Source organism: Grus americana, chromosome 9 (genome assembly GCF_028858705.1).
Source record: "Grus americana isolate bGruAme1 chromosome 9, bGruAme1.mat, whole genome shotgun sequence".
NCBI classification, from domain to species: Eukaryota; Metazoa; Chordata; class Aves; order Gruiformes; family Gruidae; genus Grus; species Grus americana.
In genome coordinates this window covers 7,986,548-8,058,636 of record NC_072860.1, presented here as the reverse complement: position 1 = coordinate 8,058,636, position 72,089 = coordinate 7,986,548, and positions in this window count along the sequence as shown.

Sequence of the window (72,089 nt, the reverse complement as noted above, 5' to 3'; positions counted from 1 at the left end):
GGGGATTAGGGGATGTCAGCGTGGGCAGCTGTGAGGTAAGGGTGATCTACTTCATTCCCCAGAATGAAGGATAAGCCAATAACCCTTTGTTAAAGCACAGTTAACAGATTTCATAGAGCAAGCTGCTCACTGCAGTTGTTATTCTTCTTATAAAAGCATCACAAAGCAGGACAGCATATAATTGAAGATAACTAGTGCTATGTAGAAAAGTATGGAAAAAGTGAGCAAATCCAACAGGCCAAATCCTATACGAGAACTAATACAATTCTTTCATGCCTTCTCAAAAAACTAGGGAATTCTGCCCAGTTCTGCTCTTACCAGTGTTGTATGCTGTAACACCCATCATTCAAGCAGGTTACCGTATTAATGTGGTTTCTCACAGAAAATGTGATAAAAATCTCTCTATGGAATATCATTGCTTTTTGCAGAATTCACTACTCTAACACCATATGGCCATGAGGCTTTGCAGTGAACTCCAGATCAATTGCAGCTCTTGACATTTCTCTAACTTGAATGCTAGAGAATATACTTTTTGGTTTGATACATATCTGTTACCAGCTAAATGGATCAATAAGGCTTTTTTTTTCTTTTTTCAGTGAGAGAGGGTCTACACTTGAAATCTTTAAAGTTGGGCAGACAGTTTCATTCAAACTGCAATGCTCAGCAACCTCTGATATTCTAGCAGTACCCAGCTGCTCTGCTATTGTTAGGGAACGGTACAAATCTCTATTATAGGCTCCCCCCACGCTCCCTCCTTTTTTTTAAATGAATTTAAAATGCAGCTGTAAAAATTGCTTTGGGATGAACCTTGGCATGCTGAGCTGACTGCTAGCCTCTCTTTCTCTTGCCTGCCCCCTCCGCCTCTTTAAAATTTGAATTTAGATTTATTCTGCCTGGAGATAGAAGAAGGAAAGCGAATAATAAAAATAACCCATTCCAAAACTAATGGGCATACACCAAGCCATCAGATATCAGGTATGTGGCTTGACTATATATTAAAAAAACATATTAGATAACATATATTTGCAAGTGTCAGACCCCAAAATCTTCACAGCATTAAAAGAAAAGATGTAACAGGTAAGTTGATGTTAAAGGTCATACATGTGAAAAAGATCCTCCATCTCCAAGTCAGGATTCTCCTTCAGGCCATCTCTACAGTAGTCCATGGAGCCACTCTGGGTACTGAGGAGGTAGTCAGGACTTAAAGTACTGTAGCAGTGTACTTTAATATAGTGGTTTTATCAGCAGCAGATCAATACAATTATGTATACCGTACATGTTATGTTTCAATAGATCAGAACATACCATTGTATGATGGCTTCAGTGCCCCTGCTTCCTCAGTGAGTTCATTCTCCACAGCAATGCAAAACAGAGCTATTAAGAGGTAGACAGTTAATTGTCATGGATATATTTTAGAAAAAGGGTAATAATATGTGCTGTCACTGTGATGTATTCTCAATGGCTGGGGCGCTGATACGATCAGCAAACTACATAAGGTTCAGAGTTAGCCTTCACTAATGCTGGAAGTAGTCAGCTATCAAATTGATCTCCAACTATTAGAGCCCATGGATAGGATCCCTTCTGTCAAGTATACAGCTAGCTATTCCAGCAGTCTTTTGTCATGCCTGAAGCTTTAGGATGCGCTGGAAAGGACTCCCAGCTTTAATCCAGTATTTCCATGCTTTTGTAGATTTAATTAAGATTGTGCTTGGTCTGAAGAGAAATGCAAAGTTTTATACTTGCTGTTCACACCCATGTTTGCTAGCACCTCTTAGGATTATGAGTATCAAATAACAAACGCTAAATGGTGATATCTTAAGTCTTAAAACATAGAAAAAAAATGGCTTGTTTTGTTCCTGAAAGAAAATTCTAAAAGCTGTATTTGCCAATGGTAAAGACCTCCAAAGACGTTCTGAAATCTCAAGACAAGTAGCTGTTTTCACCTGACACGCACGCATTACATACCTCAGGAAAAGCAGCTGTTTGTGAAACTTCCTTTCAACCAGGTGGCATGGTGTCCTCTCTGTGACAGCAGCAGTATGGTTTATATCAGGGTGACACTGGTAACAATACTATGGTCAATTGTAAACTAGTCTGTCAAACAACAAATTCAACCACAATCAGCATATCATTTGTCACAGATAGATCTCAAGCTCTTTGTCTCACCTATTGTATGACTGTTCACTGATAAAAATGATTTTGCGTTTTACAAACTATTACTATGTTCTGCCTTGAACAATATCTTGCAGCGGTGAGTTCCACGAGTTAATTTAACAAGATGTACTTTATTTTCCATTTACACATCGCTAGTTCAAACACATTAAAGAAAATCAGAAGCATTCTCAGTAATATTCAGTTCACATTTCTTCATAAATAGATGTATCTTGTTCATATCACTTCAACCACTCCTGTTTAACAGACTTAATCATTCCCTTCCTTCTCTGTATGGGCAAGACTTCATAACTCTTCACATCTGTAATCATTATTTACTCCTAAACTTCAAAGTTACATTTTTAAAACACATTTTCTTCCTTAGAGATTTTTCTTATAACTTATGTGATTGAAATATTAGTATTTTGCTAATAGAAGTTAAATGCTAAAGTATCAAAGCTAATCAAATGACAGTTCTACTATGAAGTTAACTCTTTAAATGTTTGGGGTTTTTTTAACTGTTTCTGTGCTCTTATATTTACTCTGAGCTTTGCACCTAAAATGATGCCTTACATCAAGGGTCCCCAGCACTGTGATATTGTAATGCTTTTGCTATGAAATTCTTATCCCAGAATTTTTATGGCCTGAAGAGATAGAAACATATTCCCAGTCCTTTCCATTTCAGGGAGCTAATCTAGGAGAAATTTCAGTAGCTTTCATCTTCTATGTAAAACATATAAACTGTGGAATCCAGGAAATAGAGTGTTTTATGTTCTGTGCAGAAGGAAGAAGACTACAGTGCTGCAGCATGGCAGCAGCCAGAGCTGCACGCGATGAATACCAAAGACAGCTACAAGGGCATCTCAGCTTTTCTCTCTGCACTAGAATGTAGTGCACTCTACTGCTAAGCCCCAAGATGAAAGTTATAGTTAAAAATAGGGGAAACCATTACTTCAAACTTGGCAAAAATATAGAATATATATGTATATATTTAGTTGATAAAGTAATAATGTGAAAACGTATAAATGAGTACAGTTGATTTATTTAAAACTTAGCAGCCTCTGAGCCAAAGCTTCGCAGAATAGGTATTGCTCAGAGCAGTAATATAGCCTGACAAGAAACGCAACAAGCTGAAGCTGATAATTAAGTTCACTTTAACTTTCCATTAGGAAACTTGGGTCAGGTACTTACAATCTAAAGACTTGCCACTATTTGGGTTAAATGAACTGCTCCTTCCAGCTGTAATCATGATGTACAACACAATTTTGGCCATGGCCATTTCCTCTCTGCCAGAATTCCATCCATAGTTGCAGTTGGAACCCATGTGCATGCGAGGATTGAGTTCTTGACATTTTGTCAGTGCCACTTCTCCCTGCATGACTGCTGATCTGATTAGAAAAAGAATTTTGCCTTGGTGGAAGGCACGTGTTCCATTTCCTGCCCCTGGCAGCAACCCGCTCTGCAGGGTTCCACCAGCAGCTTGTGTTCAGCAAGTCCCTCCTCCGCCTTGCCCTCACCCAGAGCCAAGAAAGAAGAAGAAAAAGTTGTTAAAAAACAAAGAGAGAGAGAGAGAGAGAGGAAAACTCAAGTAAACAGCCTGAGAAATTAATAGAGGCTGAGAATAAATCTCCATCCCTAATCCCTTTTCACCTTTTTTTAGAGCAGATCAGATTAGACTAGCCTGATTTTAACACTTTTTTGGTGCAGAATGGCATATAACAACAAAATTTAAAGGGCAGGAGAGAGAAGAGGGGAGGGAGACAATGAACTCCCATGCTAGAATTTTAGCAATATTGTGAATAGAAAGCAATGCTTTCTCAGATTTTGATTATTGTGCATTGTAAGTGATACCATCTCAATTTCACTTGCTGAGTGGTTGTAGAGCAGCTAGCAAAAAACTGGAATGAGCCTCTAAGCAACTGCCCCAGTGACAGTCCTCAGAAAGCTAGGAAAGCAAGGCCACTTCCAAGCTAGCCCTCAGTAATTGTTCCCACACCATCTTTGCTGCTTAACATGAGCTGTTGCAGCCAGCAGCTTATTCCATGAGTTTCTGAGAGTACAAATTAACCCTGAAAAAGAAAGACACCAAGAACAGTAAAAGATGTAAGAGGGAAAGAAAAGAGGGGAACAGGACTGAGAGACAAGGAGGCCATTGAGTTAGCTGGATTTACCATTAAGTCTTATATTCTTCAAAATAAATGCCATGGTCATTGCTACAATGTAAGGAAAAAAGGAGGTGGCGGCATACAAACATCTTATAAATTCTTAATGTGTTTTTTTTCAGAGGCATTCTAAAGTAAAATAAAAAGAGCAGCAACTTTGTTACAATTGTACATTCACATGTTTAAAATCTGCTTTGTATTAGTGCAGAAGATTTAATCAGCCAAAGTTAAAAGCTTTTTATATATGCAGGCATTGAACAGAAGTATAAGAACTTGTAAGTTTTTGATGGCAGGAGGATATAGCAGATGACAGGTGTCCTAAAATGTTCCCCCAGTCCAAAGATGTAACTTGTTTAAAGCCAACCTGCAGGTTTCTGAAACACAGAACTCTTGGGCTGGATTCTGATATATGAGACACCTCTTTCATGGGACATAGGCTTTGTAACTAGAGATACACTGTTCTGGAGAGTATTCCCAGGCAGGTGTCTGAGACTGAGCAAAAGACAGTATTTGGAGCTATAAAGGTCTAATTCAGATTTTGAAAAAAGAGGCAGGTTTTATTATCTACAGGCTTACTTAGCCTTTAATGCACATTATTGGCAGCACTCTCTGCCTGCACTAAATATATCAGATGTATCTGAGATCAAGGCTAGATTGCTTTGTTTATGCAGAGAATGAACAAAAAACCAACAGCAACCCCAACAAAAAGAATCAAAATACATAATCTGCTTAGAAGTAGTAACTACTTTCATGGAAGCGAAAGGGGAAGTTCTGTGTGTCATCAGATCACAAACCAAATTATAAAATCTCAATTAAACACCCACTGGCATATAAAGTTAAGAGAGAATACTGTTTTGAATTCATCCCCAAAAAACCAATTCCATCATTAGACTCCATCTCCGATTACAGTTTTCCTCACATGTAGCAAATTGGATGGGGTCCACAAGAGCCGACAGCAAGCCTGAGAATACAAACCTTTCTAATTTAAAATGAAAATATTTTTACTTATAGTCAAGTCTGGACTGAATGCACAAGGTGGAACTTTACATACCTCATTGCCAATGTAATGAGCCTTATAAATCTGTCTTTAGCATGGCAAGACAGAGAAAAAACAAGGAGGAAAAAGTATTGTTCATCAAGCTAAGGTCAGAACAATACAGCATTAATAAAAAAAAAGGAAAGGCATTTGCCTGAACTGCGCTCTAAACAAAAGAAGGTGACAATGCTGTTATGTTACAACTACATCACAACTCAATGACTTAGGTGCACTGACTTGCTGGTTTCAGTCCGATTCCTAAAGGAGAGTTGTTTCATTTGGTGGACACCTGCTGCAAGTGGCAACATCAGGAGCTTTGAGTGGATGGAAAGACTACACTTCCTCCATCTCAGAGATGGTCCTTTTTACAATATTTGGAGGACACAGATGAAGTACTTTCAGAAAAATTTTGCATTTATTTATTCTATAAATGAAATCAATGTTTGTAGCTTCTGATATTTTAAGGAATATTAAATCACTTTGAGAAAAAGAACACTTATATAGAATTATGTATGAAAATGAAAAAAGAGCCACTGATGAGTTACTGAAACAAGATTACATGTCCGTAATTTGGAAGCAATGATTGTGCTGAATTAAAATAATTCTAACTGGTTTAAAGACTTTCAGAATGAATGGCAAATTGATAATAAGCAATTTTGCTTTGATAGCATTACAATGCCAGGGATTCTTTCAATTCAATTCCTATTTCCTCCACAAAAGAGGTTTGCAGATAGTAATTGCAGAAAACACATCTTTACTGTCAGAGCAGAGCAGCTTTTGTCTCTGAAATTGGATCAGCTCACCTTCTTCAATTGCTATTTTCCATTGAACAATAAAGCAGTGCAAGTGTTACATAGCTGCACAGTGGGATTGTACTGGGAAGAATCAATGGGACTGCTGTATGATCTGTGCACGCAAAGCGCACAGTACTTGATCGGGAACCCTGTTGTTTATAAGGAGAATGCTGACTGAACCAGGTATTTTAGACAAGCCTGGAAAATAAGCCAAAAGTAAACCAAATTTTATCTCTTGAGGTCAAAAGCTCAAGCAACAGTGTTACCCTTCAGCATGACTCCTAAAGAAGCAAGACTGTATAATATCAGTATCAGTCTGTCAGGCATCTTATTCCTTTCAAAACTACATTTGTTAGAGACTGAAGTTTTCCAGAGGTGAACCCTTTAAAAACTAACACAGCCCTTCATATGCTAACACAAACCATGCGATATCACTAGCAATGTCTTTGGTGTGATGGTAGCAATATATCATTTGTGACTCAAGAAGCTGTTGCATGTCAGAGAGGAGGCAACACAACAAAGCCATGTCACGTAAGAAAGCAACATTAGCAGCTAAACAAGAGAAAATGCAAATAGCAAAAGGCATCAAGAGAAAAAGAATAAGAAATAGTAAGCATTGCCAAGGAAAAAACACGGCCAAAACATATTCCTGGTGATTACCTGGGCACATGAATGTTTCCAAGATTACATCAGAAGCCCTCCAACATTTACCAAAAATTGACAATAGATCTTTTTCCCACATCTCTCCCTGCATTTGCAAGAAACCACAATGCTTAAAATCAGGTACTTCACAATCTTCCAAATCCCTGGGGCCTGCATGATCCAAGACAATGGCAAGTACAGAGTTCAGTGTACTACATAGGAAATCAAGAGCTGTCATTTCACTACCTTGTAAAGATAAGGTTCAGTCAACTTCTCAGCCCACAAAGTGACTGCACCAGCTGCTAGCTTGAAACTGCTGGCTTATCAAAAAGAGAAAACTTATTGCATATAATATATTGAGATTTTGACTGAAAGACAGGATGCCAATGAAGCTTTTGGGACATACTGTGATATGGCTGCTAATGTGAACCTCTCATATCCAACCTTGGCACTGCATGCTTCACAGTAATATGGGAGCTGACCTATCCCACCTAGAAAGTTAATGGTTTCTTCTCATCACCAGCTATGCACGCTGACCATGACTGAAGCTCTCCCCAGATACTCCTTATACACAGTTCTCTGTTTACAGCATTTACAAAAAGACCTAGTTTCACCCATAATCCTCTGGGTTCTTGCTTCCTACGGATTTCCATAAAGGCTGTGGCAAAGAAGTTCCCTTCAAATTGGCCTTCACGAATAACCCCAACAAGCCTTTAGTGGTTACTATGTCATCCTGTTTGCAGACAGTCTCAGTCCAGCTGAACTGCTCACAAGCATGTTCCTTTGCACTGCAGTTTCAGCAAGTTTACTGCAGCATAAACCACACATCCCCAGTGGCCACTCTTCAAGAAAGGAAAGGCAATTGCTTGGAACAACTTCATAAAAACAATGTTGGACATCAAAGACTGGGAGAACTTCCTGAATCCTATGTAGGGCCATCAGTGGGTGGTCTAATAGTCTGGTAAGGGGAAATCACTGTTCTCCAAGATCATATGTTGCTAAATCATCACACAATACAAATATTCTCCTAGAATGACAAGTGATTGAGGAGACAAAGTAACTGCTCAGATAACTGCATCAGGATTCTGATATCAGTGCTCTGTTCAATTCCTGAGTTTGCTGATCTTAAGTGGCATATCTACCAACAACACTACACAGGCTTTGCTTCTCTACAAGCTGAACAAGGAACATCATCTACAAAAGTCAGATGATTAAACCCACGTTTTATTCCTTTCGAATTGAAAGGTGGTTTGTCAAGGGGAATGTAATAGAATGAGAGGAATGGATATGTGGTAATGGACACTGAGCACTCCCACTCAACAGCAATGCAGGAAGAGTTTCTGGCTGGTGAGTTTAGGGGATAAGAAGTTGTTTTTCCATAGGTTCCATTTGCCTTGAAGGGAGCAAAATAAACCTCATGCATTGTAGACTCTAGTGCAACTTAAATAACAGTACTACATGGGGCAGAATGCTTTGGTTTACTAATGTAAGTATTTTTCTGACTGCAAAAAACCCCTGGAAGATTCTGGCCAGCTCTGCTTGTGACTTTCATTCCTTCCATATGAAGTTTAGGCTAAGCAAAATATTGAATATGTTTCACTGCTGAAATGAATAGCACTCAGTAAATGCACTTCGCCGTGCTTTCCCATTATTGGGTTTGGCAACAGCAGAGAGACATACTGAAGATCCCTATGCTACTTAAGTGCACAGTGAAGATTTCTCGAAGTGAGAAGAGAATGAGGTTTCCAAGGTACAGCACGTAATAGCATTGCCATGCTTTGGGCCACCAACTCTTGCATTCTGTGATGGCGTAACTAGACAAGATCAGCCAGGGCCTGTTGGCACTACTGTGATAGATACAATAGGTAATAATGACTTTGCAGGCTACAGGTAAGCGTAGGTGGTACAGGAAAGAGTGGATAAATAATGCACCAATAGGAATTCTCTTCCTTAGAAGTCTGTCTGGTTAGTATATCTGAAAATATAGATAGATTTTTTAGTTTCACACATCCCCATTGGTTCTTTTGCTTGGAAATCCAGGAGGAGTGCTATTGTAGTATTACTGCTGTTTCTTCCCAAGGTCTGTAAACTAGTTGTGCTTAGAAAGTTAAAGCTAAATGGTATTGATTTAAGCACATTACTAATAGTACCTTCGCTGTAGCAATTGGATTTCACCCAAAATTCTGTTGCACCTAAATTATTCTGTCATACTAGCTGCTCCTGCTAAAATGCAAATTTGTCTTCTAAAAGCAGGATATATTGTGCCAAGTATCCCCACAGCATTTATGACCAAAAATATTTTATTAAAAATGTCTGGATATTTTCAAATAGTATTCCAATAGGCTGTCAAGTTAATAGTAAAAAAAAAAAAAAAAAAAGAAAAAAATCATAATTCAATGCTGTAAGGTAATAAGAAGTTGTACTATGGCTATGGACAGTTGAAACCCACCAGCAGATAAGAATATAAATTTGGAAGAAATACAACACTCTTCAATTGCCTGTTTTCTACGATTGAAATGTAAAATATGTATTATTTAAACAAAGAAACTGAGTGCCTACATGAGGCAGGGGGAGGAACTTCCCTGAGTAGTTATTTCACTTATCCATCTGTTTAATCATAAGACTGCTGTTCTGCTCGAACAGCAGTACAGACACACACACCTCCCAAGTACCCTACACTGGAGTAAATGCAGAGCATTCCACTCCTCTGAGTACACAGTTACTCTGTTGTGTATTAGCAGAATTCAGAGCATTCATTAGAAGGGTCAAACAAAGCAGTCTTGGGGCTTTTAGCACAGGATGAGGCTGCAATTGTGATAACAGTCCAAGAGGATTCAACATTACATTTGAATTGATGATAACGAGAGTACAGATGGAAAAGTAATTCTCCCACAAGCTGCATGTGGTTGAGACAAAAAGCTGATGCATCAAGATCATGTGAGATAAGCAGTGACTAACTACCATACTTATCTTAATTCAGCAAGCCTCCCTGCTTAGAGGTTTGGTTCTTTTAATCAGAGATCAGTGTTTGTAGCTGTCTAGTCAGTTTACAGTTTATACCCTCTTGGCAGCTTTAAACAGTTTCCAGAATTCCAGAAACATATTCTGTCCAGCTAGAACTGGCTGAGCTGTGCTGAGCTTGTCACCCTGCCTCCAACTTTGGGCATTCAGGCCTTCTATTTTCAGCAGCTCATTGTGGCTGCAATGGAACAATGGTAGGGTGTGTAACTCTTGACAAGAAAGCAAGAGCATGGGGAACGACTGGGCTCATACCTATCATTGCATAAGACACTTTTAGAATAGTTTAGGTTGTAAAAGACCTGTAAGATCATCTAGTCCAACCATTAACCTAACACTGCCAAGTCCACCACTAAACCATGTCCCTAAGCACCACATCTACAGGTCTTTTAAGTGCCTCCAGGGATGGTGACTCAACCACTTCCCTGGGCAGCCTGTTCCAATGATTGACAACCCTTGTGGTGATCGAACTTTCCTAATATCCAATATAAACCTTCCCTGGCACAACTTGAGGCCATTTCCTCTTGTCCTATCGCTTGTTACTTGGGAGAAGAGACCAACACCCACCTGGCTACAACCTCCTTTCAGGTAGTTGTAGAGAGCGATAAGGTCTCCCCTCAGCCTCCTTTTCTCTGGACTAAACCTCAGTTCCCTCAGCCGCTCCTCATAAGACTTGCTCTCTAGACCCTTCACCAGTTTTGTTGCTCTTCTTTGGGCACGCTCCAGCACCTCAATGTTTTTCTTGTAGTGAGGGATCCAAAACTGAACACAGTACTCGAGGTGCGGCCTCATCAGTGCCGAGTGCAGGGGGATGAATCACTTCCCTGGTCCTGCTGGCCACACTATTTCTGGTACAAGCCAGGAGGAGGAGGTATGGCAATGGGGCATCACATAGCTGCCCTACAGAAGGAATAATGTGAGCCTCCTGGCTTGACAGAGGCTCTTAGGGTCTTGCATCCAATCTTCCCTTTTTGGTAGCTCAGCACCTCCTGGCCCACATTGTAGTCACATGGAGATCCCAGTCTGTAGCTGATCCTTTAGCCAAGGGTCCTTAAAGACAGCGGCACTTCAGATAAGCAGAGCTGGGGATCCTGAGTTTGGTAGGAAAATATAAAAAAAATTTGCAGAAGACAGAAGAAAGTTAGGTGGAGCAGGATTTGGAGGAGGCATTAGAAAAGCAAAGGATACAATATCAAGGTGGGATCAGCGGCCATAAGGATTTTACGATTATACTTGACATGCAAGAGAAGCAGATCTTACAAGTAAGTAAAGCAAAAAGACTGCATGACAAAATGCACTAAGCCACTACTGCTAGTAATGTAGCTGTAAGGAACTCTGTAAAGTTATTCAAACAGGGAACTACACTCAACATCTGCTGCCTTGGTTGCAGGCGAGCAGATCCCAGGCTAGGCAGCTGAGAGGCAGCACTGTGAGCTGCAGTCAGAAGAGAAGACAGGCACGGGACAAAGCATGGAAATCAAAGAACCTGAAATGAAGACAGAGAGTAATCATCGTTTTGGGGGAGTGATATTGTAGTGTGTAGTAAGAACAGGTGCAGAGAAGAGCATTAAATAAATGTTTGTTCATCAGGAATAGTTTACCACTGCATACATCACAGAGAAAGATGCAGAAAGAATAAAACATTAGCATGAGCCACTTCAGCAACTTAAGGGAAACTCCTGTAGATAACTTTCAAAATCCTTTAAAAAAGTATTATAAAGAGGCAAAATTAAATACCATAGATCAGAGCCTCAACCAAATTAGTGGATCAACAGCATTTTTGTGGTAAGTCTTTCAAATCTACCTTTGTCTCTAAAGGATCTTTAAAAGGACTTTTAATGTTAGCTCTGCTAGCTTTGGCTAACTATACAGAGCAAAGAATTGATTGTATTCCTACAGAAATGCCCTTAATAAGTCCTTAGAATGAGCTGTGGCATTTTTCCACTAATTGTAGAAATAACTAATGGGCACCTTGAGCATGTGTTATTTATCTGCATGCCAATTTTAAGATATTTCAGTTGTGAAAAACTACAAGGTATATTTACTCTAGAGCACGTACTCTGCGCCAGTAAAAATAAAATGCCCATTGTGAACAAGAAAAATAAGAAGGAATTTTTATCACAGGACTGTAGTATCATTAAAGCTACAAAATCCCATGTTAGCTCCCCAAAGAACAGGGGATTAACCTGAGTTCAATTTTCCTTGCACAACTTCTCAGAGGTGGTAGGAACCATAAGAAATTTTGTTCCAAGGGTCATAACTCTCCAAGGGAGAGATATTAACGGAAGCAGAGTTAGACTGTAGCTATATATTTCATTCATTTCAATGACTGAGAAAGAAAGAATAACTGCAATTATGCTTTTCTGCTGAGTCACTCCATGGCAAATATATTCTACTCCACCTCATTTCAATTTTTTTCAATGCAAGATCCAGAATAACAAAACAAAGCAAAGCACAGCGACTTGAAAAAAATTAGAAATTCCAGATGTAGCTGCACCTCCTCCATGACTAAGACCTCCTGACAAACTCTGTTGTATCTCGTACCTTGTCCTAGGGGTTTGGAGGGTTGGAGTAGCTGAAGTGCCTGTTTCAAGGGCTGGAGAAACCAGATGACCCTAGATATAGCTAGCTGTGGAAGATTAATCACTGAAAAATTGAGTAGTGGGTAGGGAAAATTTTATCTAAACTTACTTATTCTCAGCACAAAGTCCAGTTTTGCCAAATCAGCATTTTCTAATTGGGGAAAAAAAAAATAAAAATGCTATTGGCAAATTTATGGGTGGCTTTCTCCATTACATTACCCTCACTCACCTCTAAATTCTGCTGGAGCTGAATCAGGTCCAGAATCAGCATAAGGATAGCTGGGATTGGCATGAAGACTATTTAAAAAGAAAAGAGAAGAAATGAAACAGGAAAAGAAAAAGAGAAAGCTTATTGCCATATTTATAACCCCTCCACAGGTTCCATGCCAACAGCAATTCAACTGGGCCCCCAGGAAACCCAGTTATTTTTCAGTCTGGGAAAATGCCTTTCCATAGCCCAGAAGATCCTGATACAGTCTTCTTGCAGAATTTCTGTTTCAAAAAAAAATTAAAAAAACCCCACAACAAAAAACCCACACACAGAACAAAAAAACCCCACAAAACCAAAACCACTGGGAGGACATGGGGGACTATATTGCTGTGTGGTAGATGTTCAGGTACCTTACTTCATCTGCCTTCCTTGACTGCAGTTTCATAATGAGTGTTAACAGGCCAGCTTTAAACGTTAAGGAGTATATTTGCAGTATAATGTGTAGAGATTTGACTGGACAATTTCCCATTAACACTAATGTGTGCTGCATGGTTAAATCCCTAAACACCACGTTTAAAATTTAGTTTCAAAAGTGCCCATTACGTTTGGGTGTTGGATTTTTTTAAAACAGTTGTTACTCTATTAAACATTCATTGCTCTCACACTAGTCAGACAGAACTTTCTCTTTTCGTTTCAGTTTAGACGGTTAATCACAAGATACATTTTTGCAACAACTTCACATACTAAATGAAATTTTTAAAATGACTCTTTAGAGCTGACACTGATTAACGTCTTCATAACGCCTCATCTAAAGATCTACTCATAAATGCTAAAAGCTTCAGATAAATCTATGATCTAACTACAAATTTTGTTCACGAAGGGCAATGCTTATTTTTTACAAGTACTACAGGTACTACAGTTAACAATTTTTGTCACAATGTTTCTATCATTAAAGATAAAGACAAAGTGAGTGTATGCATATTTGTATTTGCTGGGTTTTTTTTTTTCTTTTTCTAGTTCGGCATTTAAAGAATTAACAAGTGAAAAACTCAAGGACTTTCACACTCAGGACATGAATGCACATAAAACCAGGTAGAATACAGGAGCAAAAATTGAAGCATCATTCAAGATTATAAGCAAGTTCTGAGTGACAACAATGTAAGCATGAAAAAATACAGTATGTAAACAAGTTTGTTCCCACCTTTCCTACCATAGAAGCTGAACATCTGTCTGGTTTGTAAATCATGAGATCTTAAATCACAGAATCACAAAGTGGTTTGGGTTGGAAGGGACCTTAAAGCCCATCTAGTTCCAACCCCCTGCCATGGGCAGGGACACCCTCCACTAGCCCAGGTTGCTCAAAGCCCCATCCAATGAAAAGGAGCATAGTCTATGCATGAATGGGATAATCTAATTTTATTGGGAAAAGGCATGCAGCATTGGCCCAGTCTTTCTGCTAATAACATCTGTTAAGGAAAACAAAGAAGAGTTATCTGGGCATATGCTGGGGGAGGGGAGATGAGCAATAGAAATTCTTGTATGTATTTCATAGAGTAAACTGATATGAAATGCCATCTACAGACAATGGGTGAATTTAGATTTATACTGTGTGGCTGAGATTTGTAAGTGGACGTGAACACAGTCCACTACATTTACAACAGTTTGCTCATTCTTTTTACTGGCTTTCTGAAGTGGAAGCTTGCCATTACAGACGAGCATTTAATTCTTCAAAAAGCCCAATTTCTTCTTATGAGACAATAAAATACTTCCTCTTGCAACAGCAGGTGAGCACTGAAGGTATTCCTTAAAAATCTAACCCCAATGTGCTAAAGACACTTAATAATCTTTAAACTACATACAATACCACTTCGTCCCTGGTACCAGGATGTTGTAAAATGTCTAATTAGTCCTTATAATAGTGCTGACACCTCCACAGCACATAAAAGAGGGCTTTTAATTTACAAAAGACAACTCTGGTTGTCCTGATTTTTACCTTTAATTAGACTGTAAGACATAGCTCCATGAGACTGCAGATGAATATTCCATTAATTCGGCTGTTAACCAATATATAAGGTATCAGCTTAGGATACAAGGTAGATTTGTGAGGCTTTTTTAAAAGCAATATTCTAATATTTTGAATTGATTTTTAATACACAGTGTCTCATGGATTATTTAATTCTCTAATGAGGTAGAAAGAAATATAAAAGCAAATATTTTATACGTCAGGTAAATGATCCAGTTTAAGGGAAAAAAAGAGGACTTTTTGGTTGATTTTCTGCGATTGTACCAATAACTGCCTAGATTTTGGAAGTGACTTTGTGATATTTAGATTTTATATTAGTGCAATAATTGTGCGCAGTAGGGTACTGTACCTAGCTATGAAATTCATTTAAAAATGAAATAAGAGGCATGATGAAAAATACAGAAAAGTCAGTTGCCCCAAAGGAAATATAAATAATTTTGAAAGTAAAAGTGTTTCTGTGGCAACATGAACTTTAATAAGTCAAAATTTGCAATACCAATAATCTATACCCCAATGACAGGTAAATGCATGTGTCTGAATAAGAGGACCAGTGGAAATTATAGTCATAGAGCTGTCTAATGAAATCAGAGGAAGTGAGCAATACAAGTCCGAGCACTTAATAAAAATCACCATCCAGCTCACAGTGTGTAACACGAACCCTAAAATAAGTGGAAATCTGCATTGTGATACGTAAGGGACTTAATGTGTCATTTGACACGAGCACTTGCCTCAACTGTCATCCACTCCAAACCGGACAAAGTGGGGCAGCCCAACAGGTTCTTCTTTCTTTGTGCCAGAGCATCTGGAAGTGGCAAGGAGTTGGCTGCTGCCCTCTAATTCTCTTCTGAGAAGGCTGCTGCCCTCTCTTAATTTCTCTTCAAGAAACCTCTTTATGCATCCCACTGTAATGAACACAAGACACACAAGACCGTCAAGTTTCTGTTGAAGCTATACACCACAGGAGAATTATAAAGAATATGTAGGGTCTATCAGAAGCTACCTGAAGACATAAGTTCAGGCACCAAAGTAAATGACCTGCCAGTTTTGTAAAAAGTGGAGACATTTGGGAAACAGAATGTCTGCCCTGCAAGTGGGAAGAAAAAACACCCAACGATTTCAGTTAAAAAATTTCAGTGGATCTACAGAATAATTCCATGTTAAAACATTGAGTTCTGTTATATAAAGAAAATAGCCAGACTACTTCATCACAAATTCTTTTTCTCACCTTCTTTGGAAATGCCACCTCAGCATTCAAAACAAAGAAATTGTGGTCCTTTGGCCAACTTCTACAATCAGGGTATTGCAGCCATACAGACTTAAGGGTTCTGCACAGCTCTTTGCTACCCACTCTTTCCTATCTCTAAAGCAACTCCTGCCAAGTGTGTAAGATACTGCACTACAATATTAAGAGATAGAATAAACACCAGGATGCTGAATAGCAGGGAATCACGCCCACCCCTATCTCAGTCACAGCCATCTCCCCTTGTGTATTCATATCTTGACCTACAGAGATTTCAAAGTAAGGCTTAGGGTCATAGAAGTAATCAGAGCCTTTACCATGGATACAGGCAGAACTGTTCAACATGAGTTCTCTCCAACTATGGACTGATAAGGCCCAGTCCACACTAGAGGGGTTATTAAAAACTGAAAGTACCTGGCCTTATATTTCAGTGTACATATTACTGCCTGGGTAACACCCCCTCTACAATTGTTGTTCTAGAAATCAAGAAAAACATTTGGTTTTTTAATAATTAAAATACACACTTATCTAGTCTATAAGACCTAATTAAAAATTTAGAAGGCTCATAATGATCACCTATTCATTTCAAGGAAGAATGCTGGAAAAGAGACAGAAGAGGATGAAATATAAATAAATTAAAATAAAAAAAACCAAACCCTATTCAAAGTATGATGATTGTATTCACAGCTAACAGCAGAATCCCAATATGCATCATATTCTACAAGGATGAATATAAAAACTTCTCCATCTCATGTTACCAGACACATGATGTGTTTTAATACTAATCTATGCTTTGGCTACATCAGGAGAGACATCTATTGTGGTGGTAAGCCTAGTTTCAAAGGACATTGGCAAACTAGTGAGCTCAAAGAAGAAAAATGAAAATAATCAAAGAGAATGCTTCAAACATGATGAGAGACTGAGAAGAATGGGAGTGCTTTCTTTGGACATGAGAAGACTTGGGAAGGCCTAAAGAAGAACAGAAAAGTAAAGAATGGTATAGAAAAGATTTTTGGGGAATGGTTGCATCGCCTATATCACTATAGAACAGCGTTAGATGAAAATAAAAAAGAAACATGGTTAAAAAGGGGTTTTTTCATTCTGCATCGTGTTACAGAAGTCACCAACATCAAAACCTGAAGATTAAAAGTATATTTTCCAAAAGCATTCACAAGGGATCACCAAATATGTGAAGCAATAATTAATGGCAGTTCACATTTAAGAAGAAAATAAATTTTCCAAATATTGAAGACCAGAACGAGACCTATGTAAAGGCAAATTGTTCTATTATAAAAGAAGTGACTCTTACATATGATTGGACATTTCCATTTAAGACATATGAAGAAAAGCTTTAAAACAGGACATTAACAATTCCTCAGCTGGGAGCAGTGGGTCAAGTTTTGGAAATTGCTTCATGAGATGGATCACCTACAGATGTTGCCAGAGAGACAAACAAAAATTACTAGAGGTCTTAAAAGCATGACCTATGAGAAAAGAATTGAGGTTGTTTAAGCAGCAGAAGAGAAGCCCAGAGGACATGACCATGTTCTTCAAAACATAAGTTATTGTAAAGAGGATACTGCTTATCTGTGCTAGACAGGATGTGCAAAAATGGGCTTGAATTGTTGCAAGAAATGAGAAAAACCTTGACTGCATAAAAAGTTAAATGCTGGAATAAATTTCCAAGGAAGTTGCAGTGCTGCTTTCATCAGAAGTCTTAAAAAAGCTTGGGAAGTATTTGCAAGAGATGAGACAGCTGGAGTTATCTCAGCACAATCTCAAAACTTCTCTTATTTTCTCTGATTTTAATATATTCTGAATTCAAACAATAAAGATGGTGCTTTGTTTTTGAAATGTCAGTGTTACAAATCACATGACTAAAACCTAGTGGCCATCCTACTAACCCATCTAATCCAATCTAGTTGTTTACCCATCCTGAGGTAAACAACTAGTACCCTATTTCTGCTACTTCAGTTCACTATGTTGATTATGTCTGAGTAATGGAAATACTTATTCAAAACAGTTTTCAGAGCAGGCAGACTCTTCTTTTCAGAAAGACAGAACAGAGGAATAAGGCTATCTAGTTTTTTCCCCTAAAGCTGCCTTTTCCACAGAGATATGGTCTTAAATCGGCACAACTACCTAGCTTTTACTTTTACGTAAAGGTAGATTGTTAACAGACGTACCAGAGAAAAATATCTAATGAAAGATAACTTTCTCCTTCTGCCCGGCTGTCAGCATCAGCAATGCCAGGAACAGTAAGAACAGAAAGCAGAGCTTTGGCCAAGGCAGTCTACATGGGGCAAAATGAACGGGGGTAGGGGGGTGGGAGTGGGCAGCAGAATATTCCAGCCCAGACCCAACTCTAATCTGAACTAAATGCCTGCCATTAGAAGAATGAGTTCTGTGAAAGTCTCGTTCAAATTCACCTGGAAAAAAGTGCCAGCACCAATTTAAAATGAGAATCACACTTCATCTTGCTTGTTTCAGTAGAGGCACGCAGAATCCACAAACCAACTTGCCTTCACGCTCCTCTTTCTTGTCTCATACTGAAATGTACAATTTAAAGTACAGCCCCAGAAAGTCTCAAACCATAACCATTTTGTTTACCGAAAGTAGTATGTAAAGTGAATTTCACGAGGCCTCTATAATTATGTCTGAATCATTGAAACAGATGCAAGGCCCAGAATACAGGTTTTGTTCAATAAAGATATATAAACTGTAAGCTCTGTTTTTCACATCCTTTTAGATGTGGATGAACCAGTTTGTGCCATCAGAAAGGATACAGGCATTGTTTGCTCTAATTCCCTGACAGACTGGCCTTTTTCACTCTTTTCTTCTTCCTCAAGAACTGAAGTCTCATTTCTTAGAAGAGAGATCAAGAGGGCAGAAACACTAGCTCTCAGGTGCCCTAGCTCATCATCATATAGTACTCTGCAGAGACTTAGGGTTAGTTATCATAGCCAAAAAGAAACAAGGAGACATTTCTCTCAGAGCAAAGTGACAATCCACAAACTGCTGCTTATCTTAAGTTTCTATGTGGTCTCAGATCTCATTCAGCTTGCCAACCAGAGCACAAAGCTTTTTAGCAGTTTAATTCAATGCAGTGGTAGTATATGAAAGAAATATACATGTATATTTGGTTTTGGTGCTGGCGATTTTTTTGTTTTGCTTTTCATTTACATCTAGGCAATGTTGTTAACTCCTTCAGCTAGGGATTTTATTCTTACTATCTAAATAAAAAGACAACAAAAGTATTCTGGTCTCCTATTATAGACAGGGACTACATCCAGAATTTTCAAAGAGGTTTAAAGGAAAGAAGAGCTAATAATAGACTTCCCTGCCTACAGACAAGGAGCTGGGACATCTCACTCCTAAGGCAGCTGAGCCCTGGAGCAGGCTGGAAGCCCCACATCTCAGGAGTGACCCAGAGAAGTTACATGCTAAGCAATGAGCCATCAGGTACAGCACACTCAGTACCAGAATATTTTTAACCTTTTTCCCATATCAAATTCTTAAAAGCAGTAAGGAGAATACACTCTGTCCACACCGCAGACCCCTCTTTTGGTGTCAAAATGCACTCACTTTTTCTGCTTTTTTTAAAACCAGTGACTTGGACCACAAAGACAGGAGCCATCCTTGGTCCCTTTTCTGTCCAGTCAGGGAGCTCTGTGGGCATTCTCCAAGGAAGGAGACATGGTGTTAACTCTCAAGCTAGGGGAGTAAAGGTTTTTTCATGTTTTTTTTTCCATGAGTTTTTTCTTTTCTTTTTTTTTTTTTTTTTTTTTTTTAATTTATAGGCCCTTATATAAAAAAATGATTCACATTCTCATCCACAGCAGCCATGTTCATTTTTTCTGATCAGTCTATGTCAACATGTATGTTAGCCATGGTCTGAGTGGAACCTGCCACTAGACCAACCCTGCCATCTGCTCATTTCTGAATTATGTTGCTTAGAACAGGATGCTTCTAAACATGCCAAAAAGCAGAACAGGAGGCAGTGAGAGGAATTTTAAGACAAAAAAAATGAACTGGAAAATGAGTACAAGGTCTTCCAAGGCCTCCCCCAATGAAGGCTGACTTTTGATTATTGGGGTTTTGGGGGTGTTTTGGGGTTTTTTTGGACCAGCTAACTTATATTAGGAAGTAATGTCCTAATTTTGAAGGAGCCCTTTAGGCTCCTTAGAAACTCCCAGCTTCATAATTTACTTGGTCATTACACAAAGATGGTTTCAATATCCTTACATTTCTCATTGTTTCACATGTGGCTATCCATTACAGCAGAAGAAATTACAAAACTCCTAGAAGATATTATCATTTTCATATCTAGTGAGCCTGATGAGCTTTCTATAAGCAGGATGCATGAAAAGATGCATAAGAAAACTGGATTACAGGAAAGAAATAAAAATATGGAGAAACAGGAGACAACAAAGAAAGGTGAGGATATTTCACCTACTGATATAAAAATAACAGCACAAGTGCTATCTTTGTTTATGGTGGCTATAGCTCTCCTCTGAGCTCATTAATGATTCATTGCATATCACAGGATTAAAAACAAGGAACGAGTACATCAGCAAGCCTGAGCAGCTAGCCAGATTTCTTATTCAATCAGCCAGCATTTGCAAAAGCCTCTTCTCTGAAAATTCCCTATTCTTTTCTCAGAAAAAAATCCACAACTATTTCCCTCCAAAGTACTAACTTCTAGTTGCAAATAGTGAGGTACCACAGAGCCCTCACCCAAAAGCACAGACTCTGTCCAGCAGCCTTGACTGTAGCAAGCCTGTGCTCCGCAGGGCCAAGAGAAAGATGCTTGAGGCTGGCGTTGATTACTGGACACAGGTTATAATCCTCTCCCACCAACAGAGCTGAGGACAATGCGGGCAGAAACGGAAATGAGGATTCATTGTTGAAAGTTCTTTACTTTAAAGAATAGACAGATGGGCCTTTGTTCATAATTTAAATGCTTCGAATTAGAGGTATACACTTCACTAACATTCCCACTAGCATCAAGAGGGCATTTGTCAAAGGCTTCAGTGGGAACCAAAACTATCCCTTAATGATTTTGCCATTACAAGACTTCTCTATTTTGCTATTGCAAATCATAACCCACAGTCACATCAACAAAACATTACAAAATCAAGGTGCAGAAACTCAGGAAGTCTTGGAAATCACCGCTTTTGTCTGCCGGAAATGAAATGCCCTTCTCCAGTTTCAGTTTCTGCTGTTGCGAGTCAGACTGCATTTCAGTACATTCTGCTAAATCAATCACACTGTAAAATACATTAACATTACTCACCCGAAAAACGTTGTTTTTCATGTAATCTTAGGATGATGATGACACAAAGTAATCAAAGCAAGATCATTGACATCTACAGCTAATGCTCTACCCTCATCTCATCATCCTTCTGAGTTATAGCCCAAATGGTACTTACACATTCCATGGTATTTTGCCTCTTACATCACACTTGTAACAATGGCACCAATGACATACAGAGCAACATACAGGATCTGTCACATGCAGCTCAGGCTTTCTCAAAGGGGGAAACCTGCTAGTGCATATTTGATACTTAGTTTCTAATTACTGTCTTAATTTGTGACTCCTGTCAGATGTGCTTTTATGACAGCAGCAAAAATCAAAGAAAGCACGTTTTGTTGTTCCAGTAAAAATGGTGAGGTATGGCATTCAGCAGAGTTGTTTTTCAGAAGAGGGAGATGCTTCTCACAAAAGCTTTCAGTTGAGTCCAGAACAAGAAGCAGAAACCGGTACTCATGATTTCAGCTCTCCAGAGGTTGGATCAGATGCCACCTGCATTCTGCAAGAGAGATATGAGTATATGAAATTTGTGTATATCTCATGGGCTCTCCCCACCCCACTGAAAAACAAAATGCTCATAGATCATTACTGTATAGAGCTGTCCAGGTACAGCTAATGATTCATCATGTACCTGTTCTGATAATCAATTACTCAATGCCATACAGTAGCTTATCAAAACCCTTACTATATATTGTTAGGTGCTTGCTATACATCTGATTGCAGATGTAATCAAAACCACAGGGAATTCCCATTTTGTAAAGTAAAAGAAAAAGTTGATATATGCAAAAGCTGGGCCTGCATGTCTGGAAACTAAGTAAAACATGCACAAATAAAAAAAAAAGGCAAAAGCAAACTTACATGAACAAATGGAGAATTTAATTAGAAACAGAGGATGAGGATGGATTCTGAGCATTTTCCAGGATCAAGTGACCTGGAAAAAGAGAGAGAAAACCTCGAGTGAATAAAAAGCGTTTACAGTACAAATGAGAAAAAATAAAGTTCAAATAACAAATTTAAGTAATTAAAATTGGAAAGGGAACTTCAAAAAAGATTTTAAAAGAGAAACCCTGGAAATTATATACCCGATGATATTTGACACTTTATTTACACAAAGACACATAATTTTCCCCTCATTACTGCATATTTCTTCCCCTTCTACAGTCTTTTAGCTGCTATAGTATCTGACACGATCATTGGGGTTTTTTCCACTTTTGGTCATTAGTGTTTGTACGGCAGTGGCTCCAGAGACCTTTAGGATGCCCATCACCTCAAAAGACAAAAGAGAATCCTGCTTCAGAGAGACAACAGTATAAAAATACTATCCAGCAAAGACACTCTCTTTTCTGAAGAAAACGACAAGTAAGTGAGAAAGGCTACTCACAACTGAAGCTACATGACTTTATTTTGTAGAGGCATTATAGACCTTCCCCTGCCTGTTCTGAATAACTCTTGCAAACAAGGACTATATATGCATGCCAGTAAGACACTTCCTCCCACGGGTAACCCTATGCTTGGGCAAGCATGCATGTTTCTACGGGAGAAGGTTTTCGTGTTTTCATCCTTCTACCATTCTGAAATTACTTGGAGTGGTTCCCATACCAATTAAAGAACCTCTGAATTTTGCCCGAGTTTTTGAAAACTGTGTGCCCCAAACTGTAAGATTGAAAGCAAGAGAATCTGTTACAATGTCTTTCTCATGGCTACAGAGCAAAGTTACTCACTTCAGTTTTCCCCAATTCTGGCAATTCAGGGTACCATGACTCATTATCCTTTCTTGCCAACTACTGTTTCACAGCACAAATCTCCATAAGGGGAAATTAAATATTTCTACAAATTCGCCCTTCAAGAGCCAAGAGAACTGTCTCACTGAGAGCGCTTCTTGACATGATACATAGAAAAAAACCTCAACATAATCACTGCAGAGTAATCAGAAAATGTAATCATATTCCAGACCTGTCACTACTTCTGTTTCTGAGACAGGCAAATACATTTCTGACATTTGGGGCCTGTTTCTGCTGCCACTGAAGTCAAAGGCAAACCCCTCCATTGGCTTGAACAGGCAAAGACCTGCTATTATGTTATAGAGCACAGCTATTGTAAAAAAGCAAGGATTTTCCTCAGGAGATTAGATACACGTAGCTGAGCTGCTGCCCTTCTCCAGCTATTCTACAAGGTAAGTTGTAGGGTTTCATAAAATAGAGACAGACAAGCAGTAACAGGATCAAGAGCTACTCTTCCTGTGAGAGGGACCAAATTAATTTTTCCTAAGATTAATTTACCTTCCCTATTTCCCCTAAATAAATAAATAAACAACACAACAGCAGAACAAGACAAGCTATTCTAGTGCTTAACTAATTAACAGTACTAATTAGTGTTTAATGGCAATGATAATTATAGTCATATCCCTGTGAGTCTATTGAGGCTGCCACATCACATGGATCGTACTGTTACCCCTCCATCTACAAACTTAAATCAATATCACTTCAAACCCGACAGGGTCACTTCATGAAAAGTGATCAGAGAGTCACCTTTCATTTCTGTGCTCAACTGAGAAATTCAAAAGTCTGTTGAGTGGTGGGAGGAGAAAGGATAAAGCAACACCTTGAGTAATGAAATCAGCAAATGAAGCTCCTTGCTATCCCATGTAGGCAGCATTCTTTAAGGTTTTCATTTGAAATAGCCAAATATAAACAATCCCAAAGCCAACATTCACAGGTTCTATGCAACTAGCATGTTTCTAATAAAAACACAGAATAATTTAGGCTAGGAAGGACCTTTGTAGTCCAATCTACCATTCAAAGTAGGGCTACCCAGACCGGCTTACTCATGGCTTTGTCTAACCAAGCACCCAGCTAAGACAACCACAGAAGACACAGGATACAAAGCAGACAAGAAATTCCTCTAAGGAATGGGCAGAAGAACAGTGCAGCAATTAACTCTGCTTTACACAAGGACACACCTGACCATTGCATGAGAACAGAGGAAAAATATGGAGAAGCTATTGAGCAGCTAAAAACTAACATAAGCTTGGCATGGTACTAAGATACATATTCAGATACAGTTCAGGGCTTCACACACACTATAAACATATGCAGCAGGAGTACTCTTATGAGTATTATGATAATAATGAAAACAACATGTATGAACATAAAATTCCAAGAGAACAGAATCTGGAGCATTCAGAGGTCAGAGTTGAGAGTATGACTGTTATTGTTTCCAATGCCAAAAGCAGAAGCACAGTAGAGCTGAGTCTCATAGTGGCTTTTGTTGTTGTCATTAGCTCTAAAGACAGCAGAAGGAATCTTGTAAGAGAGACACAACTGACTAGGGAACACAAGCTTTTGATCTATCTTAGCCAGCCATCCTACTTTATTGTGACTTTTTTTTTTTTTGGTGTTTTTCTTTTTAGAACCATCATAAATACTGAAAGATAAAAATTATCCTGAAGTTCAAGTCTCCCATTTTGCAAGAAAAATTGTCAGTTTGAACAAATTCTTGAGGGGCAGGGACTTGTCCCTGTTCCCTGACCACCACCCTCTCTCCATCTCTCCCACTAGGAATATATCTTTCCCTGTTATGATAATTTCAGGAGGAAATCAAATATATATTTTCATTAGTGACTAAAGCTCTGATCCTACAATTAGTTAAACACAAGCTTAATTTTATGCGAGTCATCCCACCAACATTCCCATATGCCAGACTTTGTGGGATGGGTGCCTAAAATGAAACCATCATGAATTAACTTCATTTTTGTGTGGCAAAACCAGGGTTGGAAAGTACATGAAGAACTGAGATACTAGAACATAAATCTACAATATAACATAGGGCAAGGAACTAAGCATTAAAAAAAATTAACAAAAAAATTAGCTAATTCCTTATTCTGAAGAAAATCACACAAGAGTTGATGTTATTAATTAAGAAGTTTCATTCTTGTTACCCAACAGTTAGTGCTTCTCCAACAAAAACATGGCAAAATGCCTCACTTTAAAGAGCACATGTCAGACTTTGGATTTAACTCTGCCTGCTTTTGGCCACTACAGCATCATAAATTTGGTGCATCTTTCATTCTGGCCCCTTATGTTAGAAGTAGGTCTAAAACTCTTTTCTACGTATGCAAACCAAAAATATGTCAGGGATTCATAATACTAATGAAAATCCCTAACATGTACTTATCATTTTACATTTGAAAAACACTCTACAAACATTAACTAAATAATTAGAACTAAACATAACTAATTAATACACTAATGAATTAATCATATGAGTACTGTGTATGCTGCTTAAAATGGCTGCAACATTTTAGTAATGAAACGGTTCGTTACAACAGTGGTAACTGTCAGCTCTATTGCAGGAACACACGCCAGAATCAGACTTGTAGTGTAAAAGAAGATGGTAGAAAAACATTTAATAGCTCAGAGTGAAATCTCAATACTTACATCGCTGGACATGTCTAAAAGCAATGGGCCTAGAATCTCTCTTCATTGACATTTTTGCCACCTGCTAAAAGACAAGTGTATTGCACAGCTGTTACTCAAAAGCAAACGTGACATTACTTCAAAGCTCAGTGGATTCTCACATTATTATTAAATTGAATCATCTTCAGCCTCTTCACAAAGTATTTTATACAGTCATCTTTCCCTGTGTACTAAACCCACTATTTTAATATACATTAAAGCATATCTCCTGTAAACCCAGTGCACGCTCAACATTTAACATCACATCCTGTACACAGAGGCATGGTCAGAAGAGAGCAAGTAATTTCTTCACAGATATCACCACTATTTGGTTCCAAACTATCCAAGGTTTACCTCCTAAATACACCACTCACAGTCTATGGCGACTGGGGATTACTCTGATTTGAACTTGCATAGTAAAACCTGCTTAATTCTGTTTCTCCTATTAAGCAGATTAGTTGAAAAACAAAAATGTATTCTTTGACTTTAGAAGGGAAACTTTTAATACCAAAATATGAATTTAAAATTTAAAGTGTGCAAATATTTACCATGATCTCTTCTCACAATGTTCCTAATAGCAAACTTATCCCTGACAATATTAATCTCCCGTAAACACTGGCAAAGCAATTTCAGAATTGTTATTCCGTTGCATACTCACTAGCTGTTGCTGGAGGTATTTTGTTCAGCTCTAATTAGCAGAGTTAATAAGATCAATATTTTCATTACTGAATGCTGCATGCTTAAAAACTTACATTTACAAAATCCCAAGAAATATATTTCTTGGGAAATCCTAGTCATCTATTGCGAAAGCAAAAAGCCCTCAGAAACTGGAAGAAAAAACACTTCTGGTGTTTGTCATTTTGATGAGGACAAAAATAAAAATTAAAACATTCATATTAGGCAGGGGTGCTTTTAGAGAAGAGAGGTATCTTTTTTCTAATTGCTTTTTTACTACTATTTACACGTGTCCAATGCCTTTTTCAGGGGAAATAAGCACTGAATTTGGAATCACTCTCACAGCCCTCAGTGTTGACTCTATCACTCTCCTTGCACCCTTGCCTACCTTAGAAAACACAGAAACCTGAAAGAAAAGCAGAGGTGCTGCAATTAAGTGGCAGTGTTTAAAACTGGGCTTCACCACTGGCAAATAGAGACCAAAGGAAACAAAAACAATACAGCTGCAGCAGACAAAAAAAGTGCTAGGTCTGAGGAAGCAGCGCAGCCCTCAGCATCCCTGCCCTGAGAACGGACGCACCAGGCCTTGGGCTTTCAGCTTCCATCTGCAGAGAGCATCCGCTTCTGGCACAGAAGACAACAGTCTCTGCCGCCTTTGGACCTTGTGGCAGCTACAACAGCACCAAGGAGGAGGAAGCAAAATACCTAGGTCAGACCTCCTCTTCCTCAGATATCTGAACTTTGTTAGTTAGCACTCTTCATGTCTAATAATAAGAGGTCAGAAAAGGATCCTGAGCCTATAACTCTTTTTTTTCCTGGCTTTTTTCTCTTCTTTTTAAAGAGGAAAGCTCAAATTTGCACTTGGAAAACACTCTTCCATCCATCCATACAACCTCTCCAAATACAACTTTCTTGATGAATTGACAATTCACTGAGCCTTCTTCTCTGCAGAAATGCCAGTCGGAAGATTGTCACTGTAAAGTACCCTTAAATAATTCCATGCTCATGTTGAGTAATTATTTTCAAAACTGTTCCTGCAGGAAAATATGATCAAATATCAAACAGATACTGTACAATTAAGCAGAAAGACACAACAGGGAGCAGAATATAGGTCTAGGTGCTTTATTAAGCATGAGGCTGAAGGCACAGGTTTTTCAAAGCAGAAAGAAGTACATTATATTGCACAGCTTGTGACACAAAGCTGCTTCCTACAGTAACACATCCTGCACCTGTTGAGGTTTTGCCACCCAGTGTGTCCACTTGAATTTGTTTTCTTCATTTCCATGACCACCTTTTCTAGTCAACTAGCTTGACTTCCTCTCTAACTAACATGCTAAACTTGCAGTTTACAGCATCGGAGCTGACAAGATATTTAGAAGCCAAAACCACAAAAGACAAGACAAATTTGGCATAACACTTCTAGGAAAGGCAAGTGAAAATGCTGAGGAAACATGCTAGGCAATTCCCCAAGCATATTCAGTTTTCCATTAACCATATGAGCTCTCATAAAAAAACTGTTCTTTTAAGATGACAATTATAGCAGCATGGCCAGCTTGATCTAGTGTCCAAATATGAAACACTTAAGAAATGGAGGAAAGCTATTTAATAGGAGGAACATAAAGAGAAGCCATCTGGGGACTTACCTGATTAGTAAGCTTCACATATTCATTTTCTAACAGATGCAAATGCAAGCAGTAGGCTTAGAATTACAGGAGGCAGTATATGTGTGGCTAACTTACAGATTCATATGAGGCAATACTTGAACTGTATTGCTGCTTCTCCACCAGAAAAGAGCTGGCAGAGGGCTAGGAGAACAGAGGATGAGGGCAGATGGTTACTCAGAAAACCTAAAACCAACATGCAAATAAAGAGTTTCCAATGGATATTAAATCAAGCCAATGCAACACAACTATTTTCTTCATTCTCTACTTTTACTTGATTGAAAAATTAGTTAGATTCTTATCTGCAAGGGGGGATTAAAAAATAAATTTTTGATTCCTTTTCTGGACATATTACTCTGGGAAGATGCATTATTTCTAAATGTGGCAGCAGATATGAACCACCATTTCCAGAAGTCGTCTTTGCTCTTTTTCTTTTCATGAAACAGGGCTGGATTTTGGAAAGGAACAAAGGCATTCATTATTAAACCCAATCCCTCAACAATATGTGCCAGGAGCCCTGGGAATTCATCAGTCACTAGTGCTACCTAGAGAACTCTCATAAACTACAAGTTTGTGGCTAGTCCAAATTATGACAGCAGGAGAACACTGGATCATCCTATTGAAGAATCTCAATCCAGACTGTACTGAGAATAACTCAGGTTATACTGCATCATTTCCCACTTTCATTATGTCACACATCAGATTTAGAGACTGTTGTACTCCATTGTCTGTTCTTTTTACTGTCTCTGTCACTTGAATGAGACACCCAAAGTGTAATGCCAAGTGCAGTCTGTGAAAGATAGTAATACATTGAACTCCTTCATATTTTATAAGTCAATTTGCCAGGCACACCACTATGTTCTTACAGGCCACTGCAGCTGTAGAAGAGAACAAAAGTAGTTGTCCATTCTTATCACAGGGTAAACTGTTGCATGACAGATCTTCCACAGAACAGATGTCATTACTAAGCATACCTTTGTGACATAGACTCTATAAACTCCATAGCAAGAAACGGTGCAAACATAATACATTATGGTTAAAATTTTAAGACAGTATTTGTGAGACTTTTTGAAAAAACAGTATTTATGTATATACATACATGCATATATAAAAATATATATTTCCATGCCAGGAAAGCCAAAATTCCTCACCACTTTAGGTAAGAAAAGGTGAGGACAAACCATATGCAGTGTTAATACAGGCGAGTTCTCTGCCAACGGACAGAGAGAGAAAGTGAGGGCAAAATAAGACTTTCTTGCTTGGGTCTAAGTTGCATAAACACTGCCAGGGAGAGTATCTAGTCTGGAGACTGTAGTCGTGGTTGAAAGGGGAAGAGCATTGCCCTTGTCTCACAGCATTCCTACTCAGGGTCTCATTAGACATGTTTTATAAATGAAAGCTGGAATTTATCCTATATACAAAAAAGCCACTGCAACACTACTCCAAATCTTTGGCTGCAGAAACCAAAACCAGAATTATACTCTTATGTTCTCAGACATATAAAAAAACCCTCAGAAAAACAGAAATCCAAAATGTTCAGAAACAATTGCCAGGAGTTTTGTACTTATTTGTTTGTTTGATGGTGGTCTGTGCCTAATAAACAATGCATCCTCCTAAGCCATTTGATTAAATTGAAACCAAACAAAGAACCAAAATCCATCCATGTCTCTCCCCACCCCCATTCACAGGAAAACTTTGATGTGTCATGCTGGCAGTAAAATCAAAAAAACTCCCAACCAAAAACATTCCTATCACTCCAGAGCTTTACTTAGACTCTGCTAGTTAAGCTCCACTCAAGTAATCAGTTACTATTTATTGGTCCATTTATCTCCTAGTCTTTTTAGCATAGTATCTCTACAATCAAATACAAAAATAAAATACTGTAACTCAGTAAGAGCAATGCAAACACTGTTAGGAAGGGACTGTGCTATTTGAAGGTCAAGTAAAACAGCATTTGGAGTCAAGTGGCAGTCAAACCCCTGCCATATTGTGCTGCCATTACAAAGGTCTATGCTCTCCATTACATTGAATTATAACTAGAGCTGCTTTGGAATTTCTGCTCATTTACACCAGAGTAAATCAGCAAAGGTTTTGGATCATAGGAATTAAGTTCATTGATGACTGAGCTTAGTCACATCACAGAGGGATACCTGCACAGTCTTTAATCAGAGAGAGCTTAGTTCTTTCTTCATATATAAACTCTAGATCTTAGATCTTAGAAGATACAATTTTCTGTTCTGCCAGTGAATCATGGCTTGAATTTTGCTTAATTCTCCCACAGCATGCATCTCATGTAATCGTCTCCCCTGCAGACAAAATTTCTACCCAAAGTACTAGGCTATTTCAGAAAGAAACCACTCTTATTTGCCTGAATTGGTTGGTACAGTACTTAAATAGCCATATTCACCTAGTGATTTCTCTAAATGCTTGTTTTCAAATGCTTTAAATTATTTTTGGTTTTGTTAAAGTTAGAAAAAGGTTAGGTGAGTATGGAACATAAGATTTAGAACAGATTCATATCAATCCAATTGGACCACCAATTTCTATTTCTAGGATTACTAGTACTATTTTAGTTAGACACAGAGGCATCCAAGTGAGAAAATTAAAAAACAAACCCCAAAACCAAAAACACAGGACAGAGGGACCATGTAAATCCTCAGATGGCTTTGACATTTAAGTGTATTAATTTTCACATAAGCCATGGACTTTGGCCATGACACATGATAGGAGAAGGAAGAGAACTCAGCAATGGAAGAGAAGAATTAGTAGTGTATTAAGCAGCTCTGTTCCAGTCTGATGGAACCATATGTTTTTACTGGCCACCTGGCACATCAGTTTAATATGAGAGGGTATCAAACGAGGAAACTGAAAAGCTAACGTCTATGAACGTGCACGAAAATGAGCATGCACTTAATGAAGAAGTAGAGCAAAACCCAATGTCTTACATCACTATTAAATAACTACTGGAAATAAATTACCTTGATAAGCAGTTTCATAGGGCTTATGTGTCACAATTCTCTACAACTCTAAGTGCTTCCATTGGCAGAGGGATTTCATTCAAAGATCAACCTTTCAGGCTTCATCTCATTCCCTGGCACAATACGTTGTCTTTTACAGTTATGCTGAATTCCTCAGTATTCTGAAACCAACAAGAATCTAGGTATCTTTGATCTTCTGCACATATTCATAGAAAGTCACCTTCTATCAAGTGTTTTCACTCCTAGTACATCAAGATTTGGACTCCAGATTTTATATTGTGAGTGGGTAAGAGCACTCAGTCCAGAAAAGGGAAACCTTGTCTGAGTAGAGCTGTGGGTTTGACTCCCCTCTCCATAGAGCGCTCCAGTGACGACACTAAACTACCCCTAAGCTGGGAGCACACCCCACCTTCTGCAGGAATCTGTACCACAACACGCCACCAAAGAATGCAAGATACATGGAATCAAAAGGACAGATCTGCACTCTCATGGTTAGCACATGAGTGCATTCCTGTCTCTGCTCTTCAACCATCCCTGTATTTTACCTTTAAAGGAAATTAAAGCTAAATGGGAGTCACTACCTTCACTTTCAGTCCAAAGGCAAACAGAAATCCCTCTGCAAGCTATACAGGGTATACAGGGCTACAGATCTCAGACAGATCTCTGCAGTCTTTAGCCATTTTGGGAAGAAAGATTGAAGTGTCTTAAATCTCTCCCTTCTCTTCCCCATCTCCACTACAGCCCATGGAGAGGGACCCCAGCTGAAGGTTATGGGTTCTGCTACAGGGCTGCTCACTATGTGCCTAAAACCCTTTATTACATTTGATCCTAAATGACCTTCAAAACTCTCAAAGTTAGTCTCAGACTCCTAGGCTATAAGGGCATGTTTAAAGCATGCAATGGAGCATGTTACGGAAGCCCATGAATGCAGTTTGCTGGCAACTGAAGCATGACTTCCATCTGGATGACATGGCACGTGAACAGCAGGGGTATCCTGACTCCCCACTGTGAGGAGCGACAACCCAGCTGAGGCCTGGCCTGCACTGTGGTGGTGGGACCCACGGGGCAGCAGTGCTGTCCTTGGCCTGAGAAGCAGTCTTTGTCCCCATCTCCCCCTTGGTGCTACAAAGCACTGTGGGAAGAGGTCTTACAGCCATTAGGGTATTTAGCAGCATGGCTGTTTGGCCAGAAAGATTGATTACCGGGCCCCATATGCCCCAGTACTTCCAGTTCTGGTGTCATCGCAAACTGAACTAGCTTAAGTGATCTTCACCTGCTGCACAGACTTGCCCAACGTCTCAGTGAGAGCTGACAAGCCTTAATTAAACCAAAGCCAGGGCTAACATCTTCCAAAGCAGGATCCTGCCCTTCTGACCTTTCTCCTTATGCTAGAAAAACTCAATTGATTACTATATGGGAAAAGAAAGCTCTTACATTTTTTCTTGTATCAGAGGGCTTTGAGCCCTGATTTCATGAAAGATGTCCTTGCCCAGGGCAAGGGGGTTGGAACTAGATGATCTTTATAGGTCTCTTCCAACGCAAACCATTCTATGATTCTCTCAGTATCCAGCCTTCAAGTCAGCCGTGCAAAACCAAACATGAGAAGAATTTATCAAGTTTGCTAATGGCACTGAACTGTTTTTCTTTCTGACCTTTTCTTTATTTTCCAGTGACTGCCTTCCTTCGTAGCCCTTAATGACATTTAGAACCAGATTTTTAATTAAGGTACCTAACAAGCAGATAGACAATTAAGATTTTAACAAATTCCTCATAGGCTAGGCATATCACCTTTACCGATGAGGTAGGCATATAAGTGCTTTTGAAAATGTCAGACATCTATCTGCAGCTTAAAGCACCTAATGACCTTAAAAATAATCTAACCCTCAAGTTCTAAACATTCTAAAAAGCTTTTTTTTTTTTTAGATATATGCTATACACACATCCAGAGGGAATATTGTGGAGCCTCTTTCAAGCAAGAACCACAAACATTAAAAAAAAATATAAAAAACCCAATCCTTTGAGCCTCATAAACTTTCTAAGGAAATTAACTGTACTGTAATCCTACTGGTAGAACATCAGTGCAAGTCACGAACAGTATTCCAAAGCACAGTAGCAAGAGTAATTGGTTTCTCCCTGCATCCCAAAGTTCTTGACCTTTTGCTCCTCATTAGGGACATAAAACATTGGGAAAACAGTTACATTTGTCATATTTCTTGTAAAATTATGCAAGTAGAAATTGAAATGTTTTGAAGTCGGTAGACTGAATTTGAAAGGCTTCTTGTAGGAAATGGCAAAGAAAAGAGTTCTTTAAATCCCCTTTAAGTAATTCTAGCAACAGTTATGCCACATGCACTTGTACTTCAAAGTATTAAAATTTTAACAAAGTGAAATTATAAACAAAGCTGTAATATTTAAAGATGGTAACACATCTGTTACTGTTCTGTTATTTAAACCACAGATGCTGGTGAAAATAACAGTAATCATACAAACACCTGACTCTAGAGACTTTCTGATCCCTACTTTTCTCCCTACAATTCATTACTGGCTATCAAGTTCTGATTGAGAGAGGACTGCAGAATCAAAACATATTGTCCCTACACATTGTTACTCATAGGCTTGCTCCTTCCGATTTTAGTGGTATTTTTAATTTAAACTCAGGATCCCATGAAGGAGAACATCATACCAGGTAGGTCCTACTTCTATTGACAAAATTTTGTAACTTTCTGCTAAGAGAGAACAATCGTATGAACTTCAAGCCCTAGGATTTAGGAGGTAAATAACCTCAGGCAACATCAGACATATTTTAGGCATATATATTAATATGTACATTAATAGGGGAATTAATGTTGCCTCTGATAGAAGTGTAAGAAAGTAATATTGATAATAATAATTTAATTCCATATGTAACATTAAAATAACTGATGTGTCAGCACAGAAATGCTGTGCTTCCAAAATTACAATAAAACGTCTCTTGACATGAATTTTCATGCTGTAGATCAACAATGAAAGAAACATACTAGTTGCTATAAAGCAGCACGAGAGAGAACTCCAGTCAAGGGTGTAAGAGTAATTGCCACTTCAATCTACCACTCTTGAGTAATTTTCAATAGTCAGTCAGCTTCTCTGTCTTCAGAAGCTGAAGCAATAAGGCAAGCAAAAATAATTGAACCTGTAGTTTTTCTTGCACATGCCTACTAGTTCTACATATATTGTTCGATACCACGTAGGTGTAGAACATGTATCGTTCTACAAATACTAGATCTACAAATATAACTGTAATTGCAGTGAAGGATAACATACAGATACATAGCAGGGCATGTGGGAGACAAGTAATGTTTTAATGAAAAGATAAATTACTGGCAATGTCATCTCATACAAAGTATCAAAATACTTGGGAAACCTACAACAAAGACCTGAGCACAGTTTCAGCCTGTATAGGATGCATAGTAGCAGAGTCCTCACATTTAATTTTTCTTTCATACCGTTTATTTATTTTGTCTTGCTCTACGATTGAAGTGTAGAAAATGTCTGCATTCCTGTGTTAAGTTTCCTCATAAAATGTTCCATTTCTGTCTCATGCCCACTGCTACACATAAAATGACTCATATAATCAATTAGCAGCACAAATTTTGTTCATTAAAAATCTGGCATATTTGAAATTTCACAAAGAAATTCCATGTCAGACACATTTGTTAATTATCATTTTGGAATGAAACCTGAGAGAGAAACAGAAATTATCTAATTTCATTGTAACTTGTTCTCTAATTCACAAATAAAGCTAGCTACTTATTTATTTACAGCAAACAAAGTAAGTTTAATCTTTATAGTCATAATTTGGCTTGTGAAAACTTACCTCCATTTGTTCAGGAAGCCAGGCAGTTCCAAGTGTGGAAGCAAATATAAACTGACAAAAGGACCTAATAAAATTCTTTACAAAAACTCTGATATGCAGGTTCTTTGCTAGTTTTGTTAAATCTACCAGTTCAAATGTACAGAAATCTTTCCAGAAGACAATCGACCTGTTTATTAAACAATTTCTTTATTTTCTGATTATGAAACAAGGGGGTTTGCACATCAAAGGTTAATTAAGAGTTTCAGGAATTTTTTCAATATCCCATGCTGAAATACATTAATAAAGCCGTCTTGTGCAGACCTTTCAAATACAAATTTACAAATACATTATATGGCTTAGCTGTTACACAGCCCATGCTCTTAAAGAGACAGAAGATCTTTTTGCTACAAGGAAGAACAGTCTGTAACAACTGCTGTTGTATGGCAAGGACTCTCAGCTCCTGGAGACTGTGGTTACAGACCTCCAGCGTAGCAACATTCTTCTTGTCAGCCTTGTAATTTTTTTGCCAGGTACTCTGTACATTAAGTTGTTTCATTTCAATTGCCCTACGGGTTTCTTGCTCACTAACTAATAGGGAGCTTGACGCATCATTACTTTAACATAGCACGATGTGATAAAGCTGTAGGATTCTCTAGTAAAGAAATTACTGGTTCTGTTCTTAATAGATTAGTTCTCATAATACTTAGCCACACATCAGCAAGGCCTTTATATTTAAAATGTTATTTAGAAGAGATATTTTACTGGGTTCAACTAATTTCTATAAAATAAAGGGTAATTTCAAACACAGTTTACCTGCACACACACACAAAATGGAGACAGAGTGAAGCTATGAATTTGCTTCACACACACAAAAGAACACTATATGTTCATAAATGTCAAGAACAGGTTTGGGTGTTTTTAATACCCTAATTAAACTGAAACAGCATATGAGACCTTTGTGGGGTACAATCCTTATAGTTTACTAAACCTAGGGTTGTTTGAAGATGCAGAGGTTGTGCATTGTTGTTCATTCTATAAAGCCCTGATCAGAAAATTCAGAATGGCTTATGAATCATGTCCCAGTCATTTATACAGAGCTGAGGCAGTTCAGATAAAAGCTGCTAGACTGTAGACAAATCTCATTCTGTATGCATTCTCATTGACTCTATTCCCAGACTACATGCTTTCCTCTATATTTTGCATATTCTTTGTTTAAAGTTTTTAATTACTATATCCAGGTTTCCCTCTCACAACAATCCCAACAGAGAGAGTCTCTCTTAAAAAATGTCTTACTAATAGTCCTGTTCCTCTTCAGCTCTGTACATTGAGATAACAGTTCAGGTTTCTCCTAAACTCAGGCTATCCACCATATACCTTGATCTATTTGAATTTCACTTTAACATCCCCCAGCAGTTTCCTTATTGACTCTTGTGAATCTCTGTCTATGGCCTTCTGTCTAAATTTTAAGGATTAAGAGCTCCCGAATTATTGTATGTTTTACTGGGAATGCTTTTACAGACACAGCTGATGGGTTTTAGAATCATTCTGTGCTAGTTGCGAAATCCTACAACTGGTCTAGAGCCAGAATACGAGAAAGACATGGGATTGACACCATGAACAGTGTCTCAGTCCTTCATTTCTTCATTGTATTTACTCCAAAGAGAATCTGGATGTACAGTACATTCAATAGCACAGACTGTAAGATAGTTCCTACTTCTTGGCAAAAAGCATAACTATTCTGGTACTAAATTAGATTTCCTCCCAAAAATACTTGGTTTATAATTTATTTGATTTCTTCTGAAAACTTCAGCCCTTATCTATGCCTGGGAATGAAAAATTAGTCACTTCAGTAGTTGAAAGCAATAATTATCAAGTATATTAATAACATATTTGGTAATCTACCTCTTTGTGCCATGTGTTCACAGTGGAGCCCTCCTATGCACGGTGGTTCAGTGGACTGGAAATCCTGGCTGTATGTTTGACCTGTTACAGCTCTTTGGGGAAGTCAGCTGCCTTCTGAATTCCCTTTTACAAAGCTTGTCAGAATCTGTGCTGGACAAAAACATTGGTTAATATTTCAGCAATTATACAAAATAAATTATGGTATAAGGTCTCACTCATGTGTAAAGGGGCTGATCTGGTCCCAGTAAAATCAATAAAGTTTTGTTATTGACTTTGCTTGGAGCAGCATTGATCTCTAAAGGCAACAAATGTATTGAATTAGATTAGTAAATTACTGTTCCCACGACCGAGTTAAAAGACAAATGAGTAGTTAAGTGTGAGTCTGGTAACAATATCACATCACAGGGCTTCCTGGTTATTTTCCTGTGGAATTCACACAGTGGAATTTCAAAGAAAATATTCTCCCATCAGTACACACGGGAGTTTTATATAAAATATAGAAATCCTTTACAAACAGAGATTGTAAATCTGTCTCACACCAAAAGAAACCTAAATTCAAAGTTAAAGACACCCTATTTTGAAGTCTGCATTAAGACTGGGTGATCTTCTTTTGACTGAGAGTTTCACACAGTTCTAGCTAAATACATTAGAAAATATAGTCTGGCAGGACTGAGTATTTAATTTAAATATGTTTTCAAAAATTCAGACTATATCTTGATTAATGAAGCTTTTCTTGATTAATGGAGCATTGCAGAAAGTCTCTGTGGGATCATGCTATGTTAAAATGAAGAACTTTTAATACAGACTTTTAAAATTTTTCAAAGTGGATATTCATATAGGTCTTGTCTTGCATGATCCATTTAAATGCACAGATTAGAAATGATGGCATATCCTTTTTGTAGGGGTCTCATGTGCCTGCTCCCAGTGATTACATGACACAGTCAAGTGGTTCTCAGAATGAAACACTGTACAGAAAATATGACCTATAATGCAATAGGTTATGTGCCACAGAAAACAGCATATAAATATTTCAAAATATAGAATACATGGAAAAGCATCTTTGCTTTTATTTGCTGTCTCATACCAAGGGCAGAAGCACCTTCATTGGTAAAGATACCAATTATGTATTGCTTATACATACACAGATATATGGATAGATATAAATATATAATAATGTAATGAAATGGCATGATTCCCGTGTTTATAAAATTCCTGTTATAGTGAACTCATTGGCAAGCAAGCATTTGGCCAATAAGAGCTCTGCAGTGGATAAATTCTTAATGATGGAAAGTAGGCTAACACTTTGAAATTCTGTTTGCATATGACCTTATTTTCTTTCTCCCCGTTCCTTAAACTGGTATATTTCCATTGTTCTCCAAAATGGCTACATAAACTTGAATCCTACAGAGAAGACAAGCCAGTGCAAAGCACTTAAATTCCTAAACAAACAGCCTGGACTCAATGTAAAAATGACCTTTTTGATTTGAGAACTTTTTTGAAAATTCAACATGACATACATAAAATCTTTATTGTCAGCAGCCAAGCAGTTCAGAGCTAGTTCTGTAACCCCAGTGTGGGACCTAAAGTGCACACAGGAAGCTGGATTCAATTTTTCACTTAATTCCAGAAGTTATCCATTATCCTTCCTTACTGAGTAAAAGGGGTTGCTTTTCCTTGGCAAGCTCCTTGGTATGCAGAGCTAAAATTGGGTCTCAGTCACAAAAGACCTGTCAGTAGACATTAAATTATCTAATTACAACTGAACATGTTATTGAATAAGTCATATTTAAACTATGAATGACATACGTCAAAATCCATTCTTAAAATAACCTTAAGTGATACACATGCCCCAATATAGCTTCATCATTTTGCTACTGTCTCATACATGCAGTGTCCAGTATGAGTCATAATTGAGACTTGTGAAAGGATACATACTCAATATTTTATGGCTTAATAGGAGACGTGGCCAGAAGCAATGCAAGAAAAATAAAACCATCCAATCAAGATTATATTTTTTAAAAGATAACAATTTCAGCCCATGGGGTTTTATTCATTAGTAACAATTGCAGTGAGACCCGACACAAAATGTAGATCTTTAATATCAATAACACAAAATGCTACCTTGCTAATGAAGACATATTAGTTTATTGATTAGCTGTGCAAGAATGTTTATGTTGGTTTTGCTTCTAGCTGCTCATATATGGATGAGCTCTTCAATTTTACTTCATCTGCATGCAAAGACTTGTAGAAATGGTTGTAAGGGTTTTCTTACAGCCTGTCTCCTCTCCCCATCCTTCTTACAGCCTGTATTTCGCCCTAGCTCGGTTCAGCTATACTTCGTATGCACTAAGCATAAGCAGACTAAAGTAGGCTAATGTTTAGCTTATGGAAATCCAGCTCACCTTAATCAAGTGTGGGTTTAGCAAAGGTAAGTGGGTAACCTCCCCCTTACCTCCTCTATGGCTTCTTTAGCTATGCCTTTTTGAAAAAAAAAGTTGTTAATAAATAAGTACATATGAATAATAGCACTGGTCTAAGTCCCAAATGATTGTATATGCCTAACTAGTGCTCTGGTGAACAGACAGGTATTTGAAAGGACAGCTTCTTATTATGCCAGGAGGGGAAAAAAGTGTACACACACACTGTAGGATTTGACCTTCATAGCTCTTTTCAGTCTTTCATCATTTTCTTAATGAGGAACACTACCCCATCAAGGCCAATAAACACTGCCCAATCTCCACTGCCTCTTTACTCTCTACTGCAAGGGACCCGGGCTACACTACATGCAAATGCTTGCACAGCATCAGGTGCCAAGAGAATGCAAATCATTAAAATCATACTCAGGTCCTTCAGATCATTTCATTAGGACAGCCCTTTGAAGGATATGATCCATAGATATTTGCCTATACTTTTTATGACAAAACTACCTGCCTCTAAAAAGCCTGCCACTTTAGACTCCTTACATAACTTCACTTCTCAGAGAGCAATCTTAGGCTCTTGGAAGAGGGAGGAATGCATAACATTCAAAGAGTATCAATGAAATGAGTTTTAATATACACATCACTTCTAAACCACTTTGATTTTTTTTTTCTTTTAGATTGGTTTCTTATATTGATATGGAGCAGATGCAAAGTTCACAGCCTGATCCAGCCCTAAACCTATGAAGTTTCAGAGGTGTGCAGATTCAGATTCACTGTTTTGTCTGATTTCTAGAAGAAAATATCAGGAGAGTTTTTCTTCAATTAAGAACAGCTGTTTCTACTACTACTGTCAATGACAAATTAAGACTTTAGTACCTTCAGAGATGGAAAAACCCATTAAAAAATCAGCTTTGCTTAAGAGTTTATTCTTAACATTTTTCTTACTGAAATCCACAGAGGAAATTGAGAGGGAACAGCTTTGAATTACAGTATGTTTTCTTGCATGTTGGCCATTTCTAATTTTACTGCCTGCGGGCTATCTGGGAACTAGCAGGGGAGACTATCCTCCATTCCAAATCAAAACCAAAAAAACTAGAGCTCAGTGCAAAACTGCATTGTACGAAACACAGGGTACCAAATTTCAATGTATAAGCTGAGTTTCTTCTGTCTTTATTTAAAAGCATATGGACTTCTCCATAATGATGCACAGAACTGTTCTAGGAAAATATGCCCTGCTGATTGCTCAATGCTTCTACCTACATCGGAACTTTGTAAGAAACAGGAATGGATTTCTCCATTTTAGCCATTTCCAGATGACTCCAAAGATCTCATTTCTCAGTTTGTCAGTCAGACTGAATATAAGTATGCAGGGGCATAGAAGTACAGAGATTTCTATAGGCCATTTCAGTCATTACAATACTTCAAAAAGCACAACATGCTACATTTCTGTCCCTGCCTTCCCATACTTGTCTAACCTTTATTAAGATCACCATTAAGCCTATCAAGACCTCCAATGTACACTTTGGAGTACTGGAGTATTTGTTTCATAGTATCAACTCATCTACCAATTTCATAAGTCTTGTTCAGTAACTCTTTCATAACTCTTGTTCAATCATCAAAAAAAAAAAAAAAGACCCAAAAAATAAGACAGAACATGATGAAACCTCCATTAGTACTGTGACAATTAACAACCAATTATTGCTGTATAGGAAACAGCTATCTAGCCGATTTTGCGTTGATTCTATAGCAGTCTCTCAGGACTCTGGTTCTCTGGCTTGCTGAGGAGGGAGGGTATCACAAGAGGCAAAGAACTAACCAATTACAAGATATATGACACCTGCTTTTTCCTTCTCATGCACAAGGCATGATACCTGCAGAAAGGATTTGACAATCTTAAATCCAAACTGGCTTCAATGCAATTCACAAATACTCTGTTTAGTAATTAGTTTTAGTGTGTTTCAAGAAGTTGCCATTAAGCTGACCACTCTAAAATTCCCCTGAATTGCCTCCCTTTTCCCATTTCAAATATGGGTATCAAATTTGCTTTTTTCAATTTTTTTGATTAATTCATGTATATCTGAAATTATTTGAACAATAACTACTAGCGGGTCTGAGGTTCTTTCATCTAAGTCTCCATGTACTCTAGGATTACTTCATATCTATTTGATTAAATGCCCTTGTATTCTAAGAGGAGCTATTTATTTTTGTATCCTCTAAAATCCCACCATATATTTCGTTATCTTTAACAAATCTGACCCAGGAACTAAATCAGAACTGTTAGGACACACTGCTTTCCTCCTTGAAATTCAGAGACACAAGCCAAAGGTGAAGGCATTGCAAACAATACTGTGGGCAGCACTGTGTTTAACATAGCTGGGAGGCACCATTGTGCAGAAGAGCCAGGAGCCTGGCGGCATGTTCAGCTTGATTGTACTAACGTATCACTTTGTAGAAAACTTTTTAATAGAGAAAGGAATAAAACTGGTAGAAAAATCTTTTTTTAGAGAGAAATCAATACAGAAGTGATTGTTTTCTGAAATATTTGAGTTAATATAGGCAGAATAACTTTTGCATGTATCATACAACTTCAGTATTAGACCAAATTTGACAAGAATGGAGGCTTAGTATGACTGTTCTGATCAAGTCTACCTAGAAATGCCTGCTTAAATAAAATTTCTGAGTCTCATTGGTGAAGAAGTAGCTGGGAGCCTTAATTGTCCACTCCAGTTATTAGTCTACTAACACATAGGCAAAATGTTTACATTAATATTTATCTTATTATTACATGCCATCGGAATCCATAACAACTTATTTCAAACACGTCAATAGCATATTTACTTAAATCTGTGAGTCTGCCTCCAGGAAGATGGTGCAAGCCCTCAAGAGGTTAGTTACATTATATCAGCTAGCTCTATAGGAGCTACTTTGAATATCCGTACAGTTTATTAGAAAATGCTATCTGTCTATAATATTCTAATCTGAAAGTGGAGGAACCATGACCTTTTTCCTTGGACAATAAATACCTGGTTAAAAATTTATTTTTTTTTCCAGCAGAGAACAATTAAAAAAACACCCTGTAAAATTAATTATGTTTATGCAGTCATATGCTATTACAAATACCATGATATTAAAAAAATAATAATAAACCAACAAATCTTCCAAAAACGTTTGAAATATTTTTCTCAGGAATTTTCTTTGATATAGCTATGGATCCAACACACAATCTGGTCTAAAGATTTTTCGAAGAAAGATTTGACAGAAGCTATCAGTAAGTTCTTTTTAAAAAACCAACATACAGATATAGAGTAGGAACCTAATTATTTGAATTGTTCAACAGGATGAATAGGAATTGTAATTTTCTACAGAACCCCTTCCTAAGAAGGAACCCCATCTCCTCTCATGCAGTCCCTCAGAAATCAGGCTATGTAAAACTCCACAGGGACTGGCTTTCCAAACCTGTGGTCTCTTTTCTTTGAAAACATTATTATTTTTATATATATATATATATATATATATATATATATATATATAAAATCTTAAAAAGTTTATTTCCTAGAGATATAGCCTAGAAGACACCAGCATCATTGGCAGATATACTATTAGGCCGTTACTACAGTAGGACTGGATTTATAGGTCCTTAAAATAGGAAAAAAAAGTTAGTAGGAACATATCATTAAATATGCATTCCATTTTGCACATTTTAGGGCCTCATGTTAATGGGTCCTTGTAAACTAGTGTAAAACTCTTACCCCTTACTTGTAGAGACATTCACTATGCCTACAATATGCATCTTTATCATCTGTTACTTTTCAGATATCATATTTTAAGCTCAAAAGATTTACCTTTGCAGCAGAAATTATACTTAAATGAGAATTAGCAGTGGGAAAATACTTGAAATTCTGATCTCCTCTCTTTTAAAGATGTCAAAAAATTAATTATTTTCACTGATATCAACGGGGCATTAAATCTGTAACTAATTCCATATGTGTGAAAGCTGTAAGGATTAGAAGTGTATAAGGATGCTGTGGAATAAATCAAAACCATAGCAAATTCTGCAAGGTTGCTGAAGTGAGCCACTCTAGGCAATCAGGATATGAAAGTTAAATCAATTTATGGGAGGACAAACCATGCTTACCCTCTACATATTAATTACTTCTAGTACAGTGGCACCTGGAAGATTCAACCCCTTTGTTCATGGAACTATACACACACACATATGAAAAGAAGGTTCTAGACCCAAAGGATAAATACACTGACTGCATCCTTTTTGCTTAGCTTTTAAATACTCAAAAGACTGTTTGAAGAGTCAACACTCACTTGAGCGTGTACATGTTCACAGAGAAGAGTGATTTATTTATATATTTCTAATTAAATGTCTATACAAGTGGGTTCAAATCTTGGGTTGTTTCAGCTAGATCCGGTTGTATCTGTCTAATTTTCTCCATAACAAAAGTGAGAAAATTACAGATAGAGAATTGCTGCAATAAGACTACATGTGCTCTGCTGTCTAACGTGCTATAACTAGTTGTCCCTTTGATTTGCTCATCTTGCCTCATTTTTCTTATCCTGAACAGTGCACAAGACAGGATAATTGTGCTGTCTGGAACAGATCTTCAACAGATCTATGCTAGTGGAGATCTACTAAAATCAATGGAGATAGGCTGTTATACACAGCATCTGAACTCGCATGTCTTTAACCAGTCATCTGGTTAAAAAAAATACAGATTTTAAGTTCCATGAGAAAGCTCTAGTATCCTGGTACTGTGAGGTCAACTGAGCAGGCCTCTCTTAAAAAGTTCAATGAATTTCTTGAGTCGTCTTCTGGCATGCTTCAGCGCTGTGAAACAAATAACTGAGGAAGGCTCATAAAAATGAGTAAACAAACATAAAAGGCTGGCCCTGAGCGCTATTGTATTTCAGAGCTGGCTCACTGCTCTTGTTAAAAGGCTGCTACAGACATATACAAAGAATCACATGAATAATGCTGGAGCCATCTACCTACAGCACAGAAACGTGATCTTTTCTGTTCAAATGTGGTTGAAATTTGTTAGAACTGGAAAAAAGATTACTCTTTCCTTAAAAGGGCATCATCTCATGCTCACTGCCTTTTTTTTTGATACAGGACTGGGAGGTGAAAAAGCCTAAAAACCTATTCAGTCCCTGCTTGCTTAATAACTTTAACATATTATTTCTCATGAAGATGAAAAACTCAGGCTTCTAAAAACTGATCCTAAAAAGAAAAAAGAGGCTTTAATTAACAAAGGCGAAAGAAAAGTATGAGAGGCAGCTTACTGCCTCAACATCGGTTAACAATACAAAAGTCTGAAGTCTTTAACTCATTAATTTGAAAGGGTTTGGCTTTGGCTCTTTATTTTTGCTTTTCATTTTTGTTTGTTTGTTTTTCTCCTCCCAAAGGAAATCTGGACTGTAGATGATTACTTTGAAAACAAAGCAGTACACAACTCTGGCAGAGAGATTCTCTTCAAAAGAGATCATTTGAGGAATTAAACATGCTTTAAATTAACAATCGGTTGCAATAGTGACAGGCCTCACAGTTTGGTGATACAGCCTCATATTAATGACTTGCTAAAGGATTGTGTGCCACATAACACGAGAATAAATATTAGGATAAGTAGTTTCAAGAGTTTAGGCTAAAAGACAGACCTTTTTTGACATCAACATTGAGAAATCTGGGGAGGTTAAACACAAACTTGAAACTAATACACATACACACACAATATCCTTTTCTAATTAGCATGAACCTCTTGCTATGGATCTGCTCACAGTAGCGCATTAGAGATAAGACAGCTGTTAATGTCCAAAACTAAATAGGAGGGTTTTTAACCTATCAAGAAGGATTTAGTACATTTGAAGTAGTAACATTAGTTGATTACTAATTTAGAGTACACCAAGTTGTGCTGTTTTCCTAGAACTACAAAGCAATTTCAAGTTAATCTCCATGGGGACTGGACCTGAACTAGTGAGCCACTGCTGATCAAACAGGATCTTTACTGACCATGAACACTCTGTTCAACCTTTTGTGGAAGTCTGATCACTTAGAAAACGTTCAATAAGATATGCTGAGAGAACTGTTACTTGGGAGACCTATCATGGGACACCTCAAATGATCCTGCTGAAGTGCTCTGCTAACAAGTCGCGTGTTAGATGCATGGCTATAGTGAATTTGATTCACGAGAAGCAGCTGGATTTCAAATTCACTCTATGATCCAGATGGAGAAATGAAACCATTTTCCTTTTAGCTACTGTATCAGCCTCTGACAACTCATGGCCTAATTATGTTATCACCTTCAGTAATGTGCCTAGTTAGTCGAAACTGTCTTATATTATTGTCTAGTCTTAATAAATACATAACAGTTTTACAAGGGGAAAATAGATTTTTTTTGAGATCAAGAGCTCTGCTTTTACAGCAGAGTGGTAAACTAGTCTGAAAGTGGTTGCCAGAGGCCTGCACTTATTGCACCTCCTGGAAATTCCTCAGCTAGGGAAAAGATCTTTCAGTATTTCAAGTATAGCCTCCCGTTAAAATTTGCTTTTTTAAGTGTCATGTTTTATATTAGTTTTCTAGTTGAATTTGTTTTGGACAGCAGCTAAAACAATCCATTCTTCTGTGGATTAAGAAAAAAAATTCAAGAGTGGTCTGGAAGGAGGCAGGACCTATGCCACTATCTGTGGCTTGAAAAAAATACAAAATCAGAGCTCAGGAAAAAAAAAAAATCACAGTTCTTCCACAATGTGTTTCAGCTGTTATGTTTGCTGAGGCCATCACTCCTGTTCCAATTTTTTTTTTCTTTTCTGCTGTCTCAGAGTGAACTAGCCCTAACTTGTACAAAGCTCTATGCAATTCCAAATCTTGCCCCTGCTTTCTGTGAGACCAGGGGTGGGGTGAGGGGTGTTACGCCAAGTTTGCCAGAGAATGGAAACACAAAACATTTCAAACTCTTACCTCAGCAGTAAAAACCCATCCTAGAAAACTTCATGTACGAGAGAGAGGTGGCAGGCACCAATCAGTTGAAAAGCATCCTCTTCAAGGCAGCAGCTGCTTTGCTTTGCAAAATCTAAGTGGCCACTCCCAGGAAATCATGATGCAGAGATGTCCCTGTTACCACGCAATTCTGTATGTCAGAGAACAGATGAGGGACTGTCACGAGAAGGCTCTGAGATCAAGAGCTGGATACCAACCACGTATCATAAAGTTTCATAGAGAGAAGGATTAAAAAGACTGTCAAGATCAGTTGTGATTGACATTTACTACATACATGTAAACTATAAGTTTAGCTTCCAAGCTTCCACGAACCAGCTAGATCCAGTGTTCTCAGGCAGACATTAGGTGAGATAAATCTTCCACACTGTGCATAACTCCCTCTGAAAAGTGTTACCTGGGGCCACCCTGGGATTGCCAAGGACAACTCTGGAGAAAATAAACAAACAAACAAGTCCCAGCAAAATGAAAGTCCATCTCCCACTGGATTTTTAATTCTGTCAAAGGCGGCGTTCAGGAATGTGGACAAAAATAAACCTTCCTTGACTGCAGAGGTAGAGTGCTCTGACTTCTATGGATTTTTAGAATTAGCTAATAGGTTCAAGGAAAAATTAATATAGTGTTCCAAACACTCCAGGTGACCTGTGCCAAATGTAGCAGCTGGCATTAATAGAGTAAATTACATGATTACATTAAAGATAAATGGCACAGCTTTACAAAAATAAATATCTAACAGTGTTTAGAATTCAAATCAGCTATAGCAGAAGTAGACCTAACGGATACGAATGAACATAGTGTTAAAGTGTAGAAATGAAAATCAGAGTCTCCGCTTACCTTCCCATCACAACCAGGATTCAGACTTCATGAACGTGTAACAAAGCTGATGGCATTTTCTCAGGGTTTTCAAAGAACAGTCCCCACCACTGCAGTATTTTAAACATCTACTGACATCTTGTCACCTGGGAAGAGAGTATATTGAGATCAGGACAAAGATATAGTTTGATCTCACTTGGAAACCAGAATTCTGCCTATAAAAAAAAACTTGATGCTTTCCACTGTGATAGAATGAAAACAAAACCTTTCAGTTTGGGGCTTGGGGAGCAGAAAGGTGAACAGACTTTCTCAGAATTGGCAGTAACCTGTTGCTTATATCATTTGCCATGGATAGGGGTGGTTTTCTGAAGTAAACATCTGAAGCTGCATCTCCATGTACCTGTGAGAATGCTTTAATCTGTGCTACTGGCTATTCTGAGCACTGATCTCTCTCCTGCTCCACAGAATATCTAACCTTGACCCAAAAGGCCAATATTTTCCTACAAAATATACAAATGTTGATGTGGAAGGGGGCAAAAGTTTCCTGAAAATTTTTTCAGCAAGTTCTAGTTATGGTTCTGCAGCCTTTCTGTAACAGAGCATTTGTGTTAGCACTAATAAGATTACCTGCATCATTAAAGGTTGCAGGAGCTCTAACTTGGCAGGTGCAGTAAATGAAGAAAATGATTTTCAGAGTATTTGGTTTACAACAGAAGGGCTTAATTATAGTTCCAGTGAGGCTGAGCTGCACAGATCACAGTGATCAATATCAACTCCAAAAAACCATAATGCGGTACATCTGAGAGGTACTGAAAGCAGCACTGTGGGCCACAAAATAACTCCTCAGTTATTATAACAACACATTGCGGTCAATGGCTCAATGTCCAAGTGGACACCAGTGACAAGTGGTGCTCCTCAGGGGTCAGTATTGGGACCAGCACTGTTTAACAATTTTGTTGGCATCAAGGACAGTGGGATAGAGTGCATTCTCAGCAAGTTTGCCAACGACACCAAGCTGTGTGGTGCGGTCGACACAGTGAAGGGAGGGATGCCATCCAGAGGGACCTTGACAGGCTTGAGAGGTGGGCCCATGCGAACCACATGATGTTCAACAAGGCCAAGTGCAAGGTCCTGCACATGGGTCAGGGAAATCCCAACCACAAACACAGGCTGGGCAGAGAATGGGTTGAGAGCAGCCCTGAGGAGAAGGACTTGGGGATGTTGGAGGACAAGAAGCTCAACATGAGCCCACAATGTGCGCTTGCAGCCTAGAAAGCCAACCATGTCCTGGGCTGCATCAAAAGCAGTGTGACTGGCAGGTCGAGGGAGGTGATTCTCCAAAGAACTATGGCTGGGCTAAGCTCTTAAAGGAAAAAGCTTGCCTAAAGGTACTGACTATCAGAGATTGATCTTTATTTAAGACAGCAGTTGTACTTAGGCATTTGGCCACTGTCCAAACTAATAAATATAATCTTGAACATATATATACACACATGTATATTTTTCAGGGTTATTTACTCAGGTATTCATTATATTTGAAACAATGCCAGTATCAACATGGAGAAGTGACTAAGGACATGATCCTGCAGAGATCTGAAGACAGTTATAAACTCTGCTAAGTCCATCTGAAAAGAAGAAATGGAGATTAACTGTACTGAATACAAGTCTGGATTTGTACTTGCAAAACTAGGTCAGGCTGCCACACAAATCAATCAGAACAGAAACAAGCCTTGTACAGAACTCTTGGGCAGCATTCTCTATTGTTTGAAGTATTTTTTGTCTGCAGAAGAGCTTACTCTCACAGGCAAATACTGAAGCATCCAAGCAGCCTGGTGAGGTAGTGATAAGAATTACAGCGGGAAAGACTCTTTTCCTTATCCAGCCCACAAGACATCTGCAGACCTGATGCACTGCAACCCCTGGAGTCTAGAATATCCCTCATTACTTGTTCTAAATATTTAACATATAATAATGGATCTGGGCCTTACACTTCCCTTCTGCTCCCCCTTCCTCAGGTCAGTTTGTACCAGTGAAGGTCTTTCACAGGGAATTTGCTTGTAGCAGAATCCATGCAATACACCATCATATGGATGCACACTGTCTTTTTCCTCACAGATCCTCCCTTCATGCACATATTTGAAGACAGGCCATTTAGCTATTCCTGTATGCACAGTTAAGTGCAAGAATAGCATTTCCTGTTCTGTCCCTGCCAGTGAAGCACACATGTAAAGCTGTCAACAGAGCACACAACAACAATTCTATATGAATTAAAGGAAATGTAAGAGATGCCTTATATAAGCTGCTAACAACTATCAATAATGGCAGGTTTTTAAGGTGGCCCTGTGGCCCAAAGTACTTTACAGAACATTTTGCATCATCAAGTGAGTTGCAATCCAGCCTGTGCTTTAAATGCTTTGATATTAGGATTCCAATCACTGATCGCCAAATATAAGGCAGTACAGTCCATCCAGCTTGGAGAGACCACCACACAATCATTCTGGACCACACCTTTCTAATCTCATCCTCTGGTTGAAAGGAGAAGGAATGAGCAAGATTAGGCTCCCTTTCCAGTTTCTGCAGTGATTCTTGCAATTCAGGGGAGCAAATTACATGGTCAAGTAGTATGCAATGATTTTCCTATCCCACTCCATCCCATCCCCAACTGTCTATTTTCAGTTACAACACCCTGATACTTTTAACAAGCACAAACAGTCTGACTCAAAAGTTCTTGGAATCAGAACTCTAATTTAATTTGAGTAGATCAGGTGATCAAAGGAAATTATTCAGCACAAACAACATTGGGTTAAAAGCAAAACAAGTTTCCTGAAAATTACTTCCATTTTTCACTTTATTCCGTACCCCATCTGCTTCTGCTGACTTAATTTCTGCCTCTCAAGATCTGGAGAGATCGGTATTCATTACAAGAATCTATACCAGTTCAAGATTTTAAGACCTAATGCTATGGTATAAAAATATAGACAAATTGAATTCACATTGGTAATGGCAATTACACAATTGAATTGTTATATATTTATAGAAGCAGGCTCCAGAAAGTCCCAGCTGAAGCAATACTGACAGCAGCCAAGATGGCCTTTACAAGTAAGTGTGAGCTGCCTTTTCCCTGGCAGTTCCAAGGCTGCCAGCACTGTCTTGGGGGTGCGGCAGCCACCTGTTTCCAAAGGATGCTGAGGAGTAGCACATAACCCTAGGCAAATGAGAAACATTTATGCAGCTCCATTTTTAGTTTCACTGTTTGCGGTACACATTAAAATGACGTAAGGAAATCGGTAATTGATGATGCTCACAAGAGAATCACTTCTACTTGAGAATTTTGGTCACTAGACATATGCACGCTGCATGCCACAGAAACCCCAGGTCTCCTACAGGACGTATCTATTGCACTTCAGTGCCCTTTCACAGAGGTCATGCTGGCTGCTTTATCAAAGGGAAAAGGGTCATTCAGCTATTCTTTTAAGTATCCTTTTCTGTACAAATGAATTTGAACCAAGCGCAAGATGGGATGTTACAATGAAAGTACGGAGTTTATGCCTTGGATATCAAGAGTATCATTGATTTTTGGATAATGCAAAATTTTAACAGCTGTTCCATCCATGAAGAGGAAGCTGGCATTTTATCCTTAGGAACGTTGTATCTCATTACAGAGAAAATGCATGCTTCATAGTCTCTCATCGAAACTTTTCCCAGATACTGTTTACTGTCTTCCTTAACCTAGAATACTGAAAACACACAAATGTCCTTTGGGAAAGGAGAAATACATTTCCTATTTTCTCACATGTTTCTTCATCTCCACCTCACTTCATTTAACCACACTAAAGCCATAGCAACCACAGAATGGCCTATTTCTAGTCATGTTGCTGCTACAGCACTTCCAGTGCAGAAATATTATAAGCTATGGTCTAAACCAGAAGATTGGAGGTATTGCACAACTAACCCATTTAGAAATCATATCAGAGTCTTAAGAACCCCTCGCTGGTTGCCAGTTTGGATAACCATGAGACCAGGACCCTGAATTGACATGCAGCTGTTTACTCTGGATTCTTGTATTAGCTTTCAAATATGACAGAACAAGATTGAAAATTCATATGTAACACATTAGAGCATTTAGCACAACACAACAGCTGTATTAAACATCTGATAACCCCCACTTCAGAGCCCTGTCTTAAAGAAAGAAGTGAAAATAAAGGAGAAAGTACCCTTTTGCCTTTGAAGCATGTTCTCCTCCTTGCACAATAACTATGACTGATTCATACATCCCTTCTGTATATCTTGCCAGCCCAGGGCTTGGCATAAGTCTTGTTGCACTTTTTAATAACATACTTAATATTAGCATCCAGGTGTAAGCAACAGCAAGTAAAAGCTAGTATTTCTGCTCCTGCATGCATTTTAGGGTTTCCTGAGATTAGCACTGTATTGTTCCTAGAAGAAACAGCCAAAATCAACAGTACTAGGTTTGACTATTCTCATGAATTCTGGTCTTTCTAATCTTCTTCAGTGCTCTTGACTTCCATCTAATAAATCATTTTAGACAGGCTTAGCCTTCATGCTCGCATAAACTTTAACAGAGTGATACACAAAGCAGGCAAAATTTCAGGTTCAGCATGAGTCTTTTACTGAACTATGGCTGGCTTTCAAATGAAAATGTCTTTAACATCCCTAAACTTCGCATTTTTTTATGCTACAGTTCCAAAGCTTGCTCTTGCTCCCAAAGGAGTTAATGTGCCTTACCCCTTATCTTGTAAAATCAGCAGTTCCACAAGATCTCAGACTGTGCTGATTCTAAAAGAAATATGACAATATCTGCATCTCTATTCACAGGCAACATCAGAGTTTCAATCAGATCAACGGATTCATATTATCCCTTAGATTCTGAATGTCCAGACACTTCTTGCCTAATTGAGAGACCTGCAGCTTCTTCACATTTCAGTCTGAACAAAGCACCTTTTCCAAACATCACAGCAGCGTTCTGCCTGTTTCTCTCTTGAAAACAAAGTGCTAAAGGTTAGTCTGGGTTTCTAGTGCCTCTTCCTCATGTATGACTGAATCTTCCAGTCCCCATTCCCTTCCCCTGCCGTCCCCTTAGTAAGATGGCAGGTTAACATGCATCCAGCTGGGAAACAAACCAAATTTTTGGTCCTGATCCTGTGCATACAGTATGATTGCGGGGGACTTGGTCATTCTAGAGAATTTAACTGACCCTGAGGACAATCAGCATCTTATTAGACTGCATTATAAGGCATTTCAAATAGCTGTTTTAACTTGAATGCGATTTTCAGTTGCCTGAAAGAGACAATAAGTTGTATGTTTTACAAACACCAGAAAAAAACCACCTTATTCTTACTTGCTTTTGAAAGGGGCACTAAAACAGACTAAGATGAATACGTACTGGAATAATTTACCATGGCCATTCAAATGTAATTTCTATAAGGAAGAAAACACAAATAGATGAACTTTAAGGACATAAAATTGCTTTGAAGTATAAATAGCAATTTACATTTGCATTCATCTCAGTCTCTATAGGAATACATGCTCCTTAAAGCCATAATCAGAAGGCAAACAAACAAACAAAATCATTCTTGTAACCAACCAAGAAATTTGAGGGTATTGTTTCCTTCTAATCCTAACTTTAATGCTACTCTCTGTCCTATTTCTCCTCCAGCTTTAACAAAATCTAAGCACAGGAAGAATTATTTGTAGTCAAAAAGGTACAGTAAGAGGAAAAAAAAGTTAAACTTTTACCTTTAGTCAGAAATACAGTATTTAAAGGGACTGTTTATTTTCCATGTGTCCTCTATACAAAGACAGTGTACAGAGCTCAGATAATTACTGTATTTAGCAACTGGCATCCAGGGGACTTTATTTGTTTAGAACTTTCTTATTTTTTAATTAAATCATCATTTTAATAGGTTCGAACATTTACATAGTGGTCAGGTCTATCTCACTTCAACTTTCAAATTCTGAGGAGAAATTAATTTATACCAGAAAATATATTATGATGTGTTCACCAAAAGCAAGTTGGCAGTAGTTATCATGATCTCCATTAAGAAGTAATGGGAGAAAAGTGCTGGACAGAAAGACACAGCCTCTTACTTCTCTTCTACTGCAATCAATACAAACAGTGTGGGTATTAATCATCATGCTGAATTCCCAAAGTAGCTTTTATTCTGGGTAGTAGTTTGACTCCGGATCATGTTCATTCAGGCTTTCTCCTGATACGAAGGAAAACAATGTCAATCAGAGGAGAAGGTTAAGTTAACATCTCAGGAAGTTCACAAAACCTTGACCCACAACAGACTTGCTGTAGGACTACAGAAAAGCATTTTAAGCCAAAACTTCAAAGGTACTAGCTTAAATCTGTACTAATTAGTCACCTATCACATTCTGAAGATACAAGCCTTCATCTCTTGCTTCATCTTCTCGTTTGTAAAATGAGGATAGAAATATTTATCTAACCACTGGGGTTTAACTGCATTACAACTGTAGGATGCTCTGACAATCTGATAACATGGGCATTTAAGAATGTAAGATTATTCATAGTTTTGACTGCAGTCCCTATCTCAGGAAAATCAACTGGGATTTTACTGCAGAAATGAACATTGATGAGACAGCTAGCCATTGCCTGACATCATATGAAGATGTAAGTTTTACCACACAGCCTATGAAATTGAGTAGTGATTTAGCTACATCACCATCATACAAATTCCAGACAGTAACCTGAGCTCTTTAGCAACTAGAATTTGGAGCTGATCTCAGATTAGGAAAGACTGGGAGTCTTGTAGAGTGCGAGAAGTCAGGGGCTGAGGATATTCTGCATTTACTACTCCATGTGTGTGCATGTGCAAAAGTCCATCAAATTGCAACAAGATATAAACCCCTTCATCTCCCAGCCTCACATGCCGCAGAAGCCCTATTCTCAACGACTGTGTGGGCTGTCTAAAGTGTATTTATTGGTCACAAGTGTTGGATAACATATCACAAGATCATCTTGCCTAGACACAGAACATGATATAACTATGTGAAGGAACCACAGGTGACTGTTAATATTACTTGCTCTACACACAGGCTAGGCCAAACTATGCAAAGATTACAGTATATAGGGTAAAGAGAGTATATAGTAAAGAGAGGAGAAAGTACTGTTTATTTATATAAAACATTACAGCTCAGTATAATTATTTCAAAACTGCACCCTAAATTCCAGGGAAAGAAACATTGCTGCTTTCTGTAGAAATAGTCTCTTTTTAAATTCTACCTATATTTTATTCTGGCTTAGTACAGTTTTATATTGATCTGGTTTTGAGTCAAAGTATAAAAACCAGAAGTCTTAATAAGGTATAGCTGATCAGGTGAAGGTTTTACACTAGGAAGTATGCTAATATTTCAAAAATGTTTTCATCCTGTTTTAGTATAAAAATGAAATGATTCAAAGATATTCCCAGGAATGCTTTCCTGAATAGCAAGTGATTCATGACAGCAAGGATTGAATCCTCATTTGAGGATACCTACCTGTCTAATAAGCTCCACAACTAACTGGTTATATAATTAGCCTCTCTTTGTCCCCTTTACATATAAATTATTTATATTAACTACAAAAGCTCCACAAGAAACAGCTTCCCTCCTCCATACTGTGTTGACCAGAGGACTCAGCTGACCTGTAGAAGGTCAAAAGCCAAATTTTCCACAAAGGAAAAAAAAGGAAGATTTGCAAGAAGGTATTTTACATCATCTGGAAGAATGTCTTGACTTACCAGATATTCTAGATATTCTATTGATTTTTACTATACATTTCTCTCTAGTTTTGGACCTTGAAAACTTTTTCTTCTGAACATTTCATCCAACCACGCATGTTCCCATGAAAACTTGCAGGTATTATGTTGTTGTTGTTGTAGTTTTGTGTATGTGTGTGTTTTTTACAGAAAAACTCATGAAAATCAGACTAAACTCATTAATGTTCTTAAAACCTATTTGTAATATGAGGAGTTTCTGTAATCCTTTTTCTTCACTTTTTTAGGATTCATACAAGTATCATCTGTCAATGTTTAGGAAGGAACTCTTATACACATGAATGAGTATCCAGGCATGAACTATATTATTCATATAGTCTATACATTTGCTCTGGAGAGCAAGCCTGGAAGCATTTCATTATAATACCACACATATAATTATATGGTGGGAATATGATAAGACAAAATTGGTATACAGGCAACAAATCTTAGTTTCTCTGAGTCAAAAAGAAAAAGTTACTAAAATCCAAGATCCACACTGTACAGAGTTAAACAATTCGCTTTTCTTCCCCCAGCTAGCTCACATCCTGCACTGTATCTCGCTTCACCCACAGTCTAAGTATTTAAAGTCCCCAGTTCTGATCTCATAATCTTATCAGAAAGCAGAAACTCCATCATTTTACCCTAGTAGCTGACCACATCCCTCAAATTTAGAGTACCAACTTCGCCAAGTCAACAGCAGCTAAAAAAATCTGAAGGCACATGGTAAACAACACTGAGAATTTCAGAAGATCACCAAATGGAGAACTTCTTCCTTTCCACCTTTATCTTTGCACTATGCAGTGATTCCATAAAACTTGGAACGTAAAAGTGATGGACATTATTTCTAAAAAGGAATAAAGATATTACTGAGGTACATATGCGCTCTTTAAATATCTGAAGGCCTAAAAAATGAGGGGGATGAATAACATATACTTTCAGAAAACTGAGTTTACAGGAAAAAACACAATGCAGTCTAGTTTTAATTTTATCTCCCTGTCAACTGCAGAGCCACACGTATCCTCAGAAAATTTTATCTTGTTTTACCCATTTTTGAAGAAAATGAGAAGAAATGGGATTGCTATCTCCAATATTTGCTCAAATGGGTGATAGAGACAGAAAACACACTTGCATGCAATTTCGTATGGCCTAATCCCACCACATAGGCCAAGCTCCCCACACACTTTCCCTCAGGAACTCCGTGAACAGAGCTACATTCTCAAACACCAACACGGCACCCTTTTCTAAAAGTATAAAAGCTGCATTAAAGATCAGCACTAAGTAAAGATCGTGTGACAATTGTCCTCACTACTTTGGAGACCTTTTCAAACAGTTTTCTTTGCCTGCAAGAAGCCAAGCGCCTTCTCACAGCAGGTAGGCCGCAGCTCTGCTGCTCAGCCCGGGCAGGCGGGGAGGCCAGGCTCTCCCCCCGCCCCTCACAGAATGGCGGCAGCAGCACGATGCAAACAGCAGGTACCAGGTCTGCAGCATTTTCATCTTGACCATGACAGCAACAGGCCCTTTAGTTGTAGAGACACAGGAACCAAAGTCAGCTAGGGAACCTGCACTCTCATTTACATCAGAAAATGATCTCTTCAGGTCTCTTTAAAAAACGGTATTTCCCTCAGAAAAGTCCATGCTCACCTGAAACATTGCTGCTTTACCAATACCCACTGACAAGCATTTCTGAGGTTCAGTCTCTCCGCTATGAGACAGCAAAGACAAAATGATCTGTATTACACCAGGACTAAGATTCAAGATCAGGTTTGAATATCTTCTTTGCTTTTCTGAGTTTATCTCAGGTCCTTAACATTACTAGCATGTATTTACCGTGGTCTGGTAAACAGAACAGAGAACATAGCACATGGTAGTGATTTAAACTGTGTCATTAGCACATGGTGGGGGGGAGGGCTTTACTTGTATAGTTCACACATACCATACAAATTCTTTAAAGAAATAAAGAGCTGTGGAGGGACAGAGGGAAGGAGGGAAGGGGAAGAGACCTATACAAACCCCAAATTTTCCATGCTCTCCCACTCTTGTTTGGAGGGCTGGCTTTTTTCCCATAATACGATGGAGTCTCTCCTCTTACCCATTTCATCAGAAATTCCTCTCACACTGCACACACTGAGGTGGCACGCTGCCTACATTTCAGGAAGATCTTGGCAATGTGCAAGCAGCTCTAGAACACGTACTGTGGGCAGAGAACATTATCTCATATATTTTTTAATGGATGCAGTCACCATTTCACGTGCAGTATATTAACCCTTTGTGCCTATGAATTCTTGTCAGAAACAAGTACTGTAATGAACAAAGTCCCAAGTAGAGGCAGGGAGCGTGGAGAATATAATGCCTCACCCTTTTTAAAAATTTGATGATGCATTTTTATGTATGTTAGAGTTACATGATGAAATGCAACTCAGAAGAAGTATTTGTCAAAGCTCAAGATGGCATACGAAGCCCTTAGTAAACCTAAGATGTTCTCACCTCTCTGCTGGTACGTAGCACAACTCAGGCTGCTGTGCTCTGATGCAAGCAACATTCGTTTTCTCTGTTACATTACCTTCAAAGACACAAGCGAAACCAAAAGGAGAGGAAGAGTTCAGGAAAAAGGTGACATATGTGAAGGTGATTTTATATTGTTTAATAAGACATGATACAGTTCTTGGTTCAATCTAATTTGTCGTTTTTTTAACATAGTGCTGGTCTACCAAACGTTTCATATGGCTTAAAATTAGTAATACTTTGCATATGTTATTTAGTTGCGGCTTTCAACAATCTTGTAGATAGGTAAATAAAATTACCTCTCTCTTGCTTTTAGAAAACCTGAGGCAAAGTCATTCAGGACCAAATTTACTTATCAGAAGACACAATTATTTCTTCAGTGAGTTCCCCAACAGCCCCAAGGTGTCCAAGACCCATTGATTTCAGCGGTTCTTCTAAAATAACAAACTCTTTATCTTGAGCTATTAAACAGTTCTAAAAATTAGAGGTGATGGCTTGATTCAGATCTGTGTCAGAAGCAGGATTAAAACCTAGGAACCTGAGAAGGCCAGATATGCCGAGAGATACATAAGGCAAAGCTGATCTGAAACAGTTTGAGTCTTTCACTCACAACCATTCTACTTCAGAATCTTTGCTGAGCAGGCAACTGCAGGCCCTGAACAACAGGAGAAGATGACACCCCCACAAGCATGTGGGGCAGACTCAAAAGAATATCTAGATATTTATATGTCACCGAGATCTGAAGCACGCAAGAGAATTGATTTATTGTCTTAACAGCTCATGAAGGAGGAAGAATTATTGCTTAGACAGAGAACTAAGTGAAGCGGGGAGTGAATGAGTGACTTTCTTACAATCCCACAGGAAGCACATTCAATATTTAAGTAGACTGCTGCATCACCTACAGTTTCCAGGTTAATTTTACACAAAGATTAGCAGTTTAGCAGCTCCTACAAGTGTTTTCAGCAGCAGTATATACCCTGTTCCCCAGGATTCAATCCCAACTTAGAGACAGATAAGCATAAAGGAGCTGAGAGAACTTTCCAAAGACACAGGCAGTGGTCAGCTGTCAAAGCCCACTGGTGAAAATGAAGTATTTTCTGAAGTCTCCTCAATATACATGGAGCTGGAGCACAAGAGGACTGGAGGGATTTTAAGTTTGGCAGATGTGATGTAGAGGAGGAGAAATTACTGCTATCTTAACATATGTCATTCCTGAAGGATTTTTGGAACCATAATTTAATCCAGATACATTTCTTAACAGACTTAACACCATCCTGCACAGATAGACACATAGTAAGTGGATATCCATTCACTATTACAAAGAAAACAGATTAACATCAGCTTTCCATCCCTATCACCATTCTTACCTCTGTACCTCCAGCCTGCGTCAAACTAACAAGACTTGTCCAGTTTTAGAAAATATCACCTGAAAAAGTGTGGAGGGAAAGGAGTCAAGGAGAGAAGACAACTACAGGGAGAGAATGCAGAGCACAGTGGTGTATTTAAAGACCGTTACTTGTGATCCCCTAGTGCCATTTTTGGTTGAAGCTTGCCAAGTATGAAAAAGCTTACTATCGTTCCCAGCAGAGAATGAAGTTTCGTTTGCTTGATAACACCTCATTTGCAGTAAGACAGTCCTCCTGGATTTCTTATCTTTTTTCAAGAGAAAAATCAAACATCGAATTCTTCTGCTATAGTGACTGAACTGTACCTCTGACTCCTACACCATGACTGTGCCTCCTGAAGTGTTGGCTGGAAGAGGCTTGCTTGTCTTAGCATTCTCACGCACCATGGGGAAGAGGTATGTGCAAGGAATCTGCTTTGAGAGGTTCACACAGTAATGCCTGAAAAAGGAGGAGAAAGGACCAAAAGCCCCTTCTGTTGTTTCAGTTATCAGACATGCCCTGTGGATTTTTGCGTATTCTAGTCCATGATTACAGCCACAAGCCTTTTAGGCCAAACCCTCAGAGCACATAAAATGCTCCAGGAAAGTCAATGTAACAATTTTAGCAGAGTTTCAGCAATTTGCTGTTGCCAAGAATTAGGCCCAGGAGCATAACAAAGACAGTTGCTTAAATATATTAATGAGTAGTGCACTTTTACCACCTTGGTATTATAGTGGCGACTGACTGAAAGCCATTTCAAACACATATGTAGGTGGTCTGCTTCATGATGCAGAAAACAGAGAAGAAAATTAATTGAAAAGAAAAATTAAATAAATTGATATAGATGCACCTATACACACAAAAATACACAGATGTGTATATATATTTATGCATATTTGTGAATATACACATATGGATCTGTATAAATACAAATATATGTATATATGCAAACACAAGACACACAAAACATACATGGAATTGTTTCAACAGGGTATAAAGAGTTAACTTATAAAGCAGGCCAAAAGCTTTTTAGTACACAAAAGCTAACCTTTGAAATATCAAGCAAAAGAGTTATTAAGAAGCTCATGGACCTGCCAGCTGGTCTTTTAAAGCTTCAAGTTAACAGTTGCTGAAAGGTGCCCTTCAGGCTTCCTTCCCTGCTGGGAATCAGGCAAACTTCACTTCTAGAGAGCTTCAGTAGTCAAGATGTTCTTCTGCAGTGGTAGTATTGTACTGCTGAAACAAATGAGTTTACTTCACAGCTAGTACAACTAGGTATTTAGAGAGAACTTGCTTTTGCAAGGTTATTATCCACTCTGCACTGTCAGAAACCAATTTGTGGTTTTTGCAAGAATGGTCATACTGCACTGTGGGGTTTTCAGACAGAGTTAGAGAGTCAAGCAACAGCTCCTCATCTTTCCTCTTCCGATCCTCCTCTTAGCATTTTAATCCCATAGAGGGGAAGAGGAAACAGAGCAGGAAAAATAGTAATTTTTACTACTAACACATAGCATAATGTCATTTGCAGAATATATTACCTGTAAATTAGGAAAAATAGGGATAGTCCTATTCCAGGCATATCTTTTCAAATCCTGACAGAAACACCTTTTCTACCATTTTATCTCCTGGCAACTTCACTTTCCATCTCCAGACTCTTGTCCTTTGCCTTTTCTTTACTTGAGGCAGTAACTACAGTGCCACTGGGTGCCTCACACAGCTACCATCCACTCACTTCCATCTGTTCTCATTCTTACACAGCACTACTGCAAAATGCATCTTAAAGAAGCCTCAGGCTATTTTACTTGGTACCCTAGTAATGATGTTCTCTTATGTGAGCAGTTGAGAAAGATGACAGGTTGACTCTAATCTACTCCATGCAGCAGCCTTTTGAATGTTAATTATCCCTAGCTAAAAATTCTACTTTCAGGCCATCCTTCTTTAAATTTGAACTTAAACTGGCAAATTTCATATGATGAGATTCATTCCTGGTGACTGTAGACAGCTAATAAAGACATCTAGGTTAGGATCCTAATCAACAGAAAGAGCAGATTATTTGTCTCTCTCTAGTGACTGTGAGTAGGGCTCAGTTCAGGGCCTGAAGTTGGCTCAATCTAGGCTGTATTTTCTAGTTCTCATTTGCAGAGAAAGACTCCTGCTCAGAAGAGTTATCCCCTCTGAAGGAGTTCTCAGGGAAAGTGGAACTTGAAGAGGACACTGTTGCTGTCTGTGGCACGATGGGACATGACAGACGTGATGTTACATTTTCATGATTGGTGGGTAGAGTAAGGGCACGTCTTTGTCTCACCATCCTTACATTACCATAAAGATGGTAAGAGGGTATGGTATATAAGGAAGCACAAACTGTATTGTCATTAAAGCACCATAAATCATGGCAATTCAGATGCCATAAAGTACTTTATTTTTCTCTCAGTCACAGACAACCTATTTAAGTTACCTTGCACTGACTGTAGTCCTGCAAAATGTGATCCTAGTCAGATGCAGCTGAAATGCATTATAGCAACTTGTCCACTTCATCCATAGGGAAGAATTTAGGTCCTTTATTTTATTTTATTTTTTAAATTTTATTTTACAGGTAATGCTATTTCTGTAGCCTTGTTAATGATTCCAGTGTCCTATTCAGTATTAAGTGTCTAGGTGCCACTGCTAGAATCTGTAGATGAAATACAAGGAGAGGGGGAGGAAGAACCTCAAACCAGTTTATAATAATTGATATTTCCAGACTATAATCTTGGCATCTCTTTAAATCCATTTATAATTGTTTGCTACATGTTCCTGAATATGAACAGGCTATTTCACCCATGAAGGGTGAGTGCTAAGTTCCTTCCCTGGTTATGAAAGATCCATAACTCAAAAGGACTGCAGGCCAGAGTGAGTGGTAAAGATTTGTCTTTTTTTTCTCCAAGCAAGTCGAAGAATCATAATCACCCTTTATGGATGAGACAGTATATTTGTTCTCCTTTGGCTGTATTTCTTTAAAATTAAGCTTTTTAAAAAGGGACTGAAGCCTAGCATCAGAAAGTAAAGAGAAGGCTGGTGATAGATCTGGATAATTAGTACTTTGGGGCTTGTTGGAGAAGCCAAAAACAGTAAAAAGAAAATAAAATTAATGTGTTACCAAAACAATTTGGGTTTTTCTTTTGGGCATATTTTCACCAAAGTGAATAACAAAAGTAACATTGAAGGAAATGTTTTGTTTGACCATACATGAAATAGTTTGTTTAATTTGGCAGTATATTTATAATTTTTTTTTAAACTAAATTTCAGTCCAACATGACTTAAAAGAATCACTAATCCACCTCAGTCTACAAGTGAGATAATGAGAAATGAAGCAAAGCTTTGAAAGCCCAGCAATGTGAATATCAAAGGACATCTGAAAACTGGCACAATCATGGAAAGAGAAATAAGCATAACTGTAGAAGCAGAAAGGGACAAAAATGCAGAAACATAGAATAGGTTGCACACTTGAGTTTGATGCTATTCCTCCTACCTTGATTCCTTTGGGCCACACCATGCTAACCCACGCAAGCCAGCCACCTCACCTCAGACGGGGATGCTGGCAGGATACCCAGTCCAAAGTCCAGGATGTAGCACTGTCCTTTCCCCAGGGTCCGCTAGGGATTCACAGCAGAAATCCTTTACGATAATAGTACAGGCAGCCACCTGCATGATCCCAGTTCTCTTAAAAGATGTACATGGAAATGCTGTCCCTGCAGGAAAAATCAGAGGCAGGTAATGAATTGTAGTTACCAGACACTTTTGACTTCGTATTATACCTATTAATCCTTTTCTGCCACAAGTATTTTGAACTTGTCAAACACCCAAGAGCTGCAAGATGCTTAGATTTATTTTGTCACCTTAACAGGTTTCCTCCTCCTCACCAACATTCTCTGTTACAGCATTTCCCTCCCCAGGTTACACTGGCCCCAAATGCTGAACCAAAAAGATTGAGCACTGGGTTTAAAAATCAATATTATGCCACTCCACAGAGCTAGAAATGGGAGCATTTTCCTCTAGTGATTAAATGTTGCCAGCTTCCCAATGGGTTTCAGAGTATTTGTTTCCAGCCCTGAAGGTCCCAAGATTTTAAAGCAGTGACATTTTAACTATCCTTACAGGAAATGCATATTTATCATGTGAACAGGTTTTAAAACCTCATGGAGCATATCCTGAAATTATATACATAGCTTTTATAGCACAACAAATTGGTTACTGTTAATTGTACTATTAGTTGTACACAGTCAATTAGGTCACCTGCTTACTTCATTTGGCATAGGTACTTGTGTTTTAAAAGATCATGAGTGCTTTAGAGTACAGTGCTTTACAGAAATAGCTGTAGAAGATAAGTGTTCCGATAAAATGTTAAGATATTTGTAAAACAGTTTATTTCCCAGATCATCTAATAGATGTAGCATGAATGGAATGCAAATCCTTTAGCCAGTAATAACACCGAAAAGAGCACTGGTAAATCTGAAACCTACATTTCCCCTTTTTTCCTTCATCTTCAGCACTCATTTGTTCATTAGTAACTTTCAAAAGCTTTTACACTTTAGGTGAAATATCTTGGTCTAATTTTTGCTCAAAAGTTGAGCAGTTTTGAAATTTAAAAATAAAAGTAGAAAAAAGTATAAAAGAATTTTTAGAAATATTAGAAAAACATGCTAAAATAGAAAAAAAAAAATTAGAAAAAAACCCAACACTTTTACTGCCTTCTGTGCTGAGTAAACAGCTGAACATTGGTAGCAGAAGAAAACAGCTCTCAGCTCAGCAGTGTTTTTCTATGTACAGCAGAACTAACAAAACTTAGTTTCTTAAAGCTTTGTGTCCTTTGCTTCTGCCAAACAAAATATAAAATGATTGAATTCTGCCATCTTCTCACTGGGCAATAATGTGGGTTTCTTTCCTCTAACTAGCTACCAGTTTTCCAATTCTAAATCACTATTACAGTTAAGTGAAATTCAAACATGAATTATTCCAAAATAAATCAAAATGTTTTGCTTTAAATCTCTTTCATCCACCTTCACCTTCAAAGGACTTGTAGTTTCACTGCTTTTACCCTCAGTTCCCAGAAGGAATTGGGATATGCAACTGCCCTTCACTTCCCATAATACATTTATACTAAAATTATACTAAATCTCGGGTTGCTCTGTGGAAATGTATAACAAGCATCGGCCCAGGCAATAAGCAAAATCTACCCATTTCTGTTACACACTGCACTGCTGCATCAAGTGAAACTGAAAATTCAAACATGGAAGTAAGATATTATAACATTTCAAAATTCTTGGATTTAAGCCATTTTTTCTGTTTCTCCCTATTACTATTATTAAATATTTGTCTCATCTATACATTAAGGCTGAATTTTTCTGTATTTCTTCACCAGCTCAGATTGTTACAAAGAGCTCATTTTCTATTCATAATTCCCAAAGCTTTCTGAAGTGGATGTAGGCAAAGAATTCAAACATACCTTGCAAAACATTTTGGAATTTTTCCCAGTTAGTCAAGGATTTCCTCAAGATAAATCTTCAGTCCTTTCAAAAAGGAGAACAAACATAAGATTTGTATGTATGTATCACATATAGAATGTGGATTTCTCAATGTCTGTGCCAACATTATTTCAAAGGCCTGCTGAGATCTCCTGGAAAAAAAAATCTGAGTCATACTTTCTGTACTTATTTCCTTTCTCCATTTTAGCATGAATTATAATTAATAATTGAGAATTAATCACAGAACTTTTATGAAAGACTCTCAAACTCTAGTGAAAACCAGAGCAACCAGAAAACCAGAGCAACTCTAGTTACTCACTGTCAAAATTCCTTATTTGTACATCTTAGCAAACTGTAGTGGAAATGATCACATGATGAAGGTTATTATTGTTATTATTTTCTTGAAATTATAAACAGAAGCAGGTTATTTCCTATGAAATAAAAATCTTGCATGTATTTTTATTAGTAACAAACCCCAAAAGATGTTAAGCAGGGCTGTGAAACAAGGTGTTAACCATTTACATTCTTCCTCCCACAATGTATTTCCTAGTAGAATTTTTTCCAAAGTTACACCAGACATCAACGATATCGAGCTTAGGCCCAGGAGCAGTAGACTACCATGCATTTTACAGAATGAAACTCATTGTTATCTATACGTACTGGAAAGAATTAAGAGTCTCAATTCACTTCAAGTACTGCTTGCCAGACTTCCTGCAACTAGGGCATAATATTTTTTAGATGACACATTTTAAGTTTATGGGTTTGAAGAAACATATACCTCAGGCAAACATGCAGATAAAGTAAAGCACAACATCTCATCTCATTAGAGGACTATATTACTGAATCCAATCACGTCTTCCTTCTGTCATGCCTCTTCTTAAGACAGATATCCATGTTCCAGTCATAACGAGCCAAACAATTCCTAAATGTGACTTGTTCAAATCAAAGATGGTCCACATAAAAGTGCAAGGTACTAGCAGCATTTTTGTATGAGAATGTTTGATTCTTCAAGAGCCATATGACATATGAATCTGAAGAACAGATCACAGGAGAACATTTTTTGTTGGTATATAAACACAATAATTAGGAGTTAACTATGTCTAATATTCTTCCAAGCATTTCCAGCTAAGTTTTGCTGAAAGAAGCAAAGATGTAAAGATGAAAATTTCTTCTGAAATCATGTCAGGACTTGGCATTTCTAATTTTCTCCTTACCATTTTTGAACAGAATTACATCTGTGAAAATAATGAATTAATTTTACATTTAACTTTTAAATTCTCCAGACTGAATTCTCGCAGGCATCCTACACCACTTCTCTCAACACCACTACATTAGACTGACAGCCCTGGGAAGACCAACGTTGTATATAATGGCACAGAGCAGCCAGTTAATATCTTTAATTAGGCACTAAATATCCCCATATCTCATTGTATCAGGATTAGAGGACTGAGGTTGGACATTCATCCCATAATGTTACACACACACAGCTTGACTCGTGGCATGCTGCTCAGCTGCCACTGAGCTATACCTTCTATGCATTTCAACTGTATAAGCCAATTCCATTTCAACACTATCAAGAAGATCCATTTTCACTGTGTTCACATAAAGGAATGAGAGTCTCAGTTAATATAAGATGTATTTCTGATTATTTCCTAAGAATACACATTTCTGATTATCTTGGATGATATTTTCTGGCATTGCTTTATCAAAAGGTACTTGTCTGAATTGTATCTACCTATTAGGCACGGCATTGCTTTACTTTTGATTTATATTCATGTGATTACTGTTATGATTTTACATACACATATATAAAGCATAAATGCTTTTATAGCATAAACAGCACCATTACATGCTATATTTCTTATGTGAAACACTTCATAATTGTGATTGCTAAATGCTACAGAGTCAAGTTTTCCTTTCCCTGAACAGAATCAGAAAGTTCAAATATATATTTAAAAATACAGTACTGTTAACAGTTTTAAATAAATACTGTATAGCACAAAATACTTGTTTCTGGCATCAGATGCAAGGATGAAGTCATTTTACCTTTCTCTAAGATTGTTAAAGCTTGGTTTTAAAAATGCGACCAGTTTTAAAGGAATTAACCGATTTCCCAAAGGCCACTCCTGTGAAATAGCACTGTGCCAGCCATGAGAACGTTAAGCTTGAAACATTTTAAAAGGATTTAATGAGAAAGCTTTATTACTGAAAAGTAATTCTTGGCTGTTACTGTGATAATCTGTATGTCAGACACAGGCACACAAACACATCCATCCACCACGTTCATACACTACATTTCCACAATCAAAGCGCTCACAGTTGGAAAGCAGTATAGAGGCCAGCACAGGTTTCACCTACTCTTATTTTAGGCACATGGATTTTCACGCAGTCTTTCATCACAGCGACAGCGCAGCCGTCTCCTTCAGGCAGAACCCTTTCCTGCCTCTCGTACCTCACCACAGTCTTATTTCTCTTGCTTACCTATTTCCAAGCTCATCTACTCAGATATCTTCTGAGCACTACAGTTCCTTCCAATCCAGCTTCCTTGTCCAGCCAGTCCCAACTCTAGGTGCCCCGATAGTTATTTCCCTCCTCCATGGATTTAAATCTAACCTCACTAACTCTGCCAATGGGATGCTCATCATTTCTGGACTGGAGGTGGGCAGCTTCTTCCTTCTGATACCTGAACTTCAGCAAAGAGACTGCAGCCGCCCAAAATAAAAGTGTCCCTGTTCTCATCCTACTGCATTGGGGCTGAGGTATAGAAAGTTCAGTCTTGCCATTTATTACAGGGTGCAGGAACACACTCAAGTACATCTTTGAAACACACAGCCTATAGCAAAGTCTCTATGATGCCACAGTTAGAAAATGACAGTTTTTCTCTTTTCTCTTAAATGTAGTGCCCTAATGTTCTGCTGCTGCTGCTTCCTAAAGGAAAAAAAATAAGCAAACAATTCAGATTTAACATTGCACCTGGACTCCCCAGGTCTTGCACCAACTACTGCTTTTGAACCTTGAAATTTTGATGTTGGCCTCTACCATTAAAACAATGGGAGTAGGTGATTATTTTGGATATGGAGCATTATATTTTAGCTTTTCACAAAGCTGTAAGAGGATAACGGAAAATGTTAGACACTCAAGCGGTCAATAATCCGTCCCTTCTTATTTATACTGCAGTAGCACTTAACTTTAGCCGTGGGGCACTGGTTGGTCTTTACTAACACACATCAATACATCTCAGTTTTAGAATTGTACGGGTCTGCCACAAATGCACACTTATAAAGACAAACTGCTGGAGATTTAACAGCCATTCACTACCACTCTCTCAAAGCACAACTAAACCCAAATGTTTTAATAATCCAAAAAAATCAGCAAAACAGATAAACAGATCTTCACTTGGCTGGTGCTGCAGAAGTTGTGTTACCCTGGCCTAGGCATTGTTTTATCAGGCAATATCTCGATGCATTTTTATTTGCTGTCCTTTGGGTCTCAAAAAGTTCTAGTTCAACAGCATATTCTGACAATTAATGGGTTCAATAAGGCCCCCAGGAAAAGAAAATCAATTGGAGAGACTGCGCTAAGTCTAATGGCAAAGGTGAAACTTCCACACAACAGTGTCTTCCAAGTTATTGATACTTACTAGAAGTAACTTTGAATCCCAGCCTCTTATGTTGAACAGTCTCCAATACAGCTGATGTTATGGGGAATATGACTAAAACTGTTCATTCCTACACCACAACAGCAGTGAAACAGAGGTTTCTGAAGAAATGCTTTATATACTTAAGAAGGTATTATGGTCTTTCTTTTTGTGAACCGAGCACTCTTCTCGTGAAAATCTAGTGACATTGAGTCAAATATCTTTGTGCTCACACTGGAATTTGGCCTGTGTGTCAGAAAAGTCAACATACATGACCAAAGAAAAGACAATAATGAAAGTCTGCCCTTATTCACACAGGTATTTCCTTTTATTTTCTTATCCTCTAAATTCTGTTCTCTTTTCAGAACAGGCAATTGTAAAAACACAAAGAAATGAATTCAATTCCAAATGGTAATTTTGCTATCACAATATGAGGTATTTCTAGACACAAACACTGCAAAGGCTATTTGTGCCTAATGTTGTTATTATTAGCTTACGCTAGCATATTACCTATGGCTTGTAAGTGTTGAATAACCTGTCATACTAACTATGTACAATTGCTAAGGTATACAAAACGAGGCAATTTATATATGATTCAAGTACTTAATTTCTAAATTTTTTACCGTATATTCTGTAAATCACATGCTATCGCTTATTAAAGAATGATGGATAGTTGCCAGAGGTGGTAGTTATAATTAAGAACTGTTTATTTAGTGCAGAAAATTCATGTGGTAAAGCTTGTATAAGAGAATACTTGTCACTGCACATGTTTAGCTTATAAGACTGATTTTAAAGGATAATGAAACAGAGAGAGAAAGGTGTTTGTTTTATTTTGGGTAAATTTTGTATAAAAAAGGGGAAGGAAAGAGAGTTACATTAGTTACTTGAGATATGTGGTACATGAATTTTATTTTCCAAACTACTGTGCATTTTTTTAAGTTAATGGTGCCATAAATCAAAACATTTACGTTGTCTAAATATGCTCCCAGTGCAGACTCTAAAATAAGTTTTCCAAAAATCTATATGCTGAGCCAAATCTATAAATTGATCCCATTACTCTAAAGATTAGAGTTTAGTGTTAACGTGTGCTTTTTAGTTTATCTCCTAGACCTTTAGTTTATCTCCTAGTATCTTGTCAGGCAAACTAAAGAACATGTATATTGTGCAGATATCAATTAATACTTCACAGATATAAACTGGGATTAGTTTTAAATCGACTGTGCAGATTTTACATCATCATTTGAGTCCTCTTGCTGAAGGTTGTTGTACAGATGCTTCACTGGAATACATTTAGCTATTACCCTGTGGAAAATGTGGGAAAGTGCCAGGGAGAGAAACCAGCAAATAAACAATAATGCAGAGTCAGCAAGCCTGGCATCTGAGATATTTAAGTACCCAAATGTGAATTGTGAAATCAGTCTGGTTATGCAGCATGGGATTTTTTAGTTGGGCATCCCAACCACTCTAAACTATTTAAAAGTTTCTCTCTTGAGAAGCAGAGATCCAGTTATTAATATTCTTTTATTTCAAAGACAAACTCTGTACTTGTTTTCTGAATGTTTCCCTTTGAAAGAAGAGGGAATATCCTGTATGAGAGACCCATAGCAATCAATGTCCTAATTAGTCAGGATTCTTTCACTGAAAATGATTCTTCATTTTAGAAATGCCATTTCTTTAAAAATCAAAGCTTCTCTGCAGAAATGTATTACTTTCAAATAATTAAGGTCTGGCACGAATTAACTCAGGGGCTGTGATTAGCTGAAGGCCTAATGATTAAGGCACTTCCTGAGGATGTGGAAGATCCAGGTTCAAACCTGGTCTGCCTGATTCAGACCAGGAATTTAAACCCCCCCAGTCTCTCACTTCCCCAGCAAACACTTCACCTTTTGGTCTAGGAAGCCAGCCCTTCCTGTATCAAGGGATATTTATTTATACAGAATAGAGCAATGCCAACAGCAAATACTTTGAGAGATTCATCCCTAGCCTGTTGTACGCAAGTATATCCTATTGAAAAGCCTACAATATATTGATCAGGGCATCCATAGAGCATATAGAAGGCTGAGACAGTATTCATCTGCCTAAATATGGGACTCTAGTGCCACTTCAAATACCTTGGTATGAGATATCTTTTCTGCAGATATAACAGAATTGCAGACCTGGAAGAGGTCCCCAGCTGGAGCAACAGTGAAAGTCAGATGAGAGAGTTTAAGGCATCTCCAATGGTACTAATTCCCTATGTTTAGTCAGCTAAATCTCACTCTGAGTTCCTTGTGCATCTCTGAATTAGGCAAGCCAAAAGCCCGAAGGTGCATTGCCAATGTCCTCTGTCAATAGAGTTAGCTGAATCCTAACTGCTCTGAATGAGCCTTCTCTCAAAAACTCAGTAGGTCTCAGTTAAATTTCGGTTAGAAACATTTTTATTCTTTTAAAATGCTGAAAACTTTCTGGGATGGGAAAACTATTGATCTGTTAGGTCAAGTAAGTCTGGAGATAGGTGGTTCTCCTAGTATGGCTTTGTATAGACAAGAAGGGAAGTTAATAGCAAGAGTGTTTCAGGGTAAGCTATTAAATAATATCAAGGGAGTTCTAAAGGAGAAATCAATCCATTACACCGTGGATCTGTAAGTTTTCTAGTCCACCCAAACCCAAAATATATCTGGTTACCAGGTTAGGCTCCATGTATGCTCTAATAATAACTGTGTTTCATTGCCTGATTGGCGTCTCCTCTCTGTTTTCTCCAGGACAAAATTACCCAAAACAGTGTGTCCTTGAGGACAGAACTGCTGCAAGCTCTCCATGGGAATCCTATGGTATAGTTTACTACCGTTTGTGTCATTCTATTTAATTTGCTATTTCTTCCTTACAAGATGTGGGTAATAATCACAGCAAATTGATTCCCATGAGCTCCTTGGACAATTAAACCTATTTGATTATTGCCACCTGCCTGCTGTTTCCATTAATGCAATTTTAAAGATTTTTTTTTTCCTTCCTGCTTCTCACCCCAGTAAATTCTCTGCCCAGTCTTGACACATTGCTGTGCTGCAATTAATGTTAAAATGCTGTGGAGGGCATCTGTCCCTGAATCTGATCATTCACACTGCCAAATATTGCTTTGTCTTATGCAAATTTAGCTTTGAGAATTTATGAAATTTAGCTTTTTTAAATATAGATTCTAAGGGAAACATGTACTTACTGACACGATACTATTTTTAATCAGACCCTGGGTAGCTTTGCTATTATTTAAATCTCTTTGTAACCATTTTGTTTTTTGTGATATTTACTAAATCACCTGCTATGTCATAACCTCTCCATTAAATACAAGTATGGGAGAGGAAAATAGGTGCTGTACTTATCCTTTTTTATGTTTTTGCTGTCTTGTCACCTCTTTAACCTTTTCTTTCTTGGAATATTTTGCCTTTGCTCCCCTATTGCTCTTGTTCACTATCAGCTTTTTCAGATCTGCATTCTGAAATACACGGTATGATACAGACCTCTTATGTTGTGATCTCTCTCTCTTTCCAAGATCAAACTGGCTCCTGACTTTTGTGGAGAAAGTGGCAAAAAGCAAGATAAGGTCATGGATCAGAAAAGCAAAGACTAAAAGGGGAATGGTGAAATGAAAGGTCTCAGTCCCACTTCTGTTAAGGTAAATTCAAGTTTTGCTTTATACAGCAGCTGGAACAAGAGGGAACCTGAAACTCATTTAATCTTTTAAAATTCAGTCAAATGGAACTAGATTTACTCATTAACCTCCTTTAACTGCTGGTTATAGTCAGATGTATATGCCTGGGTTCTCCATATTAAATTACCAAGATTGAGAGGTTGCAGTGGGATAAATACATTGCAAGAATCTGGTGTATCTTTCTGATAATCACAAAAAGCTGATTAACTTACTACTGACAAATTCTGATGAACTCACTAACTTATCACTGCAATATGAGCTAATATTGTTCTTCATATTGCAGCAGGCAATGAAAAAACTCCAAACTATGAAAATAGCCTTGATTTTATTCATCACTATTACTCATTTTTTAGGCAGGCAAGGCAAGTTTGAACATGAAAATATTTAGACCCACAACCTAAGCACAAATGTGGATCCAAGTTAAGTGTCCTGCAAACTAAACGTGTATGTAGAACACAAATTGAACATGCCACAGAGAGAACAGACATCACTCCAATTCCAGCTACGTTCCCCAGAAACATGGCAGAAAACTGATGGGTAAAAGAAGCAGCAGGAGTCACAAAAAAAATCCTTGATTTCAGAAAAAAGCTTAACCCATCTTTTTTAATTTGCTTTGATTATCTGATGTGCCACCAGATTTTAAACACCAGGGTAGAATTTCCAGACTTTGCAGATCATTTAAAAGCTTAAGGG